The sequence below is a fragment of the Bos grunniens genome, chromosome 1, assembly GCF_055505025.1.
Source record: "Bos grunniens cultivar Pamir isolate PY7600 chromosome 1, Bosgru_T2T1.0, whole genome shotgun sequence".
Classification (NCBI taxonomy): Eukaryota; Metazoa; Chordata; class Mammalia; order Artiodactyla; family Bovidae; genus Bos; species Bos grunniens.
Window position 1 is genome coordinate 37824846 of NC_141165.1, and position 72089 is coordinate 37896934.

Here is a 72089-nt window from a genome sequence, read left to right on the forward strand (position 1 = left end):
ATGAAGTAACAGAAGCACAGAGAAATGGGAGCTCTTGACCACTATGCCATGTGGCTACCTCCCTTCCAACTGACCTTTTAAAGTTTCTCTGGGTTTAAAAACCAAATGAATAGGCTCTGGGTTCATCCACCTCACTAGAGCCAATTCAAATCCATTCTTTTTTACAGCTAAGTAATATTCCATTTTATATATGTATTTAAGCACATATATATGGAATCTAGAAAATAGTACTGATGAACCTATTTGTAGGAAAAGAATGAAGATGCAGGTATAGAGAACAGGCTTGTGGACACAGCGGGGGAATGGAAGAGTGGGGCGAATGGAGAATATAACATTGACATATATGTGTAAAAAAATCCACATATATGTGTTAAAAAATGACACGTAAGTATAAAATAAAATCTAGGCATAAAATAGATAGCTGGTGAGATGCTGCTATATAATACAGGGAGCCCAGCCTGGCGCTCTTTGATGACCTAGAAGGGAGAGATGGGGGGAGGGGAGGGAGGCTTAAGAGAGAGGTGATGTATGTATTATTATGGCTGATTTGCATTGTTGTACAGCAGAAATCAACACAGTATTATCAAGCAATTTTCCTCTAAAAAATAAATTTAAAAAAGCAAATGAAAAAATGAGAGAAAATTTCATGTCAAATATGCAGTTAAGTAAGGAACGAGATTTAGGAGATTTTCTGTGAATGATGTTCTATAAACTGTATGGAATGTACTCTGTAGGACCTCTGCTCTGATGAATAAAGTATGAAGTGCTAGAGAGCTGAGTTCTGAATAGCCAAAGTACTAGACACAGATGGTCAGGTGTCTTTTGTAAAAATTGCCCACTCAGATGACTTTGAAAAATAGTTATATCATTAATCAGAAATCAGATCAGATCAGATCAGATCAGTCTCTCAGTCATGTCCGACTCTTTGCAACCCCATGAATCGCAGCACGCCAGGCCTCCCTGTCCATCACCAACTCCCAGAGTTCACCCAGACTCACATTCATCGAGTCAGTGACGCCATCCAGCCATCTCATCCTCTGTCGTCCCCTTCTCCTCTTGCCCCCAATCCCTCCCAGCATCAGAGTCTTTTCCAATGAGTCAACTCTTCGAATGAGGTGGCCAAAGTACTGGAGTTTCAGCTTTAGCATCATTCCTTCCAAAGAAATCCCAGGGCTGATCTCTTTCAGAATGGACTGGTTGGATCTCCTTGCAGTCCAGGGGACTCTCAAGAGTCTTCTCCAACACCACAGTTCAAAAGCATCAATTCTTCGGCACTCAGCCTTCTTCACAGTCCAACTCTCACATCCATACATGACCACAGGAAAAACCATAGCCTGGACTAGACGAACCTTTGTTGGCAAAGTAATGTCTCTGCTTTTGAATATGCTATCTAGGTTGGTCATAACTTTCCTTCCAAGGAGTAAGCATCTTTTAATTTCATGGCTGCAGTCACCATCTGTAGTGAGAAATAGTGTCCTGCAAAAACTTTTTAAATGTTTATTTATTCAAAAAGAATGACTAGTCCATAGTATTTGCAGGTGTTGAATTTTATGTGTATAAAATATTCTCTCTAGATTGAAGAAGCAGAAGTAAAACTCTGGCTTGACAGTCACAAGACATATTATCATCATGATTTTTCCAGGAAGGAAAGACACAGACTATCACACTTTAAGATGATCTTAAGTTTGTACCATGATGGTAATAATAGCTGGGCACGCCATTCAACATGCTGCTGCCAGATAAGTGGCCCAACGTGTTTACAAAGATCACTAAAGAAGTCTGGCCACCTATTTGATCTATTTATTCAGTAAGACCAAATTTTTTAAAATGTTTAAGGATAGAGTGAATTAACCACTCTAACTCCAGTAGAGATTTGGGTAGGCCAAGTATGACTCATCATGGTTCACAAGTCACCATTACAAAGAGTAGCTATAACAAATTTCTATATAACCAGAATTTTTTCTATGTTGATATAAACACATATATGCATACTATATAGGCAAACTTGCAAACTTTTTAATACACACAAATATCTTCATGCAGATATAGCTGTCCACATGTATTTGTCCTCACTTTTATACAAAAATTTGCTTTGTTCTGCAGATTGACTTCATTTTTCAGATGTTGCCACTATTGACAATACTGAAGTATCCATTTTTGAGACTATATTATATTATTACATTTCACTTTTTCCATTACTATTGAAGATAAAGCATCAGGATTAAGATTACTTGATCAAAGAACTATGTGTATTTCTCATTTTTTGTATATGTTACCAGATTTCTCATTTTTTGTATATTTTGCTTTTTGACTTTTTTTCAGCATTATTGTGGGAAATAAGTATTATAGCCTTAAATGTTTTCTAGTCTGATGAACATCCAAAAAAAAAAAAATCTCATTATTAACTTAATTTGCATTTCATTAATTAATAGTAAAACTAACCATCTTTTTACGTTTGTTGGCCATGTAGATTTGCTCTTCTCTGAATTGCTACTTCATATTCTCTGACAATTTTCCTATTGGTTTGTATCATTTTTTAGAGAATTCTTCACATCATGTTGAATATATTTTAATCACTTGACTGTTATCTGCTTTGAAAACTTTTCCCCCAAAATCTATTTATCTATTGATTTTTGCTAATGTTTCATATTTTAAGTGTTTTTTTAAATAATGTCAACCATTCCTATACCTTTTAAATAGCTCTCATCTTGTTTAAGACCTAACTTAAAGATTGTATATATAGCCTCTAAGATTTTTTCTAAGATATCTATTGTTTCATTTTTATATTTAAATATTAATCCATCTGGAAGGTGTTTCTGGCAATGATATGAAATGGGCACAATTTTACCTATTTAATTTTTATGGAAGCCACTCCCGCCACATCATTTGTGCCTGTGCCATTCCACTCAAAAGTTTACCTCTGTTATACGTGAATTGTCATTTATGCTTGGATCTGTTTCTGAACTCTGTACTTCATTCCACTGATCTATTTGCTTATTCCTATGGATTACTACTGATTTGATTATAATGGCTTAATAATATGCTCTAGGTCTATAAAGAACACCTGTCCTTATTCTTCATCTTTTTTACAAGCTTCTTGATTATTGATAACTTTATGACCCTATAGGAAATTCAAGATCATTTTACTCACTTATGAAAAAAGCCCTCGTGATAGTTCTATAGGATTTATAGAGAAGGAACATTTTTATTACATATATTTTTCACAAAGTTAATTTTGACCTTAGTTTTAGTTTTCTTTTTCTTATGCTCATTTGGAAAAACCCATACAAACTGGTCCACAGGGAGATGTCTTTATTTGAAGTCTAAAGCAAAATATAAATCCTTGGAATAATTCTGGCATCGTGACATTTATTCCTTTGTGTACACACAGAAAACAGAAGGTTAAGCTTCCATAGAAAACAAAAAAGGAAAACGTTCAGTTTTATTCCTTCCCTTGTGTCTCAAGAGAAAAATCTTTCAGTGTCTGGGGTTAATAACAGAGACATAGAGGAAGAAGATGTTATATTTTCCTTATTTTCATAATTGACACGTATATTATTTTACATCCTTTCTTGCTATGGTCTGGCATAGGTTACTGTTAGACATAGTGATTCACATTTCAGGTATATTTTAGGCTGAGACACTTGGCCAAATACCTGTACAAAGGATATTCTATCATTGAATACGTCTTTTCCGGAGGCAGGTAAGGATAGCTCCATTTTCAAATTTTCATTAAGATTACATACATTATTTTACAAACAGCTTTCAAATTCTGTGATATTTTGCATCTTTGAACACTAAATTTAATTGCAATGAAGAATATCATTTTGTGGTTTAATGGAAAGGCCATACATTTGGCACTTTACCAACCTGGATTCAAATTAATGGATTTAAAAAGGATTTATAATCCAAGGGAAGAGACCCTGAAAATGTACTCTCTGACAATTTGTGACCTTCTGGACTGCAGCCCACCAGGCTCCTCTGTCCATGGGATTCTTTAGGCAAGAATACTAGACTGGGTTGACACGTCCTCCTCCAGGGGAACTTCCTGACCCAAGGATTGAACCCTTATCTCTGGCATCTCCTGCACTGGTAGGCAGACTCTTCACCACTGTTGTTATGGTGAAGTTGTGCCCAGTTGTGTCCAACTCTTTGCAACCCCATGGACAGTTGGTTGCAAAGAGTCAGACACGACTAAGCAACTCATGGTACATCAGTGTCTCCTGGTTCCCCTGGCCTGTGTGTTCTCATAGTAGCTGCCTTAGATTACATCTCTATCACTCCTATCTAGGATTATAGCAATGTGCCCAATTACTTTCTCACATCAATTCATGCTTTACAGTCTACTTGAGCTAAATTTTTAATGGCAGTATATGACAGTATTACCCTACCTATTATCTCCTTCAAAACAAAACAAAAAAAATTCCAAACTCTGGTCATGCCTTATATATGGTCATGACAGAAAATTAAAACATTATTTTAGGTCCCTTCTGTTCCATAATTCTAACACAAGCTACTTTTCATTACTGCAGAACTCCCAAGAATTTCATTTTTACATGGAATGTTCTCAACTCACTTAGCCACCTCAAAAAGTCAGATGTCAAGAAAGTTTAAATACCACCTCCTCTGGGATGCTTTCCTCTAGTCCCAAGCAGGGGCTGTTTCCTCTGGGATCACACTGTAGCACATTGATTTATCAGTACTTTTCTCTGCTTCAACATCTATATGTTAAGTGTTTTATGGATAGGATCTATGTTTGGTCATCTACTAGTTAGAAAGAAAAAGTTCCTAATGCCTCACCCAACTTAAAAGATCATTACAATATAAAAATAAACACAAGGACAACTCATACCTTGATGTTTGGAGTCAATTACCAGTTACAAAGAAGGAGAAAATGACTTTCAGCAGGTCTTGCTGCTGACTATGAACCATGAAAATTGACTTTTGCCATCACTAGAAACTATGGAATTAGTGAAGCAAGTCTTCTGGACTGGGGACTACCCCTGCAAAATGAAGATATAGTCAATAGACAGTAAATGCACAGTAGGACAATAAAGAACTTTTCTGATAAACTACAATTTCCCAGTGGCATTTCAATTTAAAAATATGTTTAAAGATCAACTTCCTTAACCATTTGTGTGTGCATGCTAAGTTGCTTCAGCTCTTCCTGAATCTTTGTGATCCTACGGACTGTAGCCCACCAGGCTCCTCTATCCATGGGATTCTTTAGGCAAGAATATTAGAGAGAGTTGCCATACCCTCCTCCAGGGGATCTTCCTGACCCAAGGATTGAACCCTTGTCTCAGGCATCTCCTGCACTGGCTGGCAGGAAATGTCTTTACCTCTGTTGTTGCTGTTGTTTAGTTTCCCAGTCGTGTCCAACTCTTTGTGACCCCATGGACTGCAGCATGCCAGGTCTCCCTCTCCCTCACCATCTCCAGAAGTTTGTCCAAGTTCATTGCATCAGTGATGCCATCCAGCCATCTTATCCTCTAATACCCTCTTTTCCTTCTGCCCTCAGTCTTTCACAGTATCAGGGACTTTTCCAATGAGTCATCTGCTTGCATCAGGTGACCAAAACACTGGAGCTTCAGCTTTAGCATCAGTCTTCCCAGTGAATACTCAGGGTTGCTATCCCTTAAGATTGACTGGTTTGCTGTCCAAGGGACTTTCAGGCGTCTTCTCCAGAACCACAGTTTGAAGGCATCAATTCTCCAGCATTCTGCTTTCTTCACCATCCAGCTCTCACAGCAGTACACTACCACTGGGAAGGCCATAGCCTTGACTGTATGGTCCTTTGTCAGCAGAGTAATGTCTCTGCTTTTCAACACACTGTCTAGGTTTGTCATCGCTTTCCTGCCAAGAAGCAATTGTATTCTGATTTCATGGCTGCAGCCACGGTCCACAGTGATTTGCAGACCAAAAAGAGGAAGTCTGTCACTACTTGCACCTTTCCCCCTCCTATTTGCCATGAAGCAATGGGACCAGATGCCATGAGCTTAGCATTTTTTTTTTTTATTAGTCTTAAGCCAGCACTTTCACTCTCCTCCTTCACCCTCATCAAGAGGCTCTTTAGTTCCTCCTCACTTCTCCCATTAGAGTGGTATCATCCACATATCTGAGGTTGTTGATGTTTCTCCCACCTATCTTGATTCTGGCTTTTAACTCATCCAGCCCAGAATTTCTCATTATGTGCTCAGAATATGGGTTAAACAAACAGGGGGACAGCAGACAGCCCTGTCATACTCCTTTCTCCTTCCTGAACCAATCAGTTGTCCCATACAGGGTTCTAACTATTGCTTCTTGACCCTCATTCAGGTTTCTCAGGAGACTTTACCACTAGTGCCACCTTAACTGCCACCTTAACTGTATAGCAAACCATTTTTAAATATTATAAAAACAACATCATAGTGACTTTACATATAGGGTCACAGTGCATATCTTTTCATTCCCATCAAGATAAGGGTAGCCAAGAACATAAATGGACACATTTTTGCAAAGTCTTAGATGGAAAATCACTCATGGTGACATGTGGATCACTTTATTATTGTTGGTGTCACTCAGTCATCTCTGACTCTTTGTGACCCGATGGATGTAGGGGATCTTCCTGACTCAGGGATTGAACCCAGGTCTCCTGCAGGGCAGGCAGATTCTTTACTGTCTGAGCCACCAGGGAAGCCCTAAAGAGTCCCTCAGTTCTGCCTGACTCTTTGCGACCCCACGGACTGTAGCCCTTCCGGCTCCTCTGTCCATGGAATTCTCGAGGGAAGAGTACTGGAGTGGGTAGCCATTCCCTTCTCCAGGGGATCTTCCCGGCCCAGGGATAGAACCCAGGTCTCCTGCACTGCAGGAAGATTCTTTACTGTCTGAGCCACCAGGGTTTTTATTATTAAAACCAAGGAATTGTCTCACTGCTCCACATTCAAAAGAGAAGGAATCTGTTTTACCCACTTCTCATCATGTTAGTCTCAAGGGAAAATGAAAAAACAAAGTTCTAATAAGGCTACATCTTAGGTCCTTCATAAATGATATCATAATAGGATGAGGATTTTCTCAGGGAAAAAAGTCAGGAAATATTTCAGAAAGCAAATATAATGAATTAGCACATTTTAAGATGTCTATCATTTTCCAGAACTTGAATGGTTTTATCCAGGAATAAACCAATAATGTGAGCAACACATTTTCAAATGAAGAACAAAATGTTAAATGCTGGGCAATTTCCCCTCTCTATTTTATATTTATAAAATCTTTTTCTTTCATATATGTATTTCATCTTATATATTAATTCCTTTCTACATCTAAACTGTTCACTACAATACATTTTCATTTCATCTCTCTAGTCAGTCTAGGACCTGGCAGAACCTTATTTAGAATATTTACTTGTGTTTTTCTATTTTTTAATAAAAAATTTTCCTTTCTCCATAAAAATGAAAAACAAATGAGCCCCAAACCTTCTAATAATTCTAACAAATCCATTTATGGTGGATTTGGAAAACCTATATATCAATATTTTCCCTTTTTAATCAAAAGGGAAAGCAAGAACAAAAATTAATAAATTAAACTATTTAATACTTTGATAACAAATTACTATTTTAAAAATACCAAGACAGAACTTCCCTGGTGGTGCAGTGAATAAAAATCTGCCTACTAATGCAGGGACACAGGTTTGATTCTTGGTCCAGGAAGAGTCCATATGTCACAGAGCAAATAAACTCGTGCCACAACTATTGAGCCCACGCACCCTAGAGTCTGTGCTTCACAACAAGAGAAGCTACTGCAATGAGAATTCCGCGCATTGCAAAGAAGACCCAGAGCAACCACAAATAAAAATAATAAATAAATATTAAAAAAAAAAAACTAGATGACATCAAATACATTAAAAAAAAATACTAAGACATACACTGACCCAAGCACTTTCTGCTTCCCAAACTTCTACTCAAGTTGTAAACGAGGGTCTCATTAACCCACCTTTATTTATTGTACACACTGAAATTGCCCCCATCTGCACTAAGCATTATGTTCAGAGCAAGCATGGTTGCAATAAATACATCTGACTGAGATTAAATATTTCATTTTCTTTCAGGTATCTATTATTATATTATAATGGACTTCTCTGGTAACTCAGATGGTAAAGAATTCGTCTGCAATGAGGGAGACCTGGGTTCAATCCCTGGGTGGGAAGATTCCCTGGAGGAGGGCATAGCAACCCACTCAAGTGTTCTTGCCTGGAGAATCCCCATGGACAAAAGAGCCTGGCGGGCTACAGTTCATGGGGTCGCAAAGAGTCGGACACAACTGAGCAACTAAGCACAGCACATATTATTAATAAAAAAAAATTGCCAACTCATGCATTATCAACAAAATGTACTTAAGAGTAAAAGTCAATTTAATTGGACCAGGGTGGGGCTTTGGAATTAGCATTTTTAAGTTCCTCGAATGATTTTAATAAGGAAAATATCTGCTCTATAGGAAAGACTTTTGCAGATGGCAAAGTGTGTGCTGATGTATTTTAATGTGGTTAGTTTTGTCTCAAAAACTCCTGGTTTAATATCCTATCAAAGGCTCTTAGTAAACAAACAAATGATGTTAAAAAAAAAAAAACCTGAGTTTATATTTCATTATTGCAATTGACAAGGATGGTCTACTTTAGTTACTAGAAGGAATTTTTTAAGAGGGACAAGAACTGGAGGCTTTGAAATATATTTCACTTTGAGATTTTGATTTAAAATGTGTTTCTTTCAATCACATTTGACATATATATCCTGTTACTACATTTTCTTCTTGTTCCACTTTAATTAAAACACTTCAGGAGCTTTTGTTTTGCAAATAACTTACTAAGTAATAATTTTTGAAATGAATATTGCTGCAGAAAAAATTATGTTTGATTTTCTGAAATATGTGCATTTTTTATATTAAGCATCAGGAGTAGAAACGAAATCTAAATATTCTTAAAATTTGAGATTTGTTTTTCAGGGTTAGCTTTAGCATAGTTTCTCAAAAGTGTGTTTTTATGACATACATCCCTCTTTGGTTAAAATCATAATAATTATTTTATCACATTTAATGCTTTGAATGATCAAACTAAACTAATATTACTGGATTACCTACCTGACCAAGGCAGTTTCTGGTATATTTTTTTAATGATTTTAAATATAATATTCTGTTACAAAATGTGAATGTAAAGTGAATCGGTCCATGCAAACTAATACATTTAAAATGGATAAACAAGGTCATATTGTATAGCACAAGGAATTGCATCCAATCTCCTGGGATAAACTGTAATGGAAAAGATTATAAAAAAGAATATGTGTGTGTGTAACTGAGTCACTTTGCTGTTCAGCAGAAATTAACACAACATTGTAATTCAACTATACTTCAATTTTTAAAAGTCCAGCTCACAATGAGTTATTTCCAGTTCACTATTTTAATCAGAGTAAGTTAGTGAAAAATTACTATGCAGATGTGAAGTTTAAAAGTGGGTTAATAAAGGAAATAAAATTTTGCAGCCTGAGATACTGTGATATCTCATACATGAGACTTGATTCACACTGGATGTAATATTCTACATATTATATTAGAGCTACACCTTGAGTGATTTAGAGTGATTTCTTCATACAATGTATCACTTCAATATTGAGATAGAAAACAAAGCAAAAGATCCTTCCCCTTACTTCTTGCTTCCTCAGTATAGAGTATATGAGTTCATGTTGTTATATTGGGCATGCATTCATTTGTGCACTACTTCCACAAAATTCCTCCCCTGATAGCTCAGTTGGCAAAGAATCCACCTGTAATGCAGAAGACCGGGGCTTGATCCTTGGGTTGGGAAAAACCCCTGGAGAAAGGAAAGGCTACCCACTCCAGTATTCTGGCCTGGAGAATTGCATGGACTGTACAGTTCATGGGTTTGAAAAGAGTTGGACATGGCTGAGTGACTTTCACTTTCAACATTCCACAAAATCAGCAACAATTACCAGAAACAGTCCTGGGAAAAGAAACAACAGAGAAAACAGGCAAAACAAATTTGAAATGTATTTACTATTGCACATTTCAGATCATAGAGTTTCAGTGGATCTAGTGAACTAGTCGCACATACATTCTCATTCAAGGACAATTTCATAATAATTGTAAAGTCATCTGCCTCTGTTAATTTATTTGACTAAACTGTAACTCAAAAGCCCAGGTTTATACACATTTGCCAAATACTTCTGCATCTTCAAATCACCACTAGCCCATTTAGAGGAACAGGTTGTGGGTATAAAGAGGAAGAAGAAGAGAAGAGGAAGAATAAGGAGAAAGAAAGAAGAATGATTGTACTTTCTGTTTGTGGCAATATGGTAGACTAGCCCCAACCAAAAGACAAAGACTGGCTGAATGGATACAAAAATAAGACCCCTACATATGTTGTCTACAAGAGACCCACCTCAAAACAGGGGACACATACAGACTGAAAGTGAAGGGCTGGAAAAAGATTTTCCATGCAAATAGGGACCAAAAGAAAGCAGGAGTAGCAATACTCATATCAGATAAAATAGACTTTAAAACAAAGGCTGTGAAAAGAGACAAAGACGGTCACTACATAATGATCAAAGGATCAATCCAAGAAGAAGATATAACAATTATAAATATATATGCACCCAACATGGGAGCACCGCAATATGTAAGACAAATGCTAACAAGTATGAAAGGAGAAATTAACAATAACACAATAATAGTGGGAGACTTAAATACCCCACTCACACCTAAACAGAAAATTAACAAGGAAACACAAACTTTAAATGATACAATAGACCAGTTAGACCTAATTGATATCTATAGGACATTTCATCCCAAAACAATGAATTTCACCTTTTTCTCAAGCGCACACGGAACCTTCTCCAGGATAGATCACATCCTGGGCCATAAATCTAGCCTTGGTAAATTCAAAAAAAATAGAAATCATTCCAAGCATCTTTTCTGACCACAATGCAGTAAGATTAGATCTCAATTACAGGAGAAAAACTATTAAAAGTTCCAACATATGGAGGCTGAACAACACGCTGCTGAATAACCAACAAATCACAGAAGAAATCAAAAAAGAAATCAAAATTTGCATAGAAACGAATGAAAAATGAAAACACAACAACCCAAAACCTGTGGGATACTAAAAAGCAGTCCTAAGGGGAAAGTTCATAGCAATACAGGCATACCTCAGGAAACAAGAAAAAAGTCAAATAAATAACCTAACTCTACACCTAAAACAACTAGAAAAGGAAGAAATGAAGAACCCCAGGGTTAGTAGAAGGAAAGAAATCTTAAAAATTAGGGCAGAAATAAATGCAAAAGAAACAAAAGAGACCATAGTAAAAATCACAAAGCCAAAAGCTGGTTCTTTGAAAGGATAAATAAAATTGACAAACCATTGGCCAGACTCATCAAGAAACAAAGGGAGAAAAATCAAATCAATAAAATTAGAAATGAAAATGGAGAGATCACAACAGACAACACAGAAATACAAAGGATCTTAAGAGACTACTATCAGCAATTATATGCCAATAAAATGGACAACAGGGAAGAAATGGACAAATTCTTAGAAAAGTACAACTTTCCAAAACTCGACCAGGAAGAAATAGAAAATCTTAACAGACCCATCACAAGCACGGAAATTGAAACTAATCAGAAATCTTCTAGCAAACAAAAGCCCAGGTCCAGACGGCTTCACAGCTGAATTCTACCAAAAATTTAGAGAAGAGCTAACACCTATCCTACTCAAACTCTTCCAGAAAATTGCAGAGGAAGGTAAACTTCCAAATTCATTCTATGAGGCCACCATCACCCTAATACCAAAACCTGACAAAGATGCCACAAAAAAAGAAAACTACAGGCCAATATCACTGATGAACATAGATGCAAAAATCCTTAACAAAATTCTAGCAATCAGAATCCAACAACACATTAAAAAGATCATACACAATGACCAAGTGGGCTTTATCCCAGGGATGCAAGAATTCTTCAATATCCGCAAATCAATCAATATAATACACCACATTAACAAATTGAAAAATAAAAACCATGTGATTATCTCAATAGATGCAGAGAAAGCCTTTGACAAAATTCAACATCCATTTATGATAAAAACTCTCCAGAAAGCAGGAATAGAAGGAACATACCTCAGCATAATAAAAGCTATATATGACAAACCCACAGCAAACATTATCCTCAATGGTGAAAAATTGAAAGCATTTCCTCTAAAGTCAGGAACAAGACAAGGGTGCCCACTTTCACCATTACTATTCAACATAGTTTTGGAAGTTTTGGCCACAGCAATCAGAGCAGAAAAAGAAATAAAAGGAATCCAAATTGGAAAAGAAGAAGTAAAACTCTCACTGTTTGCAGATGACATGATCCTCTACATAGAAAACCCTAAAGACTCCACCAGAAAATTACTAGAACTAATCAATGAATATAGTAAAGTTGCAGGATATAAAATCAACACACAGAAATCCCTTGCATTCCTATACACTAATAATGAGAAAACAGAAAGAGAAATTATGGAAACAATTCCATTCACCATTGCAACAAAAAGAATAAAATACTTAGGAACATATCTACCTAAAAAAACTAAAGACCTATATATAGAAAACTATAAAACACTGGTGAAAGAAATCAAAGAGGACACTAATAGATGGAGAAATATACCATGTTCATGGATTGGAAGAATCAATATAGTGAAAATGAGTATACCACCCAAAGCAATTTATAGATTCAATGCAATCCCTATCAAGCTACCAACGGTATTCTTCACAGAGCTAGAACAAATAATTTCACAATTTGTATGGAAATACAAAAAACCTCGAATAGCCAAAGCGATCTTGAGAAAGAAGAATGGAACTGGAGGAATCAACCTGCCTGACTTCAGGCTCTACTACAAAGCCATAGTCATCAAGACAGTATGGTACTGGCACAAAGACAGAAATATTGATCAATGGAACAAAATAGAAAGCCCAGAGATAAATCCACGCACCTATGGACACCTTATCTTTGACAAAGGAGGCAAGAATATACAATGGATTAAAGACAATTTCTTTAACAAGTGGTGCTGGGAAAACTGATCAACCACTTGTAAAAGAATGAAACTAGAACACTTTCTAACACCATACACACAAAAAAAGACTCTAAATTAAAGATCTAAACGTAAGACCAGAAACTATAAAACTCCTAGAGGAGAACACAGGCAAAACACTCTCTGACATACATCACAGCAGGATCCTCTATGACCCACCTCCCAGAATATTGGAAATAAAAGCAAAAATAAACAAATGGGACCTAATTAAACTTAAAAGCTTCTGCACAACAAAGGAAACTATAAGCAAGGTGAAAAGACAGCCTTCAGAATGGGAGAAAATAATAGCAAATGAAGCAACTGACAAACAACTAATCTCAAAAATATACAAGCAACTTCTACAGCTCAATTCCAGAAAAATAAATGACCCAATCAAAAAATGGGCCAAGGAACTAAACAGGCATTTCTCCAAAGAAGACATACAGATGGCTAACAAACACATGAAAAGATGCTCAACATCACTCATTATCAGAGAAATGCAAATCAAAACCACTATGAGATACCATTTCACGCCAGTCAGAATGGCTGTGATCCAAAAGTCTACAAGCAATAAATGCTGGAGAGGGTGTGGAGAAAATGGAACCCTCTTACACTGTTGGTGGGAATGCAAACTAGTACAGCCACTATGGAGAACAGTGTGGAGATTCCTTAAAAAACTGGAAATAGAACTGCCTTATGATCCAGCAATCCCACTGCTGGGCATACACACTGAGGAAACCAGAAGGGAAAGAGACACGTGTACCCCAATGTTCATCGCAGCACTGTTTATAATAGCCAGGACATGGAAGCAACCTAGATGTCCATCAGCAGATGAATGGATAAGAAAGCTGTGGTATATATACACAATGGAGTATTACTCAGCCATTAAAAATAATACATTTAAATCAGTTCTAATGAGGTGGATGAAACTGGAGCCTATTATACAGAGAGAAGTAAACCAGAAAGAAAAACACCAATACAGTATACTAACACATATATATGGAATTTAAAAAGATGGTAACAATAACCCTGTATGCAAGACAGCAAAAGAGGCACCCATGTATAGAACAGTCTTTTGGACTCTGTGGGAGAGGGAGAGGGTGGGATGATTTGGCAGAATGGCATTGAAATATGTATAATATCATGTATGAAACGAGTCGCCAGTCCAGGTTCGATGCACGATACTGGATGCTTGGGGCTGGTGCACTGGGACGACCTAGAGGGATGGTGTGGGGAAGGAGGAGGGTTCGGGATGGAGAACACATGTATGCCTGTGGCAGATTCATTTTGATGTATGGAAAAACCAATACAATATTGTAAAGTTAAAAAATAAAATAAATTTAAAAAATATATATGGTAGACTAAATAACCTGAAATGTTCAAATGATAAAACATCTAGGAATCCTGGAAAAATAATAGTTAAACCATTACTGTTAACCATCTCATTTAAGAAATGGTTGATCAATAAGAAAGTAAAGGGAATCCTCAGAAACTGTATCAAGGAAGGAAGTAAACTCCAGAGAGGGGAGGGAAAAAAAAAAAAAAAAAAACTGATTTGGGGAATATCCTGGGGAATAAGACTGATATCAGCACAAAAGGGCTTAGAAAAGGGATGAAGCCTTCAGTCCAAGCAAGCAGAGGATTGAGATAAAACTCTCTCAAAAGCTAGAACCTTCCAAGAACTAGAGACTCAATGAAAACTATAATGAATAAGCAAACAAATAAGAAATCGGTTTGAACAGAGAGATGAGAAGGAAGCTTGTCTCCCTCAGCCTACACTCCAGGGTCTGAAAAAGGCTCTCTTAAGAACTCATAAGGCTAGGCTAGTCAAATTCAGGTTTGGATAAAGAAATTGACAAATTTGTGGAGAAAGCTACACAAGCATTTACTGATAAAGCAACAATAATAAGCTCTAATTTGAGGAGTAAAAACAAAGTTGAGACAAAATGCTGGAAAACAATAGCATATGATAAAAGAGAAAGACTCAGAGTTCAGGATCTCTGAAAACTTTAAAAATTTTTTAAAGAGGTTATTAATATTAACTTTGAGTTTTAAGCATTTAGATTAAATTTTAGGTATAATTTTAAAGTGGAAAAAGAAATAACAAAAAAGTTCCAAGAGAAGGCAGAAAGTGAAGATAAAAATGCATAGAAAAAAGCAAATTAAATAAAAGTTTCTAAAAGATGGTAGAAATAAATCCACATATAAGTAAGCACAATGAATACTATAGACAACACTAATTAAAGGGGATTATTGATAAGATTAAATTTACTGAGCTATACATAACATAATATATATATATATATATGTTTAAATATAAAGCTATAAATATGTTAAAAAGTTAAAAATAAAGAAATGTAAAGGAAATGTATCAGGCACCAATAAGTATCAAATAATACTGATGACATTCTCTAGGAAAATTTAATTTAAGACATAAATGCATAATAATAAATAAAAATACACTTTTGAATTTTTTAATGTAATTCTAGATAACAAAGGGATCAAGAAAAATCAGAACAAATTAGAAAAGTTATGAATGAATAGTAATGAAAATATTGTTTCCAATATACTGCTACAATGGTACTCAGTTAAGAATTTATAGATTTAAAATCTTTTTTAGAAAAGATGAAAAGCTTGAAAAGTGTTATTTTCAAAAGTTAGAAAAGAATAATATGATGAGTCAAAGAAAGTACAAGGAAAGGGATACAAAATAAAACCAGTTCTGTTTCTGGTTATATGGCAGGTCCAACACTTTTTGAAAATAACTAAGATAGAAGATCATAGATAGATAAATAGTATAGATAGATAGATCATCAATTCTTTCTTAAAATCACTAAATTCTAACAATGAATTACCAGCTAAGAACTGCATAGGAAAGTAAACCTAACTCACTTTTGCTTTGAGGGCTTTTGCTCACCCAGGCATAATCAAGCCACACATTGATGGTTTCATGGGAAACCTAATACAAAACCCAGAGCTTGCCTAGTAATAGTAAATAATAAAATTAAACACATAGCACTTCCTAAATGGGCTTCCCTGGTGGCTCAGTGGAAAAGAATCTGCCTGCCAGTGCAAAAGATGCGGGTTCAGACCCTAGTCTGGAAAGATCCCCTTGAGAAGGAAATGACAACCCACTCCAGTACTCTTGCCTCGGAAATTCCATGGACAGAGTAGCCTGGCAGGCTACAGTCCATGGGGTTACAGAGTCATATATAACTTAGTGACTGAACAAACGAACTTGCTAAATATGAAGTACTGTTCTGAACACATTATATAATTTTTATAATCTTCACCAAAACCTAATGAGTTTTGCTCTATTAATATCTCCACCTTACAGATGAGGAAATTATTGCATAGCCTTGGACAATACTCAAGTATTAATTATCCAGAAAACCCCAGGTACTGTGATTCCTTCTAATGTATTGTTCATCTCTGTTTCTCCTTTAGTTCTTCTAGAACTTTGATAAACATTTCTTGCATCTTCTCTATTCTTCTTCTGAGAAGGTAGATCATCTTCACTATCATTATTCTGAATTCTTTTTTTGTGGGGGAGGGGGGGTTGGGGGGAAGGCTCTATATCTTCATTTCATTTAGTTGTTTTTCTGGGGATTTATCTTGTTCCTTCATCTGGGACATAATCCTACATCTTTTTATTTTGGTTAATTTTCTGTGATTATAGTTTTCATTCTGGAATCTGTGGGATTGTAGTTCTTCTTTCTTCTGTTTGCCCTCTAGTGGATGAGGCTAAGAGGACTGTGCAAGCTTCCTTGGGGAGAATATCCTTGAGAGTCTAAAATCACAAACCAACCAATGGTAACAAGGATATCTTGTTCCAAGATTTTAACAACTCTCATAAAAAAAAAAAAGTCCAAGAAAAATGATTAGCTCTGAGCCACATATAACAAAGGCGCAAGTAAACAAGGCACAATAAGTGAGAAAAAGTAGAAACAGCAGGCAACAGAAAGTGAAGATGCTGAAATTGCCAGATAAAAATTATAAACACCAAGTTAAAAATTTTTTGCACCCAGAAATTCCCTGGAAGTCTAATGGTTAAGACTCTATGTTTCCACTGCAGGGACCTGAGTTCAATCTCTGGTTGGGGAACTAAGATCCCACAAGCTGTCAGCATAGCCAAAAAAAAAAAAAAATTGCATCAAATAAGAAACATAAATCTTAAAATTAAAATATGTTTATAAAATAGCATAGAATGATATTGGTATGACCTCTGGATGGGGATGCAAAAGTATAAACCAGAGAGGAAATAACTGATTAATTTCATTAAAATTAAGAATTTGTGTTATTCAAAGGACACCATAAAGAGGGAATGGACAGCTTTTAGAGACAGTACAACTAAGGATGTGTGGGACTTGGAGATCAGTTGGATGCAGAGAGTCATATAGAGTTATGAACCAAAGATGCTAAGAATTCTGGCTTGGGTGACTGGTAGTACCATAACTGAGAGAGGCAATAAAGCAGGAGAATACAATTTGTGGCATAAAAGATTGGTTTCACCTTTGACAGGCTTAGGGGATATCCAGGGGAAGGACTCCCAGGAAAGGTGGAAACATAGCTCTGGAGTGAAGAATAGAAGTCTGGACTAATGACGTATATCTGTAAAATGTTCAGTAATTGCTTCAAAGTCCCAGATTGGTAATTTTGGATGTTAGAGAAGATGAAATTCTCTGGTGTAAAGTAAAAATGTCTGCCCTTCTCGTTCAGGGAAAATGTTCCACTCTGCTCACAGGGAAATGTCAGTACTTCAGGGTTTTATTGCTTTGGGAAGTTTTGTTTCTCTATTCGTCTGGTTTAGGTGTTAGCAGACTCAATCACCATCGACCCATCCATCTCCCACAGGCAAACACACTGATATCGAATATTTTAATGAAAAATGCTTGCCTGAAGCTACTCTACAACTTTGTTAAAATTTGACTGTTGCTTTACCTAATGTGATAGGAACAAGAAATAGCACTAGAATATAACTGAGCCATTGGCATATTGTATCTGTGCTGTGGAAACAAAATACAACCGATAACAACCCAACCAGTTTTAAATTTCCCAACCTCTCTAACAAATATTCCAATCATTTTCCTCAGAGATCTTGGAACCCAGAAAATCATCTGTAATTGAAACAACTTTCTTAAATCTGTCACTTTAGAACAGTTGTTTCGAGTAGAAAATTAAAAAGAGTAAGCTTCCCTCGGGTGGAAGAAAGATATGCTGTATCTGAAACGAGTTTATCAAGAAACTGTGGTATAAAAAGCAGGGAAATAAGTGTCTCTATTGGAAATGCAGATGAACTGAGTGTATCTTGAGATACACTGGGAGTAAGCAGTTCTATGTTACACTGTTCATTCTTCTATTTTTATCCTTCTTCTCCCTCACTAAACAACATGTGCCTAATTGAGTTCTTACAGGATTCTCTGTGTAATGAAGGAGATCATTCTATGATGGCATTTTGCTTTACTCCAGTTGTAATTGCGAATCAGGATATTGTTAAGTGTCTGAAACCAGCCTGTATTATATAGCTACTCGAGAGGTTAGAGTTAACAGAGGAAAATGTCAACATCTCTCTTGCATTCTGCTAAAATATTTAACCCAATCCCAGCTGGGAGGGATGGTTAGTTTTTACTTGAGCCTACCTTTGTACTCTTTTTAACTTAAAGAACAGAGTCACACTGGTATTATATGTGTATATTGCGCTTGAAGACTAAATTGTCATGTTGTGAAAGTTTGTGTGTTTTTAATGTTTTTCCCTTTTCCTTTCATTTTTTTTTTAAACTCTTCCTTTTTTTTTTGTTTTGTATGACCAAGAGGTTAAAAGTTTGGGTTTACTTTGTACATGTCTATCTTCAGAATTAGCCATCTGTGAATCCTCAATCTCACTTCATAAAATTAGGTTAATTCATGCTGATATTTTTAAAAAGTTTTTCATCTTTATCTACATATTACTTCTCTCAGAAGCTTTATAAAAATAACTTTACATCTCTTTTCTCCAAAGAAACAGAAATGAAATAACTATACACATATGGGTGGGAAAACAAACATTTCTCATGCTTGAACTAGAATTCACAGTTCAAATAAACAGTGATGTACAAAGTTCATTGAGAGTTATTTGCCACTGAACATAAGAAAGGTCAATGCTTCATCAGAGTAACCATCATTAAATATTTGTTGCTACTGAGCAATTTGCACTGAAGAGAACATAAACTCTACTTGTGAATATTTATGTTTTTCTTTTTTAAGAAATTATCTTGGCGCTTGACATTTAAGCTAGTTTCAGGAAACAAAAATGTAAAATTTGAATGTAAAGAATGATAACATATCAATATGGAAAACTCATTGAAGGAAAATTCATTGAAGAAAAATGGAAATAGTCATCAATAGGCAATTTGGTCGGGGAGTGGGGGAGACAGACAAAATAAGGCAAGGAGACAAAAGGAGAGAAGAAGAAAGTGAGGCTAGTGGTAAGAGAATGTGTGAATGAATGAAAAAGATGAATAAAAGATATTTTAAAAGTGGTAGCTTTGTTGTAGAAGAGGAATTAAGTTATTTTATCAAAAGAAATATGAATTGGAAAAGATAAAAGGGAAATAAATTATATTAAAATATATTTCTATACCAACCTAAATTTATAGTAAAATCTGGTTACCCTAAGTCATTTGCAACATCCCTGGTATTTGATGACTGAATGCAGAGGTAAGTGCAAAGACAGTGGGATGATGGGATAATAGACACCTGTTAACAGCATTTGGCTTCATGTTTAAATTTCATGCAGAATATCATAGTGGAAAATCCCAAAATGTGAAAGCAAGACCACTAAACAAGTCTTGATCATTAAGACTAGAAATAACATGAGTAAGGATTTTAATAATTGAATTTGACTCTGATGTATCATCTCAAGTGAGAAAATTGTGAAAAATTGCTAACAAACACTAACAAATGCACATACTATATCTGTTCATTAGGCATTTTTTTTTTGTTTTAAATCAGCACAAAGTAATTATTAGCACCAGAGACTGAATTATTGCAATGGCTTCATAGCTCATCTTGATGCTCCAATAGCCACCAGTCTTCAAATCTGTTCAAGCTTTTAATATTTATGAGATCACATCATTTCTCTCTCCAAAACATCCAGCCAGCAGAAAAGGCAAGTTCATCCACATCCTTTAGGGTTCAGTCCCAGTCCCCTCTGTGACCTAATCCCTTATCACTCCCCTCCTGGTCACTCTGTCCCAGTCACACTGGCCATAGTCATTCCTCAAATACTCTACCATCTTCTTGCCTGAGGCCTGTGCACTTGCTATTCTCTCATTTAGAACAATGCTTTCTTAGCTATATTTGCCATTTTCAGTAGATATTTTCCCAGAACATCCTGCTTAAAATACTAGTCCCTCCATTCCTCTCCCCATTCCCTGCTCTAATTTTCTCCATAGCACATGCCATATTTTATTTATTCATTGGTTTATATTACAGTGATAGTATTTGTCACATAGAAGACATCTGATATAATATTTTCTTAATGAATAATCCACATCTGCATTTGCTTTCTAGTGGCTCAGGGGTAAAGAATCTGTCTTAAATGCAGGAGACTTTCAGGAGACGTGAGTTCAATCCCTGGGTTGGGAAGATTACCTGGAGTAGGAAATGGCAACCCACTCCAGTATTCTTGCCTGGAAAAGCCGAAGGACAGAGGAGCCTGATGGGCTACAGTCCATGGGGGCAAAAAGAGACCCAACTGAGTGACTAAACAAGCATATAGTGTTTGTTATGTGCCAGGCCTGTTTATGTGCATTTTGCATAATTAACCCTTTTAAAGCCTTACAACAACCCTCTGAGATATCAATTCAGTTCAGTCACTCAGTAGTGTCCGACTCTTTGCAACCCCATGGACTGCATCCTGCCAGGCTTCCCTGTCCATCACCAACTCCCGGAGCTGACTCAAATTCATGCCCATTGAGTCAGTGATGCCATCCAACCATCTCATCCTCTGTCGTTCCCCTTCTCCTCCTGCCTTCAATATTGCCCAGCATCAAAGTCTCTTCAAATGAGTCTGCTCTTCACATTATGTGGTCAAAGTAATGGAGTTTCAGCTTCAACATCAGTCCTTCCAATGAACATTCAGGACTGATTTCCCTTAGGATTGACTAGTTGGATCTCCTTGCAGTCCAAGGGACTCTCAAGAGTGTTCTCCAACATCACAGTTCAAAAGCATCAATTTTTCAGTGCTCAGCTTTCTTTATAGTCCAGCTATCATGGGTTGGCAGTGGTCTGCCACAGGGACAGGGCTCTGGGTGTGGGAATGGTATAAGTTTTCTTTGAGGAGGTTGCCAATGACCCCAAAACGGAGCTGCCAGAACTTGCATAGGACTGAGAAATAGACTCTTGGAGGGCAAAACAGAAACTTGTGCACCAGGACCCAGGAGAAAGGAACAGTGACCCCACAGGATACTTGCTGTGGATGTCCGGGAGCCTCCAGCAAAGGCGTGGGTCAGTGGTGGCCTGCTACAAGATTAGGGGCATGGACTGTAGCAGTGCATGCATGGGATCTATTGAGGGAGATCACCATTATCTTCATTACCTCCACTGTAATTTGGCCCCAGGTAAATAGCAGGGATTTCATTCCAATCCCAAAGAAAGGCAATGCGAAAGAATGCTCAAAATTCTCCAAGCAAAGCTTCAGCAGTACGTGAACTGTGAACTTCCAGATGTTCAAGCTGGTTTTAAAAAAAGCAGAGGAACCAGAGATCAAATTGCCAACATCTGCTGGATCATCGAAAAAGCAAAAGAGTTCCAGAAAAACATCTATTTCTGCTTTATTGACTATGCCAAAGCCTTTGACTGTGTGGATCACAATAAACTGTGGAAAATTATGAAAGAGATGGGAATACCAGACCACCTGACCTGCCTCTTGAGAAATCTGTATGCAGGTCAGGAAGCAAGAGTTAGAACTGGACATGGAACAACAGACTGGTTCCAAATAGGGAAAGGAGTACATCAAGGCTGTATATTGTCACCCTGCTTATTTAACTTCTATGCAGAGTACATCATGAGAAATGCTGCACTGGAAGAAGCACAATCTGGAATCAAGATTGCCGGGAGAAATATCAATAACCTCAGATATGCAGATGACACCACCCTTATGGCAGAAAGTGAAGAGGAACTAAAAAGCCTCTTGATGAAAGTGAAAGAGGAGAGTGAAAAAGTTGGCTTAAAGCTCAACACTCAGAAAACTAAGATCATGGCATCTGGTCCCATCACTTCATGGGAAATAGATGGGGAAACAGTAGAAAGTGTCAAACTTTATTTTTGGGGGATCCAAAATCACTGCAGATGGTGATTGCAGCCACAAAATTAAAAGACGTTTACTCCTTGGAAGGAAAGTTATGACCAACCTAGAAAGCATATTCAAAAGCAGAGACATTACTTTGCCAACAAAGTTCTGTCTAGTCAAGGCTATGGTTTTTCCTGTGGTCATGTATGGATGTGAGAGTTGGACTGTGAAAAAGGCTGAGTGCCGAAGAATTGATGCTTTTGAACTGTGGTGTTGGAGAAGACTCTTGAGAGTCCCTTGGACTGCAAGGAGATCCAACCAGTCCATTCTGAAGGAGATCAGCCCTGGGATTTCTTTGGAAGGAATGATGCTAAAGCTGAAACTCCAGTACTTTGACCATCTAATTCGAAGAGTTGACTCACTGGAAAAGACTCTGATGCTGGGAGGGATTGGGGGCAGGAGGAGAAGGTGATGACAGAGGATGAGATGGCTGGATGGCATCACTGACTCGATGGACGTGAGTCTGAGTGAACTCCGGAAGTTGGTGATGGACAGGGAGGCCTGGCGTGCTGCGATTCATGGGGTCGCAAAGAGTCGGACACAACTGAGTGACTGAACTGAACTGAACTTAACATATAACGGATGCCAAGAAAGTACCTGAAGGAGGAAGATGTAAGAGTTCACGGAACCAAGTTCCATCCTCAGTATGCTTATATTCCATTGGTTGAAACAGAAAATGCAACATGTAAATTGATACATTCTGGGTTAAATGCTCTAACGGAAGCTTATATGATGTTCTACAGCTTGTTTAAAACTAATCTTGTCCTAGGGTAAGTGAAGAAGACTTTATAAGGGGGAAGGAGGGCAGCTTTAGAATAGAGAATGAAAAGACATTTGTTCTATAGAAAGATGAAAAAAGACACCCCAGATGGACAGCTTATTCTAAGCCAGCATGAAATAAAGAGCTTGGTGTATGTTGGTGAAGCACGTACTTCTCTATGGGGAAATTGCTGAGTGAGTGTGAAAAAGTGGTAAAAAAGAATACAAAAAAGTAGACTGGATCCAGTTTATGAAGGAGGTAGAATACACTCTTTCTCCTATATACACTGGGAAGTCGTCCAAACAAGAACAAATTTACTCTTTAGGATTGTAGAAGATTGGTGTTTACACCAGATTTATATGGAATTTGGCAAGATTCAAGGATGAGCCTAAAAACTCCTTGTACTTTGGGGAATGTCCTGGGTGAAATCCTGATGTGAATATCATTAAGGAAGCCAAGGGCTTCCAGAACACCGGAAGTTCTTAAGATTTTGCACGGAGTTGGCAGGAAGCCAACTTCAAAATAGTCCCCAGAGTGTGATGTGTCCCCTCTTGGGGAGCACTAAGGGAAGAAAGGGAAATACAGACAGGGTTACAAACCAGTTATGAAGATAAAGGCCAAAGTTAAATTATTTGACCCCAGTAGGCAGGAGAGCCATGAAGGAAACTCACTTTATTTTTGTGAGTGCTTCAAAAGAAACATTTGACTTTTCCCTTAAGCATTAAGCTTTGTTCTTTGTTTTATTTTGTTGTTGTTTTTTTTTCCTTCTCATACATGTACTGTGTGTGCTAAGTTGCTTCAGTTGTGTCTGACTCTGGGCCACCCTATGGACCGTAGCCTTCCAGGCTCCTCTGTCCATGGGATTCTGCTGGCAAGAATAATGCAATGAGTTGCCAGGCCCTCCTCCAGAGGATCTTCCCAACCCAGGAACTGAACCCACATCTCTTGTGTCTCCTGCGTTGCAGGCAGGTTTTTTACCACTAATGCCACCTGGGAAGCCTACTTATATCTACTAGCAACCGCTATGAAGACTAAACTCTTTAGTAGTTCTGTGGGGAACGGATTGGTAATTTAGATGGTTAGGAATCATGTTCGATAATCATGAACTTTTTACTTAAAGTTCATTTTAAGTCATATGCTCAAATTGTTGAATTACTTGTTAGCATTATCCTTCAAAATATGTTATTCTCATAGAGATCTCCAAACCAGAAAAGAGGGCAGCATTGTAGATGATCAATAAATCTCTATTGGTTTGATACTATTTCCAGAATAGAATCCTTATTTTCAGGATAAGGTTGGTACTTTTTTTTCTGAATGCCTTTAAAAAAATTAGAGAATCATAATAGTATCTTATAGTTTGGGTAACAAATTTCCTCTTAAAATTCTTTCATTTACTTCATTTCATTTGATCCTCAAAAAATTCCAAGAGGAAGGCATTTTGGGGTCAATTCAGCAAGTGAGAAAACTTAAATTTAAAAGTCTTTCAACTGGTGCCTGAAAATCATTTTTTAGTGACCCAAAGTTATTTTATTTTTAGTGGCCAAAGTTATAAATTTTTAAAAATGTATTTCCCTATCTTAATATGTGACTGGGACTCATTATTTACTCAAACTGATTTACAGAGGTTTAAATGGCTTCTTCAGCCCCAAAGCTGACTTTTGAGTCTAAGCCTGTCATTTTTCTCCAGTATCACACCTGACAAAAACCCATCAAATTTACCAGTAATTTGAGTTGCTGCCATAATCAATAACTGATCATACTTAACACTGATATTGTAACCATTCATATTGTATTGCATGTATATGTATATTCATTCAGGTGACCTCAGTTAAATCATCTAGTATCCAGATGCTAGTCTGAACCAAGCTTTACCACTTTATATCTGGAAAAAAAGTGCTTCTTAATCAACCGCTGCAATATAGAAGGCAAGTAATGCTTTCATGTTTTATTGTCCAGAGTTCCATGTCCTCATAAATTTAAATAATTTCTGCTCTTCTACTGTAGTAAAGGCAATTTCATTCAAGAATCTTTTAGCAGTTTCTTGGATCTGACTTCTCTCAAGCATAAGGAAGAGGTATAAATCATTTAGTACTCTTATTTGCTTCTTAAAAATAACTTCCTAATAAGAATTTAAGCTTATGGAGAACAAGACTGCTATCTTTGTTCTCTCTAGAATTCTCCACATCCACTAGGTTAGTACCTGTGCATGGAGGGTTGACATTTACTGCGTTTGAGTTCTTAGCAAAGGCATGTTCTACACAAATATGGGGGTCAGTTGATCAATGATGTGAGTTATAAATTATCCATTTAGCAAAAATATATTCATGCAGGACATGTAATTAGAAACAGCTAATTGCATGTTATTTTATTTCCTTGCAAAGTAATAAAATCAGAATTCCTTATCATAATGTTTGATTCAGACTTATTACTAATTCACATTGTCCTTGGATTTAATTAGTAGATTTTATTATGTTTTTTTTAACATATGTACAGCCAAATTCCAAAGATGTGTCTTTTTTTTTTAACAGTCATTTAAACTATTCTCTGCTTATCACTAAACTCAGCATCTCATAATTCTTATAACTATTATGGAGCATGCAATTGGCTTGTTTTTTGAAGAACTGAAAATAGGGAGTTATCCTGTTGAAATAAAGACTTGAAACTCTGGAGAGAGTTCTGTCATTGCTTTCTATTTCACTTGATATCTTTACACTGTGGTGATTAGGTTGTTTGAAAACCTCCAAATCAGCATAAAGAAACCAGAACACTCTGTGTTCTGTCAGAGACACTTATAGCATCTCTCTGATTTAAATTGTACACCCTGAGGGCAGAAATAGAGGTTTTTCTATCCTGGATAAAATATAACTCAGGCACCAAATAATATATAATAAAAGTAATGACAGCACTTCCTCATCTCCTGTTAGTGTTTGAAACCACATCAAGGCGACGGTGTCTTGGGAATTTTTTTAACATTCATTTGTCTTGAAACATATTGTACTCTTTTCTTTAGAACATTTTATATATATTTTTGTTCAATTTGAGAAAATACTGTTATAGTTATTTCTAAAGTTAGAAACCACTTGGGGAATATGACCTTTACATAGATTGGTTTACTTATCTTCCAAGGTCTTTTTGTTCCCCTTTATAAGAAGTGTTAGATAAAGCTACAGGGAAAAAAATGTACATCTGTATGCGGACGCTGACAGTATTCCCTGCCTCAATGACTGCAGCCGTTATCTTGGAAGAATGATGTTTCTGTTACTATGTCTGCATAACAAATCAACCCCAAATTGAATGGTATAAAGTAACAACGATTTTATTATGCCCACAGATCCTGTGGGAATGGGGTAAGGGACCATTGGGATGGTGTTTCTGTTTCTTGTTTCTTGTTCCTTGTTTCTGTGTGTTTCTGTTCCTTGTCTGGGGCTATGAAGAATCTGAGGCTAGGGAGTCAGGATGGCTGAGGACTGAAACCATCTAGAGTGCCTCTATCTCTATATGGCTGCTGCCTGAGCTAGGCTGACTTATATATTGTAACTGTTAATAAGAGTACCTACATGAAGTCTCCCCACATGGCTTGACTTCCTTGCTACATCTTACTTACTGTTGCCCTTATGTGTCAGCCCATGACTCCAAGACAGTGTCCCGTGAATTCAAGCAAAAGTCACTTAGCCTTTTAAAACTCAGCCTAAAGAATCACACTGCATCATTTCTACTGTATTCTACCAGTCAAAACCAATTCAAAACCCACACAGATTCAAGAAAGGGAACTAAGACTCTATTTTTGTTGGGTTTTTTTTTTTTCCTATTGGAGTACAGAAAGTGAAAGTGAAGTCGCTCAGTCGTGTCCGACTCTTTGCGACCCCATGGACTGTAGCCTAACAGGCTCCTCCATCCATGGGATTTTCCAGGCAAGAAAACTGGAGTGGGTTGCCATTTCTTTCTCCAGGAGATCTTTCCAACCCAGGGATTGAACCCGGGTCTCCCTCATTGTAGGCAGACACTTAACAATCTGAGCCACCAGGGAAGCGCAAGTATAGGAGTATAATTGTTTTATAATGCTGTGTGAGTTTCTACTGTAAAATAAAATGAATCTGCTCTGTGTATACATATATCCCCTCCCTCTAACGCCTCTCTCCCACCACACTCCATACCGCTCTTCTAAGTCGTCACAGAGCACTGAGCTGAGCTTCCTGTGCTATAGGGCAGCTTCCTACCTGCTATTTTATACAGGAATGGCAAATTTGCATTGCAACAGCTCATATGGTATGGCCATCTCTGGGAAATGAAATCTTCCACAAATAGATTCAGTCCTTCATATCTGTCTCCACTGGCTGCATGAGTGGAACTTGATTGATGAAAGGGTCTTGCTTGTCTGGGTTGCCATTTTGTATCCCATATCAATTAGCACTTGCTGCATTTAGAACTCAACAAATGTTTACTGAGCCTGAATTTGAATTAGTTTCATTAGTCTTTTCAGTGAGGACCCAGGAAAACTTTCACTTAATGTCACAAGAGAAAACTTTTGTGCCATTATGAAATGACAGTGAACATCAATGTGCCAGTTATCTCCTTTGTAGGCATAAAATTGCCTGTAATTCATGCATCAGCTTCCTAAAAGGCAGTCTTGCCTGGCACAGATTCTGAGGTGAGGCATGCTTACTGTTCAGTCCCTGAGACACTACCTACAAAGGTGTGTCCTTGAGCAACTTATTTCACTGGGTTCAGTTTCCTTATTAGCAGAAGGAAGAAAACGCTGCTGATTCAAAGTGTCAGAAGTGAGCACAACAGCAAAACCGGCTTGGAAAAGCTGTGATCGAGATTACAGATGAGTTGGGTATGATAAGTGCCAACCAGGGATGCAGATAAAGATCTATTTATCTAGCTGTTCATCTATAAATTCTTCACACACACACACATACATACATATATAGTATACATATATACCTGTATATATGTATACATGTATATATGTATTATACATATATAATTTGTTCACCCAGAAGGGATGTCTTTTCTAATTTTCACAAAAGCATCATACATGATAGTGGAGGTCCTCGTGGTATTTGTAAAAACAAACAAACAAAAACAAAAACGAAGCAAGCACCACTATGACTATGACTATTAAGTGTAGGAGTATCTACCCATTTTGCCAGTCCAAATAGCCAATGAGGCCTGTATAAAGTAAAAAACTCATACATAATTAGTACCAAATTTGGGTTATGTTGCACTGAGGCTGCTGAGCTGTAATATCAATAGTCACTATTTAATTATACTACATATACCTTCTACTGTGCTAGAATATATTGCTTTATAGAAAGGCATCAGTGTCCTCTTAGGTATGAAAACACGACATCCATCTCAGAATTTGTTTTCTCAGAATCCTGAGATAAATGTAAGTAAGGGTCCAACTACACTCTCAACAAATGAGTTAGGGTATGTGATTCTTCACAGTGAATTTACCCTTTTCAGTTCAGTCACTCAGTCATGTCTGACTCTTTGTGACGCCATGGACTGCAGCACGCCAGGCTTCCCTGTCCATCATCAACTCCAGGAGCTTGCTCAAACTCACGTCCATTGAGTCTGTGATGTCATCCAACCATCTAGTCCTTTGTTGTCCCCTTCTCCTCCTGCCTTCAATCTTTCCCAGAATCAGGGTCTTCTCCAGTGAGTCAGTTCTTCGAATCAGGTGGCCAAAGTATTGGAGCTTCAGCTTCAGCATCAGTCCTTCCAATAAATATTCAGGTAAATAAAATTACCCTTTTAGGCCGAGTAACATTTTTCACAGATGTTTAAATTTTATAGATGAGAACTTGACACACTTTCATAATTCATACAAAAATACAGTGGCCCTATAACCCATCCCAGTCCAGGTGGAGGCAGTTGGCTTCAATGATTCTATTTGCACCAATATTAAAAACCAAAGACGATCAGAATTCAAAATGGGTCATTTTGGTGCCCATTAGAGAGCACCAGTGCAGCTTGAAATCATCACCTAATCGAACAAAAAGCATTCTGAATCTTAGGCTTATTACTGAACAGTCTCGAGTGTATCTTAAAAGAGCTAAGAGTTTGCTCAAAAGAAATTAAAAGTGGCCATTTTCCAAAGGAGAGTTCACTTAAAGACACATACAGACTGGAATCTGCTTTTGCTGCAAATAAGGAACTTGCTGCAATTGGCTAAACAGTATTTCCTCCCCGTGCAACAGCAAACATCTCTGCCTAAAGTTTATCTTGCCAAAATATCTGATCTGCAAATTAACATTCAATTATCAAATTAGCTTGAGTCACCATGAATAGAATCTTTTATTCCCCATGCATGAAATAAAAATATTTCCAATAAGATCAATATAAACTGTCTTCTCCCATAGGAGTTGCAATTAAGAAAGCCAAGCCCCATCCACATCCACTTCAAACTATCAAATGCTTTACCTTAAAATTGTATTTACATTTTAGTATCTGGTCTTTGTCACTGGGGTCCTGGAAGCTTTGTCTGTGTCACAGGCATAACACATTTATAAAGACAGGAATTTTGTTGTTAGATATATTTTAGCTCCCTCTTCTCTTTCCTCTCTCAAAATTAACATTTTGATCACCTGCTCATCTGCTCAATAATTAATCATTGTAAGGGCTGGAAAGTGAAAGTGTTAATCATTCATTTGTGTCCAACTCTGTGTGACCCCATGGACTATAGCCTGCCAGGCTTCTCTGGCCATGGAATTCTCCAGGCAAGAATGCTGGAGTGGGTTGTCATTCCCTTCTCCAGAGGATCTTACTGACCCCAGGATTGAACCCAACCAAGTCTCTTGCATTGTAGGCAGATGCTGATGCTTTACTATCTGAGCCACCAGGGAAGTCAAGGCCGGGGAGTGGGAAAAATGGGGAAAGGGTACAAATTTTAATATTAAGATGAGCAAGGTCTGAGGATCAAATGTACAGCATGGTGGTTCTAATTGATAATATACTATATTGCATAACTGAAACTTACTAAGAGAGTAGATTTTAAGCAGTCTCACCAAAAAAAAAGGTAAATACATGAAGCAATGGATATGTTAATTAATTCAATTGTGGGAATCCTTTTAAAATGTACACATTTAACAAATCATCATGTATGCTTTAAATATTACAATTTTACTTGTCAATTACAGCTTAATAAAGCTGGAAAAAATAACTAATAGTTATCTGTTTATCTTTGTCTCTCACAGGTCAGCAAGGAAGTAAAGGCAGAGTTATTTTTCTAATGTCACAATACCTAACCCAGGTTTATAGCTGGTCTCTGCTTCTTTTTCTGAGTTCTAGAGCAGTAGTCACCAACCTTTTTGGCACCAGGCACTGGTTTCACGGAAAACAATTTTTCCAGACTGGGGTGGGAGGGTGTGGTTTGGGGATGATTCAAGAACATTACTTTTGCTGTGCACTTTATTTCTATTATTATTACATTGTGGTAGATAATGAAATAATTATACAACTCACCATGAAGCACAATCAGATCATCAGATCATCATAAGAAGCACAACCTAGATCCCTTGCATGCACAGTGCACAGTAGGGTTTGTGGCTACATAGAGAATCTAATGCCACGCTGATCTGACAGGAGGCGGAGATCAGACAGTAATGCAAGCAACGGGGAGCAGCTGTAAATACAGATGAAGCTTCACTCACTCACTCGCAGCTCACCTCCTGCTGTTCAGCCGGATTCCTAACAGGCCTGTGTCTGTCCGTGACCTGGGGGTTGGGGACTCCTGATCTAAAGGACAAAAACATGCCTCCCTCTAGTCCAATCCTCTCCCTATCTGTACTTGGAGGGGAAAATCAGGACAAAGTTCCCTTCTCTGTCCCAAATTTTGCTTTACCTCTCCTTATCTAGATCATAACACCCTGAACTTCAAAGGAGATTTTATCTATTATTGTATTTTAGCTAAATATTCCAGCAAGAACTTTAAACCTGGAGGGTTTGATGGAGGGAATTCCACTTCACTAGTGGATAAAATAAACTCCTTTGAGCCCACAAGGGTCTGAGTGCATATGCCAAGTGTTAATGATATTTCCATAATTTTTTTTATTTCCTCCCCCTCCAAAATTCTAGCCCTGAAGTCCTTCCCAGTCATTTCTTTTTTGTGAGACACCACCCTTTCCCACAGGATAGTGCCCATCCATCCCCCAATGCCGATTTGGATCATACAAATACATTTCCCATCTGAGGTGTTTTCCAGACATTTGTGGCACACACCACCTCTCAGGAGGAGAGGAGAGAACTCTGAGTTGTGAGAGAGGAGAGGAGAGGAGAAATGTGGTGATGTGCTTTCACTTCAGTCTGTAGCTAATATTCTTGTAAGTTAATTTCTTGTAAAGTGCCTGAAATCAATCACATCTTGGCACCATCGGGATTGTTATTGTTGTTATTTGGATGCTAAGAAATGTGTGGCTCTTTGCAACCCTATGGACTGCAGCACTCCAGGCTTCCCTGTCCTTCCCTATCTCCTGGAGTTTACTCAGTCTCATGTCCATTGAGTCAATGATGCTACCTAGCTATCTCATCTTCTGTTCCCCCTTCTCCTCCTGCCTTCAATCTTTTCTAGCATCAGGGTCTTTTCCAATGTGTTAGCTCTTTGTATTAGGTGACCAAAGTATTGGAGCTTCAGCTTCAGTATCAGTCCTTCCAATGAATATTCAGGACTGATTTCTTTTAGGATTGACTGGTTGGATCTTCTTGCTGTCCAAGGGACTCTCAAGAGTCTTCTCCAACACCAGAGTTCGAAATTCTTTGGCGCTCAAAGAATTCTGAGCAAATCCATTGACACTCAGCCTTCTTTATGGTCAACTCTCACATGTGTACATGACTACTGGAGAAATTGTAGCTTTGACAATTTGGACCTTTGTCAGCAAAGTGATGTCTCTGCTTTTTAGTATGCTGTCTAGGTTTATCATAGCCTTTCTTCCAGGGATGAGGCACCGTTTAATTTCATTGCTGCAGTCACCATCCACAGTGATTTTGGAGGCTGAGAAAATAAAATCTGTCACTGTTTCCACTTTTTCCCCATCTATTTGCCATGAAGAGATGGGACTAGATGCTATGATTTTAGTTTTTTGAATGTTGAGTTTTAAGCCAACTTTTTCATTCTTCTCTTTCACCCTTATCAAGAGGCTCTTTAGTTTCTTTTCACTTTTTGCCATTTGAGTGGTATCATCTGCATATCTGAGGTTGTTGATATTTCTCCCCACAATCTTGATTCCAGCTTGTGCTTCATCCAGCCCAGAATTTTGCATGATGTACTCTGCATAGAAGTTAAATAAGTAGAATGACAATATACATTATTGTTGTACTCCTTTCCCAATTTGGAACTGGTCTGTTGCTCCATGTTTGGTTCTAACTGCTGCTTCTTGACCTGCATACAGGTTTCTGAGAAGACAGGTAAGGTGGCCTGGTATTCCCATCTTCTTAAGAATTTCCATAATCTGTTGTGATCCACACAGTCAAAGGCTTTAGTGTCATCATTGAAGCAGAAGTAGATGTTTTTCTGGAATTCCCTTGCTTTCTTTATGATCCAACAAATGTTTGCAATTTGATCTCTGGTTCCTCTGTCTTTTCTAAATCCAGCTTGTACATCTGGAAGTTTTTGGTTCACATACTGCTGAAGCCAACTTGAAGGATTTTGAGCATTACCCTGCTAGCATGTGAAATAAGCATGATTGTATGGTAATTTGAACATTTTTTGGCATCTTTCTTCTTTGGGATTGGAATGAAAACTGACCTTTTCTAGCCAGTTTTCATTCCAGTCCCAAAGAAGGGCAATGCACCATAGGAATTAATTTCCTCCAACAACATCTTGAGCCTTAAACTTGTACTTTTCTGTTACTATGACCTTGATCTTATTCTGTATGAAATAAAACCCTTGCCTCGTTATGCTCCTTTCCTACCCTGAGCCTTATTAAAAAGTACTTCCATATTTAATTAAAATGTTTCCTTCTGAGTCATCTAGACAAATGGGTCACACGCGGAACACTTGTCTCTGGACTATCAGGTTTCTTGCATTTACTAGAAAAGTGGGAGAATAATCTTGTGGGAAAATTTTCAAGTCATCCTGCAGGAACCGAAGGAGTACCTCCAAATCTTTCCATATTATTACTATAGCATTTGTAAGTCCTGTTGTGTTTTTTTATTTCCCTCTATGTTTTGCTATTATATTCTTCCCTCTGCTAGAGTAGTGAAAAGCTTACTAAACAGATAATTCGGTATCATGTTCTAAACTCATATTAACTTTTTTTGTTGTTGTTTAGTCACTGAGTTGTATCTGACTCTTTGTGACCCCATGGACTATAGCCCTCCAAGCTCCTCCACCTATGGGATTCCTCAGGCAAGGAAACTGGAGTGTGTTGCCATTTTGTTCTCCAGGGGATCTTCCAGACCCAGGGATCAAATCTGCATCTCCTGATTTGGCAGGCGGATTCTTTACTGCTGAACCACCAGGAAAGTCCCTCATATTAACTCTAGAAGTCGTTATATTAGAATTTGTGGTTAGTCGCTCAGTCGTATCCAACTGTGACACCATGGACTGTAGTCCGCAGGCTTCTCTGTCTATGGGATTCTTGAGGCAAGAATAATGGAGTGGGTTGCCATTCCCAGAAAAGCCCAAATAAAAGAAACTTGAGTAAATTTTCTAAGGAGTCTTCCAATGAAAGGTTGGAGGAGGAATTTCTTGGATTGACGTATAATCATATATAATCAAATATATAATAATATAGATGGAAGGGTGAATGGGAAGCTCAAGAGGGAGGGGATATATGTGTACATATGGTTGATTCATGTTATTGTACACCAGAAAAAACACAGATTGTAAAGCAATTATGCTCCAATTAAAAATAAATACAAAACAAGTACAATAAACCTTATTGAATGTTTACAGAATTTAAAAATATATATATCCATAGGGTCTACTTTGGTTCTAAAGGTAAACTCCCTTGCATTTTTACTAGAGACATTTAAAGGTACAAAAAAAATAAGTGCAAAGTAATAATGTTATCTCATATGGACATTTAACTTCTCAGAATTTAACTCCATGCTCTGTGAAAATTAGGAGGAAAAAATCAGGGAGAGAGAATGATTTAAATTTATGTAGTGCAGAAGCTCCATCTGTCTCTCCTCTGAAATAGTGGGTGCCTGATGTAAGTTTGAGAAGGAAAATGGGAAGTAAGGATCTTTTCTCTATTCAGTCTTGCCTGTGGTAGTGAGACTTCAGTGAAATTTAAGGCATGTTTAAAACTAATTTTGATTAGCTGTGATCTTTCCCTTATACCCAGTAGATCTCAAAATGAGGAAGTGATAGGCTCCATCAAATAACTTCATTTCCGCCCTGTCCGGAGTGTTGAGAACTCCAGCTGGCTCTGTTCTCTGAGATGACTGTGAGGAACTACTCTAGTTCCTCCTGAAGGTACCCATGTCACCTGTACCAGCTCACTCTAAAAACTTCACCTTTGTGAAGTTTTCCATTGACTTTTGAATATGAAATGTTTATGAAATATATGAAAATGAATTGGATTTTCTGCAGAAAAATAGAATGAAAATATGTTAATTTTTGAGGGTAATATTATGGGTGATCTGTTTTTGCTGTTACTTTACATTTGTCTAAATTTCTCAATCACAGTTACAGAAGTATTCATTTCTTAAATAAAATTTTAAAAATTAAGTTAAAAAACTTTAGGAATGATTTTTTGAACAAATTTAAATGTTTGTTGTTTATGTTATATATGATACTTCTCTGAACTAGGTAAAGGTAATCGATAACAGTTTCACAGGGGAACAATGAGACAAGCCTTTTTTATTATAATTTTTTCTGAAAAGGATTAAGACAAGTTTGTCATGTATGTATTAGATAAAGAAGAAATTTAGTAAAGGTAACAATTCTTTATTTTTATGATTTCATGCCTAATTCTGAGTTAATAGAAAAATCAGAGTAATTAATTTTTAACTATAAGATCTTCTTTAAGCAATGGAAGAGAGAAAATTAGCCTGTTTCTGGGACCTAAAATTATCTTTGGAGTTTCCCTTTGTGGCTCAGCTGGTAAAGAATCTGCCTGCAATTCAGGAGACCTGGGTTCGATCCCTGGATTGGAAAGATGCCCTGGAGAAGGGAAAGGCTATCCACTTCAGTATTGTCTTTACTCAACAAAATCATTATTACTTTCATCACTTTGAAAACAAGAATGGCATTGAAATATGTATAATATCATATATGAAATGAGTTGCCAGTCCAGGTTCGATGCACGATACTGGATGCTTGGGGCTGGTGCACTGGGATGACCCAGAGAGATGGTATGGGAAGGGAGGAGGGAGGAGGGTTCAGGATGGGGAACACGTGTATGCCTGTGGCAGATTCATTTTGATATATGGCAGAACCAATACAATATTATAAAGTTTAAAAAAAAAAAAGAATAGAAAAGGAATAGTTACTGAATAAAAAGCCAAAGCCTTTGTGTGGATCACAATAAACTGTGGAAAATTCTGAAAGAGATGAGAATACCAGACCACCTTACCAGCCTCCTGAGAAATCTGTATGTAGGTCAAGAAGCAACAGTCAGAACCAGACGTGGAACAACAGACTGGTTCCAAATTGGGAAAGGCGTACATCAAGGCTGTATATTGTCACCCTGCTTATTTAACTTATATGCAGAGTACATGAGAAACGCTGGGCTGGAAGAAGCACAAGCTGGAATCAAGATTGCTGGGAAAAATATCAATAACCTCAGATATGCAGATGACATCACCCTTATGGCAGAAAGCAAAGAGAAATTAAAGAGCCTCTTGATGAAAGTGAAAGAGGAGAGTGAAAAAGTTGGCTTAAAATGCAACATTCAAAAATTGAAGATCATGGCATCTGGTCCCATCACTTCATAGCAAATAGATAGGGAAACAATGGAAACAGTGACAAATTTATTTTTGGGGGCTCCAAAATCACTGCAGATGGTGACTGCAGCCATGAAATTAAAAGATGCTTTCTCCTTGGAAGAAAAGTTATGACAAACCTAGACAGCATATTAAAAAGCAGAGACATTACTTTGCCACAAAGGGCCATCTAGTCAAAGCTATGGTTTTTCCAGTGGTCATGTATGGATGTGAAAGTTGGACCATAAAGAAAGCTGAGCACCAAAGAATTGATGCTTTTTAAATGTGGTGTTGGAGAAGACTCTTGCGAGTCCCTTGGACTGCAAGGAGATCCAGCCAGTCCATCCTAAAGGAAATCAGTATTGAATATTCATTGGAAGGACTGGTGCTGAAGCTGAAGCTCCAATACTTTGGCCACGTGATGTGAAGAACTGACTCCTTAGAAAAGTCCTTGATGCTGGGAAAGATTGAATGTGGGAAGAGAAGGGGATGACAGAAATGAAATGGTTGGGTGCTATCACCAACTCAATGGACTTGAGTTTGAACAAGTTCCAGGAGTTGGTGATAGACAGGGAAGCTTGGTGTCCATGGGATCACAAAGAGTCAGACATGACTGAGAGACTAAACTGAACTGAAATGAATACTTATTATGGGCTAGGTATCATGCATGTAGATATTTACACACTTTTTAAAATTTTATTTTACTAACCACCCATGAATATTATCCTTACTTACAACTAGGTAGAAAGAAGCTTAAAAAGATTAACTTTACTAGGGTCAAGTAACTAGTAAATAGAAGTGACAAAATTAAAAACAGACTGTTCTAATTCAAAGTCTTTCCTGGAAACCAAAATCAAAGCAAATAAGACATAAATAGTAATTTATTTTGATATTAGAATCATGATGAGATAGAGGTCACTTAATATATTTTTGCCTTGGTAATATTTTGAGTGAAGGCTTTCAGGAGAATACTGCTTAATTACATGTGAATCCTCTAATATTCAAATTTAACATGGGTGGTAATGATAAGACCAACTAATTTTTTTCTTTTTTTTAGTTTTTACTACATTCATACATTGTTCTAAGCACTTTAAATAAATTAACATATTTAATCTTCATAGCAACATTATCAGATAAGTACTATTATTATTTATATTTAAGATGAAATTGTGAGATTGCTAAAGACACAAAGGCAGCTTTCAGATTAATGAATCAGCAAACTATGTTTACACAACAACTTGAATGTCATGAGAAAAGATACTGCAAGGACTTTGATCAGCTGCAAGTTTAACTGGACCCTCTTATTTCTAGTTTCCCTAGTGGTGTAGTGGTAAAAAACCTGTCTGCCAATGCAGGAGCCGCAAGAGATGCAGGTTCCATCCCTGGGTCAGGAAGATCCCCTGGAGAAGGAAATGGCAACCCATCCCAGTATTCTTGCCTGGAAAATCCCACAGAAAGAGGAGCCAGGTGGGCTACAGTACAGGGGGGTTGAAAAGAGTTGGACACAACTTAGCAACTAAAAACAACAAAATTCCTACTTTCAAGGATGAAGGAATGCCCCCATCAGCTCAAAAGAAATCTAAGTAGTAGTCTATTGCCGGGGTCCAGCCTCGGCTGATCCAGGGAGTTCGAAGCGGGGACGGCATCGGCGAGGATCAGGATACAATAGCTTCAATTAGATATTAATTAGAGATATAAAGAGTAATAGAATGAGGATAGCTCAGTAGGAAAATTCAGTGGAGAAAAGAGGCTGAGTAGCTTGGTTTACGCGGGAGACCAATAAAACTTCAAGACAAGAAGTTTGCACCACTTACGTAGGCCACAGGCATCCTTCTGTTCTCCCGAAGGAGAGGAGACACTGAGGCCTCCCCGGTTGGATCTTAGAAGCCCAGGCAAAATTAGTAAGCATGGTGGGTTCCGCGCTCCAGATGGAGACTCAGCCAGAGTTTGAGAGAGAGAGAGACATGAGGAGACCAGTATTTCGAGGAACTGATCCCAATTCTTTATTTTCCATGGTCTACTTTTATACACTGAGATGTTATGCAAAAGTCACATGGGGTCAGCAGTCCTGACTTTTATCAAAGTCAGGTGCTTCATACAAATGTATACAGAGGTCTTAGGGGTGTTACATCATCTTCTGGCCAGGGGGCCTGCTGACAATTTATGACCCTCTCCTTGTGACAGTGGTCAGTCAACCAGGACACTTATTTCTCCAGGGGTGATTATTCTTAAAACAGACGCCACCCAAATAAAGTTACATTCCTATAGGGTGAGGGTATAGTGGGTTTTAGTAAAGGAAAGAATTTACTTAGCCTAAGGTCTAACATGATTTATACCAAAGGTTAATACTTATTTCTTCTATATATTCATTAATGTGTATAAGGGCAGGGGATGTGGAGACATAGCAACAAACGTTGGCTCAACAAATGAAAAACCCTTCACCAATACAATTTCTAATCAGCCCACTATACTTATACTAATAGTTTTCTAACTTCTCTAAAGAACCTGTTTTTAGAAGGTTTAAAGCGTCTCGTGCCTCTCACGGTTGGGAGGCTGTGAGCAATCACATGTGGCCGGACAAGCCTGTCAAGCAGGCTAGAGAACCTTCAGAGGAGTTTGTAGGTTGAAACACTCCTGTCACACCCAGGAATTATTATTAACTGGAGCTCTAAGTTAACTCCTTCTCCAAAAGAGGTGGTGGGGGACAGCCCCCCGTAAAGTCAGAGGTGTAGGTGAGAGCACAAAGTAGTAAAGTAGGCAGGCTCTGGTTATGGGGGTAGATGCTCGAGAATTTCCAGGGGGACTCCTGAGGCTCGATCCCGCCTTTGCGTATGTCGAGCCTCCTTCCTCATGACCTTTGCCTTGGGCCGAGGTCCTCCAGCTGGCTCCCCGCAGTCTATGTTCCATGAGATCACTAAAATATCATACTTATTTAAGTGACAGCCTTCAACATTTTTGTTGTGGTTTATCGACCATTAATTCTAGAGGCCAACAGCACTTAACATTTTTCTGTCTATAAACACTTCAAAAGCAAATTAGCCTTCAAAGGTGACCACCTTGTTAAACCTCTGAATGTCCTGAGGTGGGATAATGTTTTATTCTTTCTCTTGGGACATTATCTAAGGAGTGTTTTTATTGCTATAATTATAGTATTTGGGCCTATGAGGTATATTCATCTTTATAATAAATTTATTAAAAATGTTTTAATATGAAAGGGAATAAAGTTGCAATTAGAGAGCCCAGAAATAAACCCATACACATAACACACATAGTCAATTAATTTACAACAAAGGAGCCAATAATATACAATGGGGAAAGGCCAGTCTCTTCAATAAATGGTTTTGGGAAAACTGGACAGTCACATGCGAAAAAATGAAACTGGACAACTATCTTATACAATACACAAAAATCAACTCAAAATACATTGAAGACTTGAACATAAGACATGAACCCATAAGATTCCTAAAAGAAAACATAGGCCTTGACATAGGTCTGGGCAATGACTTTTGAATCTACAACCAAGAGGAAAAGTAACGGAAGTGGAGAGAATCAAGCTGACTATGTCAAACTACAAAGTTCCTGCAGAGCAAAGGAAATCATCAACAAAATAAGGAGGCAATCCTCTGAATGGGAGAAAATACTTGCAAATCCTGTATCTGATAAGGGGTCAATATCCAAAATAGATAAAGAATCCATACAATTCAATAGCCAAAAAAAAGAAAAATCCAATTAAAAATTGGGCAGAGATTTAAATAGACATTTTTTCAAAGAGAAATGTAGATGACCAACAGGCACATGAGAGTGTGCTCAACATTGCTAATCATCAGGGAAAATGCAAATCAAAACCATAATGAGGCTATTATTAAAAACAAAATAGCCGTCAGGTTATTATTAAAAAAAAAAAAAAAGACAAGTGTTAACAGGATGTGGGGAAAAGAGAACACTGGTATCTACTGGTGAGAATATAAATTGGTACAGCCACTATGGAAAACAGTTTGATGGTTCTTCAAAAAATTAAAAATAGAAATACCATATAATTAAGCAATTCCACTGCTAAGTATCCAAAATTGACAACACTAACTCAAACCTTTTCAATGCTTTATGAACCAAGTTTCTACATCCTTTCTTGTCATTTCAACAATGTCACAGTATCTTCATCAGGAATAGGTTCCTTCTCTGGAAACCACTTTCTTCGTTCATCCATAAGAAGCGACTCTTCATCTGTGAAAAGTTTATCATGGGATTGCAGCAATTCAATCACGTTTTCAGGCTTGGCTCTAGTCTTGATTCTAGTTCTTTGGCTCTTTCCATCATATCTGCAGTTATCTACTCCACTGAAGTCTTGAACCCCTCAAAATCATCCATGAGAGTTGGAATAAACTTCTTCCAAACTCTTGTTAATGCTGATATTTGAACATTTTCCCAAGAATCACTCATATTCTTAATGACATCTAGAATGGTGACTCCTTTCCAGAAAGTTTTCAAGTTAGTTTGCCCAGATTCATCAGAATAATCACTATCTATGGCAGCTAGAACCCTACAAAATGTATTTCTTTAATAATAAGACTTAAAAGTCAAGATTACTCTTTGATGCATGGACTGCAGAATGGATGTTGTGTGAGCAGGCAGGAAAACAACATGAATCTCATTGTTTATCCCCATCAGAGCTCCTGGGAGACCAGGTGCATTGTCAGTGAGAAGTCATAATTTGAAAGGAATCTTTTTTTCTGAGCAATGAGTTTCAACAGTGGGCTTAAATTATTCAGTAAACCATGCTACAAACAGATATGCTGTCATCTAGGCTTTGTTGTTCCATTTCTAGAGCATAGTAAGGTGCATTTAAAATAATTGTTAACAGCCTTAGCAATTTCAGGATGGAAAATAAGCACTGGCTTCAGCTTAAAGTCATCAGGTGTGTTAGTCTGTAACAAGAGCATCAGCCTGTCCTTTGATGCTTTGAAGACATGCATTGACTTCTCTCTGGCTATGAAAGTCCTAGATGGCATCTTCTTCCAATAGAAGACTGTCTTGTCTGCACTGAAAACTGTGTTTTTTAGAGTGGCCCCCTTCATTAATTATCTTAACTAGATCTTCTGGGTTACTTGATGCAGTTTCTACATCAGCACTTGTTACCTGATTTTGCACTTTTATGTTATGAAGATGGCTTATTTCCTTAAGTCCATGATCCAACCTCTGCTAGCTTCCAACTTTGCTTCTGCAGCTTCCCTACCTTTCTCAGCCTTTATACAATTGAAGATAGCTAGGGACTTGCTCTGGATTAAGTTTGGGCTTAAGCGAACTTTGTGATGATTTGATCTTCTACCCAGGTTACTAAAACTTTCTCCATATCAGCAAAAAGACTGCTTTGCTTTCTTATCAACAGTGTAGCATTTTTAATTTCCTTAAAGAATTTTTCCTTTGCATTCAGAACTTGAATAAGTGGTGGTGGTGTTCAGATGCTAAGTTGTTTCTGACTCTTGATGACCCCACGGACTGCAGTACGTCAGGTTTCCCTGTCCTTCACTACCTCCTGGAGTTTGCTCAACATTAAGTCAGTGATGCTAACCAACCATCTCATCCTCTGTCGCCCCTTTCTCCTGACCTCAATCTTTCTCAGCATCAGGGTCTATTCCAATGAGCTGGCTCTTCACATCAGGTGGCCAAAGTACTGGGGCTTCAGCTTCAGCATCAGTCCTTCCAATGAATATCCAGGGTTGATTTCCTTTAGGATTGAGTGGTTAGATCTCCTTGCAGTCCAAGAGACGCTCAAAAGTCTTCTCCAGCACCAAGTTTGACAGAATCAGTTCTTCGACACTCAGCCTTCTTTATGGTTCAACTCTCACATCCGTTCATGACTACTAGAAAAACCATAGTTTTGACTATAGGGACCTTTCTCGGTGAAGTAATGTCTTTGCTTTTTATTATACTGTCTAGGTTTGTCATAGCTTTTCTTCTAAGGAGCAAGCGTCTGTTAATTTCATGGCTGCAGTCACCATCTACGATGACTTTGGAGCCCAGGAAAATAAAATCTGACACTGTTCCACATTTTCCCCAACTATTTGCCATGAAGCGATGGGACCAAAGGCCATGATCTTAGTTTCTTGAATGCTGTTTTAAGCCAGGTTTTACACTCTCCTTTTTCACCCTCATCAAGAAGCCTTTTAGTTCCTCTTCACTTTCTGCCATTAGAGTGGTGTAAGAGGCCTAGCTTCCTGTCTATCTCAGCTTTCAGCATGACTTCTGCCTTAAGTCTAATCATTTCTAGCTTCTGATTTAAAGTGAGAAATGTGAGACTCTTCCTTTCACTTGAGCATGTAAAGGCTATTGTGGAGTTATTAACTGGCACAATTCAATGCTGTTGTGGCTTAAGGAATAGAGAGGCCAGAAATGGGGGAACAGCCAGTTGGTGGAGCAGTAAGAGCACACACAGCAAATATTGCTTGAGTTCCCTGTCTTCAATGGGCACCGGCTCATCATGCACCAAAACAATTAAATCATAACATTAAAGATCACTGGCTGTAGATCCCCATAACAAAGATAGTAATAATGAAAAGGTTTCAAATATTACAAAAATTGCCAAAATGTGACACAGAGATATGAAGTGAGCAAATGCTGTTGGAGAAACAGAACTAACAGATTTGCTGAAGTGGGGTTGCCACAAACCTTCCAATTGTAAGATAAAACTCAGTATCTGTGACACAATAAACTGAAGTGCAACAGAACAGAGTGTCTATATTTATAATACAAGGTATGGAAAAAACCTGTTTCCATTGATGAATGAATAGATAAAGAAATTGTGCTATATACAGTCACACAGACATATACACAAATACACATGGTGGAATATTATTCAGCCATATAAAGAAAGAAATTGTACCATTCATGACAACATGGATAGAGCTATAGAGTGATATGCTAACTGCAGTAAGTCATACAAAGAAAGATAAATACAGTATTATTTTTCTTATATGTGGTATCTAAAAACATAACAAGCTGACATACACAGAAAAGAGATGAGTGGCTGCAACGGTGGGTACTGGGGGATATGAAAAAGGGATGAAGGGTGTCAAAAGGTAAAATGAATAGATATTTTTGAAAAAGTGACTTATCAAATATTTTACAACCTTAATGATTTTTTTTCTTCTAGTCACAGAGAAATAGCTCAATATCTGAGTAAGATTGGTGCTTATTTATTTGACAAATTTAGAATCCCTGATATATAGATTAATGATAATATTTATATGAAAATCTTTTTCAAAGCTAATTAATACTAAATCCATAAACCTAATATTGAAGATGATGAAATTAAAAGCAAATGGGTAAGGATGAAAATAGCCTTTATAATATATATCAATACAAAGCATTACATTAAACAGGCAGACTTCTGAAGATGTCAATAAGTTCAATAAAAGTACATCAGCACACATATTGGTCACTGGTTCCTGAATACATGTTAGAACTAGAAGAAAAATAAATATTAATATGATATATTATAAAGATAAGTTGTTAACAAAATATCATATTAAGAGAGCGTATGGATCAATGAATCATTTTTATATCATTTTGTCATTTTATATTTATATCATTTTATATCATAGAAAAGGTAACTGTTATTTTTTACTATCTAAAGGGCCTTTATTAGATGATTATCTAACATCAATTTTCTTGTCTCTTTTAGAAACATTTAAAACACTGAATTCATATTATATAAAGTAGCTATTAGCTTTTCAAAACTGATATTCTTAGTGAGGAATCATGTGTCCATTGTCTTACGTGCACTGGACTATCATTAAACTATCTGAGTATGCAAGTCAATTCCCAAGGTACCATCATGAAATGGCAGGTAGTGCCTGGAGGGGCCAACATGTGATAATAGATCAAAGAATAGGGCATTTAGGGCATATGGTTGCAATCTAGGAAGAGTTCAATGATGTTAACATTAGCCAGGTGACAACAGCCACAAGGGAAATACTGGATATTGAAACAATACATATAAGTTTTTAATGATGCACAATTTTCAACTATTTATAATGATAGAAATGATGTTGTATTTCCTTGTTTAAGGAAGTATTCATGGGTTGACAATGATTAATAAACAAATGCTTATCACAGTGTTTGGTATTTATGGGTTTTTTTTTTTTCTCTCTCCATCAACATAAAGTCATTTAGTCAGCCAAGTAACATTGCTTGAAGCAAAGTGCAATAAATATATGTATTTACCCTTCAGCGGTAATTTCTGTGACTGATGTGTGCTACACTCAAATGGTGGAATCTTTTAGGAATCCTCTCAAAGTTATGTTATGCTTTCCAGGCTAGAGCTTTTGAACTAGAATATTATAGCAAACCAGTACGCCAAGTAGAGGATAACGGTGTACCAATATAACATTTTCAGACTTCAGGGCAAACAAATGGAGCTGGAGCTGGGTACTCTCAGAATTACCATTTTCTACTGTGGCCATGTCTCTGACATTCAAGTTAGCCAACACTGGTGTCTTGTTGTCATATTAGCCTCTCAAGTTGTCAAGACACTTCAGTCCAGCTCAGTCACACAGTCTTGTCCGACTCTTTGTGACCCCATGGTCTGCAGCACACCAGCTTTCCCTGATCATCACCAACTTCTGGAGCTTGCTCAAACTCATGTCCATTGAGTCAGTGATGCCATCCAACCATCCATCGTCTGTTGTGCCCTTGCCCTCCTGACTTCAATCTTTCCCAGTATCAGGGTCATTTTCCAATGAGTCAGTTCTTCACATCAGGTGGCCAAAGTATTGGAGCCTCCGCTGCAGCATTAGTCCTTCCAATGAATATTCAGGACTGATTTCCTTTAGGATTGACTGGTTTGATCTCCTTGCAGTCCAAGGGACTCTCAAGAGTCTTCTCCAAACACCACAGTTCAAAAGCATCAATTATTAGGTGCTTAGCTTTCATTATGGTCCAATTCTCACATGCGTACATGAGTATTAGAAAATCCATAGCTTTGACGATACAGGTCTTTGTCAGTAAATTAATGCCTCTGCTTTTTAATATGCTGTCCAGGTTGGTCACAGTTTTTCTTCCAAGGAGCAAGTGTCTTTTAATTTCATGGCTGCAGTCACCATCTGCAGTGATTTTGGAGCCCCCTAAAATACAGTCTTTCACTGTTTCCATTGTTTCCCATCTAATTGCCATGAAGTGATAGGACTGGATGCCATGATCTTAGTTTTTTGATGTTGAGTTTTAAGCCAGCTTTTTCACTGTCCTCTTTCACTTTCATCAAGAGGCTCTTTAGTTCCTTTTCACTTTCTGCCATAAGGGTGGTGTCATCTGCATATCTGAGGTTAATGATATTTCTCCCAGCAATCTTGATTCCAGCTTGTGATTCATCAAGTCTGGCATTTTGCATGATGTACTCTGCATAGAAGTTAAATATGCAGAGTGACAATATACAGCCTTGACATACTCAGTTCTTAATTTGGAACCAGTCTATTGTTCCATGTCCAGTTTTAACTGTTGCTCTTGACCTGCATACAGATTTGTCAGGAGGCAGGTAAGGTAATCTGGTATTCCCATCTCTTGAAGAATTTTCCACAGTTTGTTGTGATCCACACAGTCAAAGGCTTTGGTATAGTCAATAAAACAGAAGTAGATGTTTTTCTGGAACTCTCTTGTTTTTTCGATGATCCAACAGATGTTGGCAATTTTATCTCTGGATCCTCTGCCTTTTCTAAATCCAGCTTGAACAGCTGAAAGTGCTCAGTTCACGTACTGTTGAAGCCTAACTTGGAGAATTTTCAGCGTTACTTTGCTAGCATGTGAGATAAGTTCAACCATGCGGTAGAACCATTCAAACATTCTTTGGCATTGCCTCTCTTTGGGATTGGAATGAAAACTGACCTTTTCCAGTCCTGCGGCCACTGCTGAGTTTTCAAGACACTTATACATTTTTAAAATATTACTTTTTATTTTGAGATAATTGTATACTTATATGTAGTTATAAGAAATAGTTTAGAGATCCCACATATCCTTTACCCAGTTTCCCCCACTAAAAACATCTTGCAAAACTATGGTATAAGGAGATACTTAGAATACTGACATTGATACAGTCAGTCAAGATACAGAACAATTCCATTACCACAAGGAATCTTCTTATTGACCCTTTGTAGCCACACTTACCCCATCCCACCACTACTAATTCACGGGAATCACTGATGGGTTTTCATTTTTAAAATTTTGTCATTTCAAGAATGTCATGTAAATGTAACCAGACAGCATTTAATTTTTTGAGGTTGGATTTTTTTTTTCACTTTGCATAATTCTCTGGAAATTCATCCAAGTTGTTGCATGTATACATAGTCCATTATTTTTAATTACTGAATAGTAATTCATAGTTTTTGTGTGTACAAAGTTTATATAACCATTATTCATTGAAGGACATCTGGGTTGTTTCCATTTGGGGGCATTACAGATAAATTAGGGACTTCCCTAGTGGCTCAGACGCTAAAGCGTCTGCCTGCAATGTGGGAGACCCGGGTGTGATTCCTGGGTCGGGAAGATCCCCTGGAGAAGGAAGTGGCAACCCACTCCAGTACTCTTGCCTGAAAATTCCATTGACAGAAGAGCCTTGTAGGCTACAGTCCATGGGGTCGCAAAGAGTCGGACACGACTGAGCGACTTCACTCACTCACTCACAGATAAATTGCTATGAAAATGTGTGTACAGATTTTTGTATGAACATAAAATTACATTTTTGTGAGATAAATCTCCAGAAGTAAAATTGCTGGGTTGCCTGGTCACTTCATGTTTAGTTTTATTAGAAATTGCCAAGTTGTTTTCCAGAATGGCTTATACTATTTCCATTCCCACTAGTAATGTACGAATGTTCCAGCTTTTCCACATCCTTTCCAGCATTTGCTGTTGTCACTCTTTTTATTGTAGTCATGCCGATAGCCAAGTAGTGATAGCTAATTGTGATTTAAATGCATTTCCCTGCTGCTGCTGCTGCTGTCACTTCAGTCGTGTCTGACTCTGTGTGACCCAACAGACGGCAGCCCACCAGGCTCCCCCGTCCCTGGGATTCTCCAGGCAAGAACACTGGAGTGGGTTGCCATTGCCTTCTCCAATGCATGAAAGTGAAAAGTGAAAGTGAAGTCGCTCAGTCGTATCCAACTCGTAGCGACCCCATGGACTGCAGCCTACCAGGTTTCTCTCTCCATGGGATTTTCCAGGCAAGAGTACTGGAGTGGGGTGCCACCGCTTTCTCCGATGCATTTCCCTAGTGGCTAATAATGTTGAACTTCTTTCCATGTGCTTATTTTTCATTTGCATACCTTCTCAACTGAAAAGTCTACTTAAGCTTTTTGCCCATTTTTTAGCTAGATTTTTAGGGAAGATTTTACTTTTGAGTTCTGAAAGTTCTTTATATGTATTATGGATTGAGTCCTTTGAAAGATAATGTGCTTTGCAAATATTTTTTTCTGGTATGTACCTTCTCTTTAAGTCCTGTTAACAGGCTGTATCAGTCAGGGTTCTCCAAAGAAACAAAATAAAAAATCATAATGAGTAATCCAATTTAAAGCATGATTTTAATTTAGAAAATTTAAAAGAAAAATCTAAGCATCAAGATGTTTCTCATTATTCAAAAGCTTTCTCCAGGCTATTGGTCTACTTTTACTAAAACCCTCATACCTATTTTTTCTGGTGATAACCAAGAATGATGGAGATTTCATTTATTGTTGGGTTAATTATAATTAAGAAGTCTTTCCCTCCAGGAAGAGGATGGAAAACACTGATCCCCTGCCTTTTGGCTACTTTTATACTGATAACTCTCCACTAATCTTACCCCACACTGTAGTATCCATTGCTGCCCTGATTACTAGAAAAGTCTTGTATGGAAAGGTCTGAGTCACCCTCCCCTCTACTATATGTCCGAGTCTCTTCTTTGAAAATGTTCATCTATATTTCCACCTTCCACTATGGTTATCCTAGAAAAGCAGATCAGCTTTATCACAGCACTGGGCATTAAATATCTCACATATCACCTAAGCAAGTGTCTTTAAAAAGAAATCAAACAAAGTCAAAACATAATAGCATTTTAATAGACAAACCTTTAAAAAGCAGCTAGTTTTTACATAAGGGCACTAGACAATTTAAGTTTACATGCTTCCTCTTAACCCTTTTGACTACTGCAAGTGATCTTTTAAGGGTCATGACAAGTGGATTTTTTTTTTCTTTGCTGAGCCATAAATTTAATCACCAGCTCAGGGAGATTAGTGTTGAGAGTTGAACCTCTTAACTCAGATTAACTGGGTGATTCCCAAACTTAAGAATATCACAAACCAGCTTTTTTTAAATTTTCAGTTGGGAGTCTAGATGGGCCAAGGACAACTCATTTTGTCCAATAACTACCAAAAAAAAAGTGATAACTGCAACCTACCATCTCCATAATTTTCAAACTAAATGGCCATAAACTGAATTTAAAAGGTCATAATCTCTAAAAAAGACTTACCATATGTACTGAAAATAGTAACTACATATACTTATGACCATTTTAATACTTGAAAAAACAAAAATCTACTTGTCATGACCCTTGAAAGATCACTTGCAATAGTTGAAAGTGTTAATAGGCAACGTGAACTCAAATTGTCTACTGTCCCCATATAAAAACTAGCTACTTTTTAAAGGTTTGCTTATTAAAATGCTATTTAAGTATTTAAATAATCATAATACATGTGGTTAGTATTTAAAATATATGACCTGTATTTCCTATATTTCCACTCATGACTGGGGAAAAAAAAATCTATATTTTAACCTCACATCAATTACCAAGGCTGTGGTGTGAACTTGCCATCTAATTGAGGTCCTTGGCCCCAGACTCCATGTTGCAATGTACTCGATTCTCTACGAGTTACCATGACACCAAAATCCTTGGAAAATATCACAGCTACATTCCTTTGAGGGAAGAGCCACTGAACAAAAGAAATCTTTTAGAAAAACTGAAAAAACTTAAAAAGTGATGTGATATACAAGAAATACGTGGAAGCAGCTATTCATAGAAATGTTTTAAGCATCACTACCAAATGCAAAGGGTCTCCTATACATAAGGAGTTCCCTACCTGTGTTAACTTTTTCCATTTTAATTAATACTGTAATATCTTATAAGATGATTGTCATTGTGAGTGTTGGTCGCTCAGTCAAGTCTGACTCTTTGGGATCCCATGGACTATAACCTGCAAGGCTCCCCTGCCCAAGAAACCTCCCCAGCCAAGAATACTGGAGTGGGTTGCCATTCCCTTCTCCAGGGGATCTTTCTGACCCAGGAATAGAACCAGGGTCTACCGCATTGCAGGCAGATTCTTTACTGTCTGAGCTACCATATGTAGTTAGTGTTTTCAATATGTATAGTAAAGATTTTAAAGTAAAATGACCAAAAAAAAAAATAATTTCATTAATATCATATCATTTGGCATTCTCTAAATTATTTATTCTGTATGTGGAGTATTTAGGAAAGTCTGCTTTCCATTCTTTTCTGTTAACATAGGCTCTTACTTAGAAGCATTTTACATGCAATGCTGTTTTTGTTTTCTAAATATGCATCTGTTTACCAAGTAGGGTCTCCTGAGTCCAAGAAATAAATTTATGCTCTTTTTTACCAGTATCCAAGAATGGAAACTAATTAATGTCAAATATATTATACTTAAAAGACTTTTTTTTTGTAATTCTTATTTACTACTTCCAGAAAGAGGCCAAAGTTCAAACAATAAGTAATAAATAAACTGCCATTTATACCAAAAATTATCAAAACACATGATTTAATAAAAGATCACTTCCCTACACTTCCATCTTATATATGAATTAAGCAAGAAAGAATATCCCAAATGGGCTTTGAAGAATGAGGTATATCATGTTAGTAATACCATTTCATAAACGTTTTTGAATGGGAAAAAGATTTTTTAAATTCTATCTAAATACCAGCATCATGAATGATATTACAGCTTTCCAATCAGTAAGCCTTACATTTTACAAAGTTTTCTAACACTATGTTATCCCCAAATTCACCTATAACATAGAACTATTGAACATACAACAATCTTACAACATAGACTATAAACATATTTTTAGAAAAGATGATAATATAAATGAGAAAGGTTAAAATTTACTTTGAAATTACAGAATGTTTTTAAACATAGGTATCAGGGCTTCCCTGGTGGCACAGATGGTAAAGAATCTGCCTGCAATGCAGGAGAGCCGGGTTTAACCCCTGGGTGGGGAAGATCCTCTGGAGAAGGGAATGACTACCCACTCCAGTACTCTTAACTGGAGAATCCCATGGATGGAGGAGCCTGGTGGGCTATCATCCATGGGGCCGCAACGAGTCAGACACAACTGAGTGACTAATACTTTCACATTTTATATTCAGATAAAATGTAGATGGTCAAATGAATCACCTGCCTTTCTGGCAGCATTCAGCCACCAGTTGCATTATTATAATCAATACGATTCACGGGTTCAAGTGGTGGATGCTTTTTTGCATTATCCTCTATCCAACCCGGTGCTATAATCAGTTCCAATTTACAAATGGGAAAACTGTGTCATCAACTGGTTAAGCAAATTTATACAGATTTTTCTGTGTCTCATTTGTCCTTTTTATTTTGTTTATTTATATTTTACTGAAGAATTCTACAAAGATTGGTAATTAAAGTCACATCCACATAGCACAGTTAAATGCAAACTTTGTCTTCAAATCTAGATACTTTCACCATACCCTCTGCCACCAAGTACAGTTTCATATTTATAGAATAAACCAGAAAGGACACCTCATTTTCTGAAGCTTACCTAACAATGAGCTAAACCAATTCTAACTTCATCCAACCTAGGTTAAAATAAAAATTGGCATTTAGTGGAAAATTCGAAGTATTTAAAGTTATGATCTGTGTTCCAATCTTTTGCCCAATACCTACTAGGCAAAAAATCTAAGAAAAATCACTTGCTTTTCTGTTTTGTAAAATGGAGATAATAATATGCCTGATGTTTCTACCTCACAATATTGTTTAGAGAAACAAAAATATATAGTACACTTCTGTGCAAGTTGTAGAAAGAATTATACTGTACCAAATTAATTTATTTGCATAATCTATTCAGATCCTTTCTCTTTCTGAATGTGAAAACTTTCAAAATTTTAGTAGTATTAATCTCAAAAGAACCAGTTCAAAAAAGCCCTATAAGCTGAAATGTTAAGTTATATTATAGGATTTATTTTATACTAAAGTGAATAATTTAAATCCACTTAGTATGTGCTCATCATAGAATACAACTAAAGGCAATATTTATATAGCATACATAAAGAGTACTGGAAGTGTCAATTTTTTTTTTCTGAGCATCTATTATGTGTTAAGCACCTGCTTAATAGTGGTGCTAGATTACACAGGTAACATTTTGCTTTTGCAAAGATAAATGAGATTCAGCTTCTAACACTGATAAGACAGTGATCTCTTGGATAAATTGAAAAAACAGCCAGTGCTAAGGTGAAAAGTACTAAAATCAATACATGAAACGGAAAGTTCCTTGACTTGACCCAATGCTGAATATATTTTCACTTCATATTCTTATGTAATTCTTTCTGATCCTTCAGAGACCATTATCTCTGTAATTGTTGGTTATTGATTCCTAATTAAACCCAGTGTATGCAAATTAATTAAACATGGTTTGCAATAAACATCTCCAGACAGAAGCTAACATTATTTGGCATAATAATGTCAAATATTATGGCAAACGCTTGACAAGAAACACAAATTTCCTAGCAGCAATGTGATTTAGAATGTTTTGATGTCAATCAGATTTTTGCTCTGTTAACTTCTACTGTTCTCACACTGTAAATCCCATAGGCCACACCAGTAATATCTTAGAGTCAACAACTCTCTTAAGCATTTATGTATCCAGGGCTGCAAAATGATCTGAAAACTATATGGACATTTTTAACAGAACTAGATGCTTCCTGTAGTTAAAATATAAATAAATAAATAAAACTTCATACAGTAACCACCACCATAAGGGCACACAACAAAAGCCAGGATGTTCTGTAAGGCAAATATCCATTCAAACCTGGGAGATTTCCAGAGCAGATTTGCAATAGTCTTCTGTCATATACCAAGGTCGAAAAAATAAAGACTTAAAACTAAAATGTTTTTATGCAATTTAGGTGCCATTTGACCACAGAGTATTTGATCACAAATGCTCTGTCTGTATGAGAAAACTGAAGAAATAAATCACGCTTCTTTCTCTTAATGGCTGTTTTCACTGGCCAGCACTTGGCAATATAACTCAAGGCCCAGATTGAATTTCACTTTGGGGCAACTACATTTATCATGATTCCACAGGCAGGTACTGTGGTCATTGGTTTTGGCCCAATGAAAAAATTGCTATTTCAATGGGATTTGTTTTGTTGTGGTGTATGGAGGGGGGAAAATCACAATAGTGTACTCTTATACAGAAGACTATACTGTAAAGATCTTTCCACGAGTAGTAAAATATTCAGCCAGGCATAGCTGATAGTAAAATGGGGTGTTTCACAAGTCCACTAGTTAATTCAGTACCAGTATTTGTCATGCATCATGTTGGTCACTAAAAACCAAATCCATCACACTGATAAAGGAAAAGAATTCAGCTAAAACTCTGGAGTGAAAACTCATTGCTTTTATTCTGCTTTGCAAGTTTGTATTTTGGAAGTATTCATTCATCAGTATATATTGAATGCTTATTCTATGCAATGCATTGTGTTAGGTGTAAGAAGTAATACATTGAATAAGGCAATATGCCAGCTGTCATAAGTCTGGACTATACAGAATACTGATCAGAGAGACATTACTGTTAACACATAAATGGGTGGCTGATGGGGATGAAATGTATCAAGTATTAAACAGAATCCTTTTTTCTGTAGCCTCAGTCCTTTTTGCGACTCAGATTGAGGGTTTCCAGGTTGGTGTTTATCTCTCATAAGCAAAAATTGATTCTAGTGAGGAGTGGGGAATGAATTCTTGTATTTGGGATCCAGTTTCTCTACTCACTATGTGATTTGTGGCAGTAACTTCAAATTTTAGGACTCAATTTACATTTTAAAATCAGAAAAGAATAGTACCTATATCTACTGGGTAGTCATGAATATAAGATGAAATAACACATATGAAAATACTTTGTAAGAAAACAGAGTAGACTACCAACTGATACACAAACTCTATTTGTTGTTTTTGTTGTTATTAATGAATCCTCTGGTCCAAATAAACCCCTTATAAAAAAGCAAACCATCTTAAAAGAAAAAAGCCATAAATCATGTAAAATAGAACTTCCTGCCTGCCTTCCCATGAGAAAACTATATCTGAGCAGTTTCAATTTATCCCTAACCTTGTAAAAGCAAATAGACCTGACCAATTCAACTCATGACACTGGAGAAACTTCTGCCCCAGGCCTTGTTTTCTTGATTTGGGGCAAGTTTTTTAATTTGAGTATCAGTTTCTATCCCTGGAGAATGGGACTAAAAACACTGAACAGAGAACTACCGAACTATAGAGACACCAAATGAAAAGGCGTGTGTAAAAAAAACCATGGGTCCTCTTCCAGGTTCATAGTCAGTTCAGTTCAGTTCAGTTCAGTCGCTCAGTCGTGTCCGACTCTTTGCGGCCCCATGAATCGCAGCACGCCAGGCCTTCCTGTCCATCACCAACTCCCGGAGTTCACCCACACTCATGTGCATTGAGTCGGTGATGCCATCCAGCCATCTCATCCTCTGTCGTCCCCTTCTCCTTCTGCCCCCAATCCCTCCCAGCATCAGGGTCTTTTCCAATGAGTCAACTCTTCGCATGAGGTGGCCAAAGTACTGGAGTTTCAGCTTCAGCATCAGTCCCTCCAATGAACACCCAGGACTGATCTCCTTCAGAATAGACTGGTTGGATCTCCTTGCAGTCCAAGGGACTCTCAAGAGTCTTCTCCAACACCACAGTTCAAAAGCATCAAAAGCACAAAAAACCAATTCTTTGGTGTTCAGCTTTCTTCATAGTACAACTCTCACATCCATACATGACCACTGGAAAAACCATAGCCTTGACTAGACAGACTTTTGTAGGTCCTCTATAAATGTTAATCAGGTCCATCCCCAATACAATGATTTTCAAGATTGTCATTAACTCTAATTTAATTAACCAGCTACCCTTTACTATTGATGAATTTTACATCAATAGAATTTGCATTTTGACACTTCTTTTTCTAATTACGTATAATTTGCTGCCTGTTAAAGGGATTTCAGGCATCAGGAAGCAGGTCAGGAGATACTTCACCAACTCAGAAAGTTTCCTAGAAAACTGATTCTGAAATCATACTTTGTTTTAATGCAGTCTTCAAGAGAGTAAATGGTGATGGAGATCATCGCTGCTTTCCTTTGGGACTTGGAATCATATGCCCTTCCACAGTTTTTTTATTTTCCCTAAAGCAAGCCCTGGGGCTTCTCTGGTGGCTCAAATGGTAAGGAATCTGCTTGCAATGCAGGAGACCAGAGTTTGATCCCTAGGTTAGGAAGACAAACCTGGAGAAGGGAATGGCTACCCACTCCAGTGTTCTTACCTGGAGAATTCCAAGGACAGAGGAGCCTGGTGGGCTACAGTCAATGGGGTCCCAAAGAGGTTGACACAACTGAGCTACTAACACTTTCAAAGCAGGTCCCATATCCAAATAGCCCAAACTCTATTTGTCTTTCTTAGCTTAAGATTCTCTAGTTTCTACTTTTGCATTTTAGTATATTTTATATATACATATATTTTTTTCATCCTGTAACCCTGTGTTGGTTAGCGTTCAGCTGAACATAACAGAAACCACTCTAATGAGGTTGAATAGAAAGAGATTTATCACCGGGTACCAATGGGGAGCAGGCTCTAGAGTAATCTTCCAGTCAACTCTCATTCTTGAGAATCACAATGATCTTCTGTGAGTGGGAAAGAGGTCTTGGAGAAGCATAAAGCTACAACTGTAAAAGCCAGCTTCCTCTATCATGACCATGCCATGAAATGGATGCCTTGTCCCTTGCCTTCTTCCCTTCATAACTCGGACCTGAATCCAAGCTTGTCAGAATGCACATGATTGGCAGAACTGAACATATCCAGAAATCTACCCATAGAGCATCTTGGAAATGCAGCATTTTTGCTTTCTAGCCTCTACAAAATAGGACAAACACTAGATAGGGGCTAGAATGTACTGAGACCATTCTACATGTCTGCTGCAAAAACTACAGAATATTTGTGTGTCCTCTATTTTTCTACTATTTTTTGATGGTGGTGGTGGTGGTGGTTTAGTTGCTAAGTCGTGTCTGTCTCTTGAGACCCCATGGACTGTAGCCCGCCAGGCTCCTCTGTCCATGGGGATTCTCTAGGCAAGAATACTGGAGTGTGTTGCCAGTTCCTTCTCCAAGGGATCTTCCTGACCCAAGAATCGAACCCAGGTCTTCTACATTGCAGGCAGACTCTTTACCAACTGAGCTATGAGGGAAGCCCATTTCTATGAAGAAGGACCAAAAAAAGACAATTTGCCACTGCTGCTGCTGCTGCTGCTGCTGCTGCTGCTAAGTCACTTCAGTCATGTCCGACTCTGTGAGACCCCATAGACGGCAGCCCACCAGGCTTCCCCATCCCTGGGATTCTCCAGGCAAGAACACTGGAGTGGGTTGCCATTTCCTTCTCCAGTGCATGGAAGTGAAAAGTGAAAGCGAAGTCGCTCAGTCGTGTCCGACTCTTAGCGACCCCCATGGACTGCAGCCTACCAGGCTCCTCCATCCATGGGATTTTCTAGCCAAGAGTACTGGAGTGGGGTGCCATTGCCTTCTCCATTTTCCACTAGAATACATCATTTGTTAATGTGCTGTGCTTAGGCATTTAGTCGAGTCCAAATCTTTGTGACTCCATGGACTGTAGCCCTCCAGACACTTCTATCCATGTGGATTCTCCAGGCAAGAATACTCAAGTGGGTTGCCATGCCCACCTCCAGGGGATCTTCCCAACCCAGGGATCAAACCCAGGTATCCCACATTGCAGGCAGATTCTTTACCATCTGAGCCACCAGGGAAGCCCCTGGATCTTTGACTTCCAGCTTAAGTTTGTTAATTATGTTACTTTATTAACAGATGGTAAAGAATCTGCCTGCAAGAGTCAACATGACTGAGCGACGAAGCACAGCACAACACAAAGACCTAGAGCCTTTGTGACCTAGAGTCACTAATTAGTTTTGGACCTGGGAAATCCATTTTCTTTATAAAACCTTTGTTTCCCATGTGTGTAAAATGAGGAGATTAGATTCAGTCATTGCTGTGGAAGCATTATTTTTATAATACGCAAATGCGTATTATTGTTGCTAGTATAAATAACCTTTTGTATTTGATTAAAAGTGATACACAGGCTCTTAGTATTTTTATGAAAACAATGCTGTTTCAATTAATTCTAATAGACCCATCTACAGAGGCAGATAAGAACAAGCAGCAGTATGTTTTCCCATGCTGAAGAGGTTTACAGACTCAATGCTTGACTAAAGGACGCTTGGAAAAGTCTTCTATTTTTTTTCCGTCCCAGTCTATCCAAGACACTTGGTAAAACAATCAGTTCTTTACCCTTTTGTAACTACCTTCCAGACTCCCAGGGCTGATACAGAGAGGCTAACAGGAATAATTTCAGTGAACGTCACAGTGTTTGGGGAACCAAAGCGGCAGGCAGGGCCTCTCAGTCTGGTGTGTTCTTGCTGTTAGGATACAGGCCAACAGGCCTGGCCTCTGCAAGATGTGTTTCCATGGTAACTCCAATTTTTCACCCTTTTATAGAGTCACCCTTATGATTCTAAACATACGATAAAAACAAACGTTTTATTTAGCTTGGGCTACTGCAATGAAATACCATAGTCTAGATGGCTTAAACAACAAATGTCTACTCTTCACAGTTCTAAAAACTGGAAAATCTGAGATCGAGGTGTCAAGAAATTTAATGTCTGGTGAGAACATTCTTCCAGGTTTGTAGACAGTCATCTTCTCATCATATCCTCACACAGCAGAGAACAGAGACCACCTCTTTCACTTTTCTTCTTATAAACGGATTGGTGCCAATCATGAGGACTCCATCCTCATAGAGTAAACACCTCCCAAAGTCCCATAACCTAATACCATCACATTGGTTGTTAGGATCTCAACATATGAATTTGTGGGGTGAGGCTACAAATACTTAGTCCTTAATAATACCCATTCTGCTATTTCTACCAACACTGTATAAACATAGTTTAAATGGGTTACACCAATATAAACAAATTGATTTATACCTTAGATGGTTTTTAAAAAAACAATACACCAAACTCCCTTGATGCTGACCCCAGTTAGAGTATAAAACTCTGATCATCAGAAAGAAAACTTTTGTGTATTTGCTTGTTTGGTTGGTTGTTGAGCTTTGAGAGTTCTTCATATAATCTGGACAAAGTCTTGTCAGATATTTCATTCACAAATATTTTCTCCAAATACGTAGTTTGTCTGCATCCTCTTGGCAGAGTCATTCATAGAGCAAAATTTTTAATTTTGATGAGATAAAGTTTATCAATTTTCCCTTTTATTGATCTTGTTTTGAGGGGATGTTAAAACTATTGGTCTCACCCTAAAACTTGGGAGATTATCTCATATTTTTTCTAAAAGCTTTATAATTTTACATTTAAGTTGATCCATTTTAACTTAATTTATGTATAGGGTGTGAAGTTTACATGGAGATTCAACTTTTTGCCTATGGATGTCCAAGAGCTCTAGAAGCATTTGTCTAAAAATGTTATCTTTTCTTCACTGAATTGCATTTGCACTTCTGTTAAATATTGCTTGCGCATATTTGTGTGAGTCTGTTTCTAGGTACTCTATTCTGTTCCAGTTATCTATCCCTTTGCCAATAGCACCAATCATAATTGCTGAACCTATGTAGTAAGACTCCTCCCACTTTTTTCTTGTTTCAACTGTTTTTGCTACTACAAGTTTTTTTCAAGTCCATACAAATTTTAGAATATTTCTCTCTCTCTCTCTCTCTCTCTCTCTCTATATATATATATATATATATATATGTATACATAACTTTGCTGCTGTTTTGATGGGAATTATATCTGCAGTGAAATCCTCTACCACTGAGCTACACCCCTAGACTGTGTTATATCCATATATCAATCTGAGGGGAACTGACATCTTTACCATGCTATCTCCCAATTCAAGAACATTTATTTAGGTCATTTCTGTTTCATTATATGATGGTTTTAAGCTTATAAATCCTATAGTATATGTTATGTTAGATTTACACCTGTTTCATTTTTTGAATGATTTTAAATCATATTGTATTTTAATTTCTGTCTACAGTTTTATTGTTAGTGTTTAGAAATAAAAACAACATTTTAACATTGATTATGTTTCCTAAATTTCTCTTGAGAAATTTGTATGCAGGTCAGGAAGCAAGAGTTAGAACTGGACATGGAACAACAGACTGGTTCCAAATAGGAAAGGGAGTACATCAAGGATGAATATTGTCACCCTGCTTATTTAACTTATATGCAGAGTACATCATGAGAAATGCTGGGCTGGAAGAAGCACAAGCTGGAATCAGGATTGCCGAGGAAATATCAATAACCTCAGATATGCAGATGACACCACCCTTATGGCAGAAAGTGAAGACGAACTAAAAAGCCTCTTGATGAAAGTGAAAGAGGAGAGTGAAAAAGTTGGCTTAAAGCTCAACATTCAGAAAATGAAGATTATGGCATCTGGTCCCATCACTTCATGGGAAATAGATGGGGAAACAGTGGAAACAGTATCAGACTTTACCTTTGGGGGCTCCAAAATCACTGCAGATGGTGACTGTAGCCATGAAATTAAAAGACACTTACTCCTTGGAAGAAAAGTTATGACCAAACTAGATAGCCGATTAAAAAGCAGAGACATTGCTTTGCCAACAAAGGTCCGTCTGGTCAAGGCTATGGTTTTTCCAGTGGTCATGTATGGATGTGAGAGTTGGACTGTGAAGAAAGCTGAGCGCCGAAGAATTGATGCTTTTGAACTGTGGTGTTGGAGAAGACTCTTGAGAGTCCCTTGGACTGCAAGGAGATCCAACCGGTCCATTCTGAGGGAGATCAGCCCTGGGATTTCTTTGGAAGGAATGATGCTGAAGCTGAAACTCCAGTACTTTGGCCACCTCATGCGAAGAGTTGACTCATTGGAAAAGACTCTGATGCTGGGAGGGATTGCGGGCAGGAGGAGAAGGGGACGGCAGAGGATGAGATGGCTGGATGGCATCACTGACTGGATGGACGTGAGTCTGAGTGTACTCCAGGAGTTGGTGATGGACAGGGAGGCCTGGCGTGCTGCAATTCATGGGGTCGCAAAGAATCGGACACGACTGAGCGACTGAACTGAACTGAACTGATGTTTCCTATGATCTTGCTGAACTCACTATTTAGTTATAGCAAGTTTTTGGGGTGAGGTTGTTTGTTTTTGTTTTTTGAACTCCATGAGATATTTTATGTAGACAATTATGTCATCAGAAAATAGAGAGAGTCTCTTGCTTTCCAATCTGTATGCTTTTTATTACTTTTTCTTTCCCATTGGGCTGGCTAACACTTGCAGTATTATATTGAATGAAAGGTGAAAGCAGACATCTTAGCCTTGTTCCTTATCTTAAGGGAAAATTATTCTCTCTTTAACGACTAAGTAAAATGTTAATATAATGTGTTTTGTGGATGATCTTATTTGAACAAAAGACACCGTCTTTTTCAGTCTTGTATGAGATACTGCAAAATACAATGTAGGAGCAGAAAGTAGAATCTAGCTACCTTCTATTAAGTTAGACATTAAAGAGATTAACAAAATTGTGAAACACTGCTACACTTCCACTTCTTTTTTTTGCAAACTATAGTAACTGTCTATAAAAACATGCTATTTTATTTTTAATGAATTAATAAATGTTTTCAGTTTTATCAGTTTTCATTTTTGATATGGTAAATCAATAGCTATATGCCAAATAAATACAGTCTTTGGAGTCCTCAATAAATTTTAAAAGCATGAAGTGGTCCTGAGACAAAAATGTCTGAGAACCATTTCTACAAGCTAACAGACATCTTTACATTTTGCTAGAGTTGGTGTTTAATTTCTGATAAATGTCCTGCATGTAGGAATGTTACTGGAAGACATAATTTCTATAAATATGTATGTGAGTCACAATTACAGGGACTTTTTCATGATTCTTATTAACTTTTTATTGAAAGTCTGTATTGTTCTTCACTTTCAGCTAATAAAGGGCAACACAACCAAAACCAAAAATTCACTTTTGGAAACTTTATACATAGTTCTACATACTCAACCAATATTGAATGCTTGTTTTGTGCATTGGGTTTATAGTGGTAAAGAAAACAGACAGAAATCATTTGCTTTCAGGAATCATGTCTTCTAATTGCAAGAAAAAAATTAATCAGCAAGTAATATTGTACCAGGTACACTGTAGGACAAGCAGGCATGGAAACTTGAGTCAGTTATGGCTTTTCTTGCTCTGGGGCTAAAAAGTTCTGCCTCTTCTGAAATTAAAGCCAGGAGTAAAGAATATTTCTACTGACTGGGTACAAATATGAAAGAGAGTATGCAGATCCTCACTAGATGAAAGTGCTTTCCTTCACTTTTTCTCAACACTTCTTCCTTTGCTTTGCCTTGTGTGGAACTCTTATCAAGCTTGGGGCATTACTGTCAAGGTTTCTTCTTATAAGGAGTGAAATCTGTATTACTTTCCTAGAGCATGTTACTGACTTCTACTCTTAGGGGAGTTTTAAAAAAAGACATTCATTTACATCAGGAAGTTATCCATCAACTTTCCCTTATCCTTTGACTGTTTTAATGATGATACACGAAACAGGCCCACATTTTTTAATAAATAAAAATAGAAATCTTGTAAAGAATTTGTTTCCTGCTGACTGTGAGAAACAGAATCCTAGGTGGCATGGTGGCCTTATTTGTTTGCATATAGTCTTGTTTTGAGATAAGGAGAGCTACTGGAAATCACTCTCATGAAAGGCTAATGTCACAGCACATGGAACCCTATAAGAATCAGCAATGTGGCAAGCCAGAGTGTGCAGAAGGCCTCTGAGCTTAATAAGCAACTGCCTTAAATTATTCTATCAAGTGTTTTTTTTTCCTTAATTTTTCTGCATCCGTTAACATAATCATCTTTTTCATTTCTGGAACAGCCTCAGGAAAAGCACATGTTGCTTCTTTCAGTGATGATCTAGTCTGTCGGGTGGGTCTTATGTTTATAACACTACTCTGCAAACATCATCACTAAGCTCTTGGATGTGCTTAATTGTGTGAGTGAGAAAATTTTAAGTGATAATAGTTTGGCATAATTCATGCAATAAGGAGAATGTTGTTAGAAATTGTTCTTGACTGGTCATTTTCTTTACCTTCTATAATTAAAGCAGCCTTCCTCTTATCTTTCACATATTCCCCTTCTTTCCCATAAACACAGGATCAATGGTGACTTTTTGCCTAGGTTTTCTCATATATTCATTTATCAGTTATGTGTAACTCAGATATTTTTCTGAATATACTTAGATGTGAAATGTATTGAGTGGTTATGGCTCCATGGAAATAAGGCTTGACTTTTTTTTTTTTTTTTTTTCTGTTGATAAAGTTTTACTTCAATGACTACTATTTCTTTCTTTTTTTTTTTCCCCTGGGCCCTTTTCAAGGGAAGTTGGCCACTTTGTGATTGGAAGAAGCAGAAAACAAACAAACAAAATTAATCTGGCTACTTCAGATAAAGGGATCTCTGGAGGCCTTTCTGAGAAGATGACATAAAACTTGAAATCTAAAAAGGGCCAGCCAGGCAGAAGACACAGCAAGCGCAAAGGCCTTGAGATACCAAGTTGGGATGAGCTTGGTTTGTTAAAGGAACAGCAAGGAGAGAAGTGTGGCTGGAGCTGAGTGGCCTAGGGAAGAGAAGAGGGGTCTAGGGGAAAAAGATTTTTTGGGCCATAGTGAGAGACTGGATTTGATCTTTAAAGTGATGGGATGCCACTGGAAGGAATTTGACCCATCAGTCATCAAACACCTGTGGAATCAGCCTCAAGTATCATTCTAAAGAATCCCTGCCTGCAGCTTAAGGAGATGCCATAGCCGAACTTGGGAGCCTCCAAGGACTGCCTCATCTAACCCCCCTTGTTTTCCAGAATTTCAGGGAGGGCCATGGCCAACCCCCAGCCATGGAACAGATGGGGAACAAGAACCCAGGCTTCTGGGGTCCTACCAGTGGGAACTGCCTGACTCTTCTTGTTCCATCCTTGCACTTCACATATTGCAACCATTCCTCCCATCATCTTCCACTTTAATCTCATTTCCAAATCCTGCATTCCTGCTCCCATCTCACCCTCCCCCTGCTTGTGCCAAGTCCTTTTACCTCACTTTATTCCCCATCCCCAATTCTGAATGGGCCCCCACTGAATTGAGAAGCAAGGAGGAGGGGGGATTTTGGAATGTGGGTGAGGGAAAAGTGGGGGTTGGTGAGGTGGTCTCTGCTTCTCTTGCCTCTGATGCCAAAATCCACTCATTAAAATCAAATAATGGCTGGAGCTGATGGGGTTGCCTGATCACCTACCCCAAGGTCCTAGATCCCTCTCCCTTCCACACACCTCCTTTCCACTCTATCCTCTTTCTCCATGACCCACCCTCCATAACCCCCTACACCTTCTTCCAAGATCCTTCCTCCTGACCTGTTCCTCACATTTGCCATGACCCTTCCCTTCTCCATTTTCTTTCATCAACCACCTGAGTCCTGCACAGACCCCTGTTTCTCCTGTCTCCCCAGCCCTCCCTCTCTGCTCTTTCTTCATTCTCTCCCTCCCCTCCAGCCACCCCAGAATTTCCTTCCATATTTGATGTCCCTGGCCAACCCCATTTCACTGCTCCTCCCCCAGAAAACACCAGAGAGGAGGGAGAGATCTTGCTGTTCCTCCATCCCCACATCAGTGAGGCTAAATGGGGGCTTCCCCTTGACCATCCCTCATCCCACCATAACTCTGTGTATTTCTGTCCCCAGCTCTTGTCAATGATTACTATTCAAAAAATGATTTGAAGTTATGTCTTCCCTGGTGGCTCAGCTGGTAAAGAATCTGCCTGCAATGCAAGAAACCTGGGTTCAATCCCTGGGTTGGGAAGATCCCCCCTGGAGAAGGCAACAGCTACAGGGTCCAGTATTCTGGCCTGGAGAATTTCATGGACTGTATCCACAGGGTTGCAGAGTCAGACATGACTGAACAACTTTCACTTTCACTTTCCACATGCCTGTCGTCAGTCATTCCTGTGAAATATTTATTGAGCATTATTCTGTGTCAGTCACTAAGCATGATTCTGGATTTAAGTGTCCAATGCTGGTAACACATAGCAACCATGACTCATTTACATAGTTATTCAATTCTCTATAGTCCTTATTTTCATATCACACTCAAAAGACACCTGGAATGTATTCAATTGTGGCCCCTGTGGTATGAGGACAGAGCTCCACCACTGCTATTGTTCTCAGTTTTAGATAATGAAAATGATATAAATTTAGATAATTGAAAATATATAATTTCAAATTTCAATTTAGATAATTGAAAATTTATAAATTTAAAATTTGCAAATAAAAAAATAAATAACTGGACTTTCATGTAAGATTTCATTTAAAGAGTTGTAAAGCTGACAGAACTCTTTTCTCTGTCATAAGCAAACTAGCAAGATAAAAATATGTTTCCTAAAATCAATTTTTCCTATATTGACACAAGACGATGTGCCAGATGATAAAATGGTAACCCAGAGAATTCCTTTAAATAGGAGTGATTTAAATTAGGGATTTTCAAACTTTTTCATTTTAGAACCCCAAACTCTTATTGAAGATCTCAGAGAGTTTTTTCTTTATGAGTTATATCTATTAATGTTTTTTATATTAGTAATTGTTTTCATATCTGAGGAAATTTAGAAATATTTATTTAATCCAGTTCCATGGAATTCTACAGGCAAGAATTGCCATTCCCTTCTCCAGGGGACCTATCTGACACAAGGATCCAACCAGGGTCTCCTGAATTGCAGGAAGAGTCTTTACCACCTGAGCCACCAAGGAAGTCCGGTTATTTAACAATTCATTTAAAAATAAATGTACACATTAACATACATTTTTGTGTTAATATACATAAATCTTCCAAAAAAATAACTATCTTTCAAAACAAAAAAACTAGTGAGTGGTTTATTTTGCACTTTTACAAGTTTCTTGAAGGTGGTACATAACGGAAGAACTGCTGGATTCCCAATTCTGGGCAATATCGTATGTCATATAGCCTCCGGAATATGTCACTACAGGTTCATGGAAGAATAAGAACAAAAATGGCAAAAATACCCTAGTTTAATTCTGAACAAAATTTTGACCTATGGACCCACTGAAAATGTCTCAAAGGACTCCTAGGAGTGCTCAACCACACTTTAAGAACCACTGACTTAAGAGCTATTTTAGAAAACAGCCGATCCACTCAAGGTAATAAAAAATACTATATAATAGAGAATAATTTCAAAAAGAACAAATATTTTCCATAAATGTAAAAATACAGGTATATAAGCTCCAAAACTAAGAGTATACTATTTGTAGATGACATGCTTTTCCACATATAAAACCCCAAGGAACCTATTACAAAAACTCCTAGACAGATGAAGCTATTTTAGCAAGATTGCAAGATACAAGATCAACACACACACACACACACACAAAATCACTCACATTTCTACACACTAACAACAAACATATGGACACCAAAGGTTACATCACAGTATCATTTTTACATTTGCTTTGAAGAAAATTAAATACTTTGGTATGACATTAAAAAAAATGCATGTACAGGTTCTGTATTATCAATACAAAATGCTGATGAAAGAAATCAAAAACCTACCTAAATAAAGACACATATTGTGTTCACAGATTTGAAGATGCTGCAGGAGTAAAGGTGTTAATTCTCCTGAAACTGATATATAGGCTTAATGCAATTCCCTTCAAATTTTGGCAGATTTTTGTAGACATAGACAATCTTATTCTGAAAAGCATATGAAAAAGAAAAGGACCTAAAACCACTTAAAATAAGTTTTCAAAGGAAGAATAAAGTCAGAATCATTCTATACAATGTTAAATCAGACTCCAGAGCTCCAGTACTCAGGACCATGTGTTCCTAGGATAAAAATAGACAATGCAACAGAATAGAGAACTTAGAAACAGTCCCACACAAGTATGTCCAAGTGATGTCGACAAAGATGAAAAATCAATTCAATGAAAGAAGTATAACCTTTTCAACAAACGGTGCTGGAAAAATAAGATATCCATAGACAGGCAAAACCTTGACTTCAACTTCACACCTTGTGCATGGAATCATGAGCTTAAAACATAAAACTATAAAACTTTGAGAAAATGACAAAGAAGAAAATCTTTGGAACTTAGAAATAGGCAAAGAATTCTTAGATTTGACAACAGAAGTTATGCTCACAAAAAAACCTGTACTTGAACGTTGAAAGCAGCTATATTTGTAACAGCCAAAATCAGAAACAACCTAGATACCTTTCAATGAGTAACTGGCTAAACAAACTGTGGTGCCTCCATACCACGGATTACCCCTCAGCAATAAAAAAGAACCCGTCACTGAAACCATAACAACCTGGTTTGATATCAGTGATATTACACTGAATGAAAAAGCCAATCTCACCAAGTTACACAGTAAATGATTCCACTCATGTCATTCTTGAGATAACATACTTATAAACATGTAGAATGGATTAGTGATTGTCAAGTGTTAGAGGTAGAAAGAAGGGAGGTAGATATGCCTATAAATGGCCGCATGAGCAAGCTTTCTGATGATGGAACAGTTTTATATCCTGTTGTCACTGTGCTGTGCTGTGTGCTTGGTCGCTCAGTCATGTCCAACTCTTTGGACATGACTGACAGTAGCCTGTCAGGCTCCACTGTCCATGGGGATTCTCCAGGCAAGAATACTAGAGTGGGTTGCCATGCCCTCCTCTAGGGGATCTTCCCAACCCAGGGATGGAACCAGGTCTCCCACATTGCAGGAGGATTCTTTAAGGAAGCCCATCATGGTGCTTACACAAATCTAAACAAGTGATAATATTGCATAGAACTACACATACACATGCATACACACACACACACACACACACACATTCACAAATGTATGTCAAACTGATGAAATCTGAATAAGCTCTATGGATTGTGCCAATGTTAATTCCTTGGTTTTTGATATTCTACTATACTTAAGCAATATGCTATTATTGGAGGAAAAGGTATGGGGGACCTCCATGTACATTTTTACTACTTCATGTGAATCTGTAATTATTTCAAAATAGAAAGTTAGAAAACAATAACTAAAACCTCAAAGTAGAGAACACATAAAGCACATCTGAAGAGAGGAAACTCAGAGTTTGTGAGTAGTTCAGTAGATGGGTCATGTTTCTACCATGCAGTCTCTGTGGTTTAGCCAGTAGGCCAAGACAAAGAACCACCATCAAGAGAGGAAGCATCAACATGGAGGGACTAAGTGAGCTTATAGTCAGAACATGAGCATACAAATGGTTACTTTGGTTCAGTTCCTTTGTGAGCCATCTTCCTAGCCTAGTGGAGGCAATTTTCTCCAATTTCAAAAGAGCTTCAGCTAATTTTATGCTAATTTTTCAATGATATAATTATAAATTCAATTTCCAGACCCAACTCTGAAGTCAGAGTAGTATTTGTGATTTTAAATCAAAAGATCTGGTGTCTTTTAAGGTTCATGGTCCAAGTGGGCCATTACTATGATAAGTTAAGTTATTAAAAACTAATTAGATAAAAATGATAAAATGCTGACAACCAAATTTGATTTCAATAAAACAAATATTATTTTATAAACTACTTCCAGGCCAGTCAGCATATATTACTACAAGCCTGGATTCTCAGACTTGTAAACTACTGACTTCAGCATTATTTCCAGAAATGTAGTATGTGCAAGAGCACATACTACAGAAGTAACTGGCTGTGACATACACCTGGAAAACATGCATTAAAGATCTGTTTCGTCTAAAAGAGCTGACTTCTAGGAATTAAGATATTCGTTATTTCCTTTTCTTTCTACCAAAGGAATGTAGAAATGCCAAAATGTCAGAAACTGTTCAACAAAGTGATGGCGTTAAGCTCAAGAGAACAAAATTCATTTCACCAGTTGTGTCTTCTTATTCTTTAACTGGTGGTGTGAAAATCAGCAGTCTCTTCTGCAGTTTTAATGAAGCTTTATTTTAGAAAGAACCAACTGCTAATTGTGATCCATATCAGTTTACAAAAAAACTTCTTAAAACGTTTTAATTCAGTGGCCTTTGAAGATTGTATGTTGATATTTACATATCAGTGGACACTTTCATACATAAATACGAAAGTGCCTTCATACACAAGCATACCGGTACAGAAAATATGCAACCTTTAGATATAAGTTATGAGTTTGAGAAAGGACACACCATGACTAATGTTAATTGAAATAACAATAAAAATTCATTTGTGACGCAACATCACGGTCTCAGGAGTCAGAGGGTGAAGGTGCACTTGGAATCAGAATGTTTCTTCCATTAGTCTTAGCAAGTGTTTGGAGTTTTGAACTTTAATTTTCTGACGTTGAATACAATATATTTTAATTAACCTATCCCAACATTCTAATCGTATAAACACTTTAATAGAGCAATAAAGCATACTTCTCTACATCACTTCAGTTTAACCAAAAGCTGGTTGGTGTAAACAGCTAACAACATACTAGGTATTGGTGAAGAGACAAAGAAATAAAAAGACCAGGCCTGTATATTTAAATGTTTACAGTTTTTGAATTGACAGTATTAAAAAAGGAACTCCTAGCCAGTGGGGGATGGAGAGTTTGCTGCTTTGCCAAAGGACCTGGACTCAGTTCAGTTCAGTTCAGTCGCTCAGTCGTGTCCGACTCTTTGCGACTCCATGAATCGCAGCACGCCAGGCCTCCCTGTCCATCACCAACTCCCGGAGTTCACCCAGACTCATGTCCATCGAGTCAGTGATGCCATCCAGCCATCTCATCCTCTGTCGTCCCCTTCTCCTCCTGCCCCCAATCCCTCCCAGCATCAGAGTCTTTTCCAATGAGTCAACTCTTCGCATGAGGTGGCCAAAGTACTGGAGTTTCAGCTTTAGCATCATTCCTTCCAAAGAAATCCCAGGGCTGATCTCCTTCAGAATGGACTGGTTGGATCTCCTTGCAGTCCAAGGGACTCGCAAGAGTCTTTTCCAACACCACAGTTCAAAAGCATCAATTCTTCGGTGCTCAGCCTTCTTCACAGTCCAACTCTCACATCCATACATGACCACAGGAAAAACCCTAACCTTGACTAGATGGACCTTTGTTGGCAAAGTAATGTCTCTGCTTTTGAATATGCTATCTAGGTTGTTCATAACTTTCCTTCCAAGCAGTAAACATCTTTTAATTTCATGGCTGCAGTCACCATCTGCAGTGATTTTGGAGCTCAAAAAAATAAAGTCTGACACTGTTTCCACTGTTTCCCCATCTATTTCCCATGAAGTGATGGGACTGGATGCCATGATCTTCGTTTTCTGAATGTTGAGCTCTAAGCCAACTTTTCACTCTCCACTTTCACTTTCATCAAGAGGCTTTTTAGTTCCTCTTCACTTTCTGCCATAAGGGTGGTATCATCTGCATATCTGAGGTTATTGATATTTCTCCCGGCAATCTTGATTCCAGCTTGTATTTCTTCCAGTCCAGCGTTTCTCATGATGTACTCTGCATAGAAGTTAAATAAGCAGGGTGACAATATACAGCCTTGATGTACTCCTTTTCCTATTTGGAACCAGTCTGTTGTTCCATGTCCAGTTCTAACTCTTGCTTCCTGACCTGCATACAGATTTCTCACTTGAAGTTCAGTGTCATGGCTAGCCCTAAAGAAGAAATGTCAGATAATCAGACAAATATTAGATAAAAATTATTTGGCTTTCTTTTACCAAGACTAGAAGTTAGTTTGCATTCAGGATAAATGCACAAGGTTTATAAACTTAAATCGAGATGATATCTCAGAAGCTTCATGCATTCTACGATCACACGCCAACAAAGTTCATTTATAACTGTCAGGAGACAAAAGCTTTACATGGTGAATTGCTGTGTCCCCAGTGCTGGTTACTTCCTTTGTCATGTCTAATACAAAACCTCTTTCACCATAAATACAATGTAATTAGACAAAGTCTTCCCACAGTACGTGGAGGTGAGAGTAAATGCACAATGAGCAAAATAAATGCAGCAGAACATGGGCTGCAAATTCCTAATGGTTGCTTGGCAGTGAAATACGTGTATACAATAAGAATGACACTGTATTACCCTCAACAGCAATGAGGCTCCTATCCAAGGGAGAATAAGTTGATTAAAGTACCAAGAAACCATCCTGGCAGTATAGATGAGGCCCCCTCCTGTAACATCAATCAGAGACAAAGTAGGAAGCAATGGGCCTGGTCCCCATACCTGATGCTGAGGTCCCAGGGCAGTGCTGGCTCCAGCAGTGGCAGTACAGTGATGCTTTCTTTCGTAATTATGGCACAATCTAATGTGAAGGATTTTGGTTACCGTGATATTTGGGTTACTATGACAACAGCCTGGAACTATTTGGCTTGGTAATGCCATCGTATACTTATTTATAAGATATATGATTCATGTGTTTTATAACTTCGGTTCAATAACAAAAGGTATAATGTTTTATTAAATTACACTATTTTCCTCCCTTTTGGCTAAGGTTTCTTTTTCTTAGAAAGACATAAAGAGAAAAAGGAAGAAAAATCTACTTAAAGATTATGAGACACATATAAACTTATTCTGAATTTAACCAGGAAACTGGAAATGGTTCAATGGGCTTGAATCCCAGCATTGACAATAGGAACTTGGAAGCCATCATACCCAATGTATGACTTCATACTACTTTTAATGAAGTACAAAAGATTTAATTTCACTTTGATTATTTTCAGGGTTTCTGATTCTCTCCAGCAAAAAGAAATTAATTCATAAAGCTATGCAAATTAAGTCATTTTTGCTGATATTCCTTGAGCACTAAAGAACAGACTTTTTTCCTACATCGTCTAAAATGAACATAAATTGCAAAAAGAAGGGAAAAATCTTTTACAAAAACCAGAATGTGTGTTTCCATAAAAATTCAATGTGACCATCAGTTCAGAGTAATCATTAGATGGCTGGCTTACTATACAGAAAAGGCAATGGCACCCCACTCCACTACTCTTGCCTGGAGAACCCCATGGACGAAGGAGCCTGGTAGGCTGCAGTCCATGGGGTCCCTAAGAGTCCGACATGACTGAGCAACTTCACTTTCACTTTCACACATTGGAGAAGGAAATGGCAACCCACTCCAGTGTTCTTGCCTGGAGAATCCCAGGGACGCGGGAGCCTGGTGGGCTGCCGTCTATGGGGTCGCACAAAGTCGGACACTACTGACGCAACTTAGCAGCAGCAGCAGCAGCAGGCTTGCTATATAATAGGCAAAACACTCTCTGACATACATCACAGCAGGATCCTCTATGACCCACCTCCCAGAATATTGGAAATAAAAGCAAAAATAAACAAATGGGACCTAATTAACCTTAAAAGCTTCTGCACATCAAAGGAAACTATTAGCAAGGTGAAAAGACAGCCTTCAGAATGGGAGAAAATAATAGCAAATGAAGCAACTGACAAACAACTAATCTCAAAAATATACAAGCAACTCCTACAGCTCAACTCCAGAAAAATAAACGACCCAATCAAAAAATGGGCCAAAGAACTAAATAGACATTTCTCCAAAGAAGACATACAGATGGCTAACAAACACATGAAAAGATGCTCAACATCACTCATTATCAGAGAAATGCAAATCAAAACCACTATGAGGTACCATTTCACACCAGCCAGAATGGCTGCGATCCAAAAGTCTACAAATAATAAATGCTGGAGAGGGTGTGGAGAAAAGGGAACCCTCTTACACTGTTGGTGGGAATGCAAACTAGTACAGCCACTATGGAGAACAGTGTGGAGATTCCTTAAAAAACTGGAAATAGAACTGCCTTATGATCCAGCAATCCCACTGCTGGGCATACACACTGAGGAAACCAGAAGGGAAAGAGACACATGTACCCCAATGTTCATTGCAGCACTGTTTATAATAGCCAGGACATGGAAGCAACCTAGATGTCCATCAGCAGATGAATGGATAAGAAAGCAGTGGTACATATACACAATGGAGTATTACTCAGCCATTAAAAAGAAACATTTGGATCAGTTCTAATGAGGTGGATGAAACTGGAGCCTATTATACAGAGTGAAGTAAGCCAGAAGGAAAAATGTAAATACAGTATACTAACGCATATATATGGAATTTAGAAAGATGGTAACAATAAGCCGGTGTACGAGACAGCAAAAGAGACACTGATGTATAGAACAGTCTTATGGACTCTGTGGGAGAGGGAGAGGGTGGGAAGATTTGGGAGAATGACATTGAAACACGTAAAATATCATGTAAGAAACGAGTTGCCAGTCCAGGTTTGATACACGATACTGGATGCTTGGGGCTAGTGCACTGGGACGACCCAGAGGGATGGTATGGGGAGGGAGGAGGGAGGAGGGTTCAGGATGGGGAACACATGTATACCTGTGGCGGATTCATTTTGATATTTGGCAAAACTAGTACAAGTATGTAAAGTTTAAAAATAAAATAAAATTTAAAAAAAAAAGTCAAAAAAAAAAAAAAAGAAAATGGAACATGTTATATGTTATGCCAGTTTTACTAACAGATATAATCCATTATGCATACTTTGTGAAGGAGATTATCTCTGTACTTATTCCAAAGTTCTTTAGTAAGGGAATCACTGCTCTCACAGATAAGCTAAAAAAAAAAAAAAAATGCTTTCTTAGAAAAACCTAAGGACTCTCACACCATACAT